Source organism: Canis lupus, chromosome 31 (genome assembly GCF_003254725.2).
Source record: "Canis lupus dingo isolate Sandy chromosome 31, ASM325472v2, whole genome shotgun sequence".
NCBI lineage: Eukaryota > Metazoa > Chordata > Mammalia > Carnivora > Canidae > Canis > Canis lupus.
Window position 1 is genome coordinate 25,625,010 of NC_064273.1, and position 72,089 is coordinate 25,697,098.

At 36.3% G+C, this 72,089-nt stretch overlaps 3 protein-coding genes and 1 long non-coding RNA gene across 13 annotated transcripts; 1 reads left to right on the top strand and 3 right to left on the bottom strand.

Annotated features, from left to right (window-relative positions):
• Window positions 1-9,666: 9,666 nt before the first annotated feature.
• On the bottom strand, window positions 9,667-44,673 carry LOC112661764 (keratin-associated protein 24-1). Of its 7 annotated transcripts, none has more exons than XR_007407599.1 (7): window positions 44,538-44,656; window positions 43,569-43,785; window positions 39,166-39,265; window positions 14,536-14,662; window positions 13,853-13,990; window positions 13,202-13,275; window positions 9,667-10,528 (listed from the first exon to the last, which is right to left on the bottom strand). XR_007407599.1 is itself a non-coding variant. In XM_025449878.3 (2 exons), exon 2 carries the CDS (start codon window positions 22,872-22,874, stop codon window positions 22,113-22,115), a length of 762 nt encoding a protein of 253 aa, XP_025305663.1. In that variant the 5' UTR covers window positions 22,875-22,976; window positions 44,538-44,652; the 3' UTR covers window positions 21,258-22,112. The 7 variants fall into 7 exon arrangements, 1 of the variants encoding a protein (XP_025305663.1); XR_007407600.1 differs by having other exon boundaries at window positions 13,853-14,016; XR_003137951.3 differs by lacking the exons at window positions 39,166-39,265; window positions 43,569-43,785 and having other exon boundaries at window positions 44,538-44,657.
• Window positions 29,591-44,673, bottom strand: LOC112661765 (keratin-associated protein 26-1). Of its 4 annotated transcripts, XM_025449881.3 has the most exons (3): window positions 44,538-44,580; window positions 32,660-32,756; window positions 29,591-30,316 (listed from the first exon to the last, which is right to left on the bottom strand). In XM_025449881.3, the coding sequence occupies exon 3, from the start codon at window positions 30,264-30,266 to the stop codon at window positions 29,634-29,636; it is 633 nt and encodes a 210-aa protein (XP_025305666.1). In that variant the 5' UTR covers window positions 30,267-30,316; window positions 32,660-32,756; window positions 44,538-44,580; the 3' UTR covers window positions 29,591-29,633. The 4 variants fall into 4 exon arrangements, with proteins under 4 accessions (XP_025305666.1, XP_025305667.1, XP_025305665.1 ...); XM_025449882.3 differs by lacking the exon at window positions 32,660-32,756 and having other exon boundaries at window positions 44,538-44,673; XM_025449880.3 differs by lacking the exons at window positions 32,660-32,756; window positions 44,538-44,580 and adding an exon at window positions 43,569-43,707.
• Window positions 30,027-55,601, top strand: LOC112661767 (uncharacterized). Its single transcript, XR_003137955.3, has 3 exons — window positions 30,027-30,287; window positions 39,417-39,558; window positions 54,391-55,601. It is a non-coding gene; the product is annotated as an uncharacterized LOC112661767 (long non-coding RNA).
• Window positions 55,602-65,340: 9,739 nt separating this feature from the next.
• On the bottom strand, window positions 65,341-66,147 carry LOC112661766 (keratin-associated protein 26-1). The gene has a single exon (XM_025449884.2). The coding sequence runs from the start codon at window positions 66,119-66,121 to the stop codon at window positions 65,552-65,554; it is 570 nt and encodes a 189-aa protein (XP_025305669.1). The 5' UTR covers window positions 66,122-66,147; the 3' UTR covers window positions 65,341-65,551.
• Between the last annotated feature and the right edge of the window lie 5,942 nt (window positions 66,148-72,089).

Genomic DNA, 72,089 nt, shown 5'->3' on the forward strand with positions numbered 1-72,089 from the left:
AAAACTCTATCCTTTGCAACTTCATCCTAATAAAAACATGCAGATAAAACAATAACTCTAGTGATATTATTTGATTAAGCATAAGAATTTATTTTCTCAAAAATCAAAGAACTTTATAATAGAAACTTGCTTCATGTTTACATATCTAAAAGACTAATGGTTTATATAACATAAAGACACAGACTGTCCTGGGAACATGGCAAAGTCTTTATGTCTGAGGATAGAACATTGATTCTGATTTCTTTCCTCTCTCCCTCCCCTTTGCCAGCCCCACCCAATGTCAGATCTGATTAGATAGAACATCTTGTTAGGTACAGCACTTGTTCAGAACACAATCGTATGGATTTTGAGTGTTGTCTTCACTTTTGATAAGGTGGCAATCATGTCCTAGTCCACATTAGTTTATAACTCTTGCTGGTGGAAGTCATGGGGCCAGAAAATTCTGCATTGGAATGACCCTTGTAGATCAAAGAACACTGGATTGGAATATGTTTTGTAAACTACTGAGTTCTAAATTTATATACAAGAGAAGCAAAGCAAAAGAAAGGAGGTGATATAAACAGGCCCCACAGCTAGGTAGTAGAAAGTTCTTAAGTCTATCCCAGGTCTCTACTACCATGCTGCCTGAGCAGAAAAGAGAGAGATAGGAGTCACTGAACTTAAAAAAAAAAAAAAAAAAAAAAAAAAAAGTCTATATAAAAACCTGGCTTAAGAAAGAAGTCTAAGACACACCCTGAACACAGAATTATAGAGAACCTGAATCATAAACGCATACCTGCTAGCTGACCTGCTCATTTAGTCATAAAAATTGAAGTTTCAAAAGAGTCTTAAAGGTTATATCCTCCACCCTCTGTCACCCAATGGTTAGATGCCTTCTGCTACATAGAGAGGGGATAGTCAGGCACTATTATTGAACCTCTCTGAAAAAGACACATTCAGTTCAAATATCCCAGTGTCACCCTCCTACTACTTTCTATCTGCTGGTGGAGTTCTGATATATAAATGACTTCTCCAGATCCAGGGGGTAAATCCTAGATGTCTCAATTCTTCTGCCAGTGCTGAAGTTAGGCATGGACATGTAGCCCAGAGCTAGACAGTAGAACTAAAGCACAGATCATCTGTGAGTCTGGTATCTTTTTTGGTCAGCCATTTTGTTTGTATGTGATACATACATACATACACTATGGAAACTGTCTTGAACTTAGAAGGGAATAAACTTAGAATTTCTCCCACTTATCAAAGATGGCGAAGATGAACAAAAGCAAAAATATTGATCCTTAATGATATCATACTGCTATCAGATTAATCCTGGCAAATCACTACCACAGAAATTTATTTTTAGTAAAATTATAAACCAGGTGGTTATAAGCCACTTTTAATTAGCTATTCTGTTACTTGTAGACATAAGCACCTTAATTAATACGCCTTCTTATTTTAAGGCTCCTACTTGCTTCTCAGAGGGCACTTTGGAAGGCAGGACTTGCAGTTAGTTCAGGATTTTATTTTTTCCTACTTATTGAGCTGAAATCTCTCTCTTTGACCTCCACTCATTGGGTCTAGCAAAGTCTGTGAAGGTCACACAGAACAATTCCAACAAAGTAGATCAGTGGTCAGTTTTTACTTTGCAAGATCCAAACACATGTAAGACATGGTCAGCGTCTGATTTCCAGGAAGAGAGCCAGGATGCACTTTTAATATAAAAATGATGTCAGCTATAGGAGATGAAAGATAAAGTGCACTGAAAAGTCATAAAAGTTTAAGGTTACTTCTAGCTAGGCAATCAGGTGAAACTATATGGGGAAGATAAAATCTGAACTGGACCTAAAAGCAAAGTAGAATTTAGTATTTGAAGTTATGGGTGCAGATGGGAAAGGAAAAAAGAATTCCAACATTCCAGGCAGAGAGATAAATGGGTTGGATTGGACCTTGTTACAATAGAAGAAAAACTCTACCTTTTGATAGGGAAGAAAATGAAGAAAACACATATCAAAGCATAGAAGAAATCATGAGAGTATAGGGTGGGTGGGATGGGGGGAAGGGGGTAGGGGAAGGGAAGAGGAAGAAAGACCATTTCTGATATTTCTGGTTCCATTGGCCTTGTGAGGTCTAGCCATGCCTCTTGCATCTCTATAATAAATTCTTTGTTTTAATCTTCTTAAGTGGCTAAAGGGGATTCTGTTCTCTATAATTAAATTAATCTTGATTAACACAAATATATTCAGAATATGCATTTGGTCATGTGGTAATTTGGAGGAGTATATAATATATATATACATGTACATACACACATGCTCATACCACTATATTCTTTCTAAATTAGCTAATATTTTCTTTTTAATTAGCTAATACTTAACAACAGTTTGGTCTTCATTATTCCATCAGCTGTTGCCAAATTGCCTCGTTGATTGGTTTAGCTTTGGGGTACAGGCCTGGTACAGGCACTCATTTTCTAATCCTTACCACCACTCTTCGAGGCAGGTATTATTAACCCCATTTTTCATAAAAATGAGCTAAAGCTTAGAGAGGTTAGGGAACATCCTGAAGCTCCCATAGTTAGAGAGCCGTTTTTGTGTCTGGTGTTTCTCATTGCAATGCCTCCATTCACAGAGCATATAGAAAGAAAGAATTTATTCTTATGGTCTTTGGACAGCAGAGAGCATTTAAAAGACAGAAAGAATCTAAAGTAAGGAAAAGTGGAATGAAAAACCATTCTGAGAAAGCTCCATGAACAAACAGAAAGAAATGTGACAATAGAAGGTATGTTTTCTTGATGTCTCAATTTGTTTGCTATTTCCATCCAAACTCTAGGCAAATTACAAAAACTCTCAAAGGCTTTTTAAGAAAATAAAATTTTTAGGGAAAAAGAATATTCTACAAGATTATTAGGGACAAAAAATAAAGCAGGGCAAAGGATTCCAGAAAGTTTCATATCCCCAGAATGAATGGCTTTCCATGCTTTGCATAGAAGAATCGAACATATCTGTATCAATTGGCTCAGGTTGCTCCTAGAAAGCAAAAATTGTTTCCAAATAATCCCTTCAGCCCCCATAAGCTCATGTGCAAAGCAGATCCTTAACAGACAAATGTTTGATCAATTATCAAATCAAAATAATAGTCTTTTGCATGTTCTTTTTAAAAGCCTTGCATCTCTGTCTGAAAAAAACATTTGAGGGAAAGTTAGCATTTTGGAGGTCTTCATATCACAAAACTTTGACCTTTGTCTATGTACTGTTTTATGTTAATAGTCTTGAACTAACCATAATCTGTCTCCTTAATATCCACCATTGACCTGCTGAGTGTCACAGAAAACGATGATGTCACAGTATGTTATCAGTTATGACATGATTTTATCTTGTTCTCCCCATATATTTCTGTGCCTGATATGATATTTATGTGTAATAAATACTTGTTCATTGAAAGAGAAAGACTGGGAAAAGAAAAATCCAGGGACAGATTGGAAGAAAGGCTTTGAGTTTTCAAAAAGCAAATATCTTTTTATTTTCAAATTCTAGAAATACAAAAGAAAACAAATGATTAAACAAATAAGAACTCCTAATGCTTAGCAGTCTCAGGTTTAGTCTGAGCGTTTTCTCAGACTAAACCTATTTCTTGACTATTCTACATATAGTCAATCTCCTCATTCTCTCTTTTCTGTATCTGATGCCCACCTACTTCTGCCATCTTCCAATTATTCCTTTGCACTCATGCTTAAGACACAACCATGAATAACTTATAGGTCTTTTATGAAATTATTTATTGAGTTTTCGGAAGGCGATTCTATCCTATTAACTTCTGCAATGAAAAAATTGAGAGTCTGTGGTCTCCTTAAAAGGCAAATAATTTAGGAAGGAAAAGATTCATCAATTCTCTTCCTGTCATTTGCCAGGAAAAAAAATTTTTGAATAATTTAGTACCAAAGTTTCCTATCAGTAAATCAACATTCAGCATAAATAAATGGTTTCTTAAAGCTAGAGTTGCCCTTCTCATCAGAAATAGATAACCAAGGTCTTTAAAATTTGGTGGTAAATGAGCTTTGTCCCAGATATTTAGCTTCTTAAGTGAAGTTAAGTGTCCTCTGGTTCTGCTTTGGACACCTTGCCCTAGATTTGAACACTGGCAGAGGGGGAGGAGTATTGTTAGAAATGAAATGACCCCAGAGATCTCAGCCAATATTCACAATGAGGATCGGGGGTAGTCAGGATATAGGCAGGGCTTTGAGATGTCAGATACTTGGTCGATATGTTAATGCAGGCATTATCCACTCCATGGCACGATATATCATATTCTGTCTACTGTGCATGCAGTGGGCACTTATTAAAGATGAAGGGATGGAAGGTGGAGTGGATGCATGAATCAAGTTTTGGATGATAGATTTTTCATCAGAAAAAATCATCATGGCAGTTCTACATAGATTTAGCAATGATTAGCACAATTTACAACTTCTTTCAGGCATTACATAATACTTTATAGCAATGATGCTGGAATTCCTACTTCCAACTTGAAAATTTAGAAGGCAATTAAAAAAAATAAAGATACTGTCCATGGGGCCCTCCACAGAATCTGACCTATTCACACAATTGGCTGAAACTAGCGGGGACTCCAGGAAAGTATGTAATAAAATCAACTCCCTCATCAAGTAAAGTCTAGAAGGAGAGTAAGCACACCAACATAAACTCAATTCCATAGGCAACTGGAATTCTTATTTTAAATTATTCCTTAATAATGAATTTTATTTTGTAAATAATTCATAAAAGTGTTTGCACTGAAATAAACTCACACATACTGGTAAAGACAAGTAAATTAATACTCCTATCCCCCTCTCACGTCCCACTACATTTACTTCTAAAATCCTTGTTTCTCAGTTGCAAACAACATTCTGGTTTGCTGTGTATCTCTCCAGAACTTTATGCATTTTCATACATATTTATGAATATTTAGAAATTTATAAGTGTTTGAATTTTTCTCATCCTCCTTCATATAATGTGAATTAACTACACTTTTGTGCCTTGTGTTTTGTTTTCTCTTGCATCATGTCTTGGAAATCAGGTCAATATGCATGGACTTCACACAACCTCATCGCCAAGGCCCGTTAAAAAAGTATGGCTGTATTATAAGTAATTAGCTTTCCTCTTTATGCTTTTATGGAGGAGGGGCTTGGAAAAACTATATTTCTTAGTTCATGGTATGTTATAATCACTGGTGTTTGCAGGACCCTTTCTTGTTGGGTTTGACTTCTTTACCTTCCAACCTGATTTTCAGGAAAGATACTGAGATAATGTTGCTTGTCATGGGCTAAGAAATAATCTTTCCAGGACATTTAGGAGTAAGAATATTGCACAAATAAATCAATGTCCTCTGACCTTTCTCTCTATTTCTGGCACCCAACATTCTGTTCTAAGGTGTCATTTTCCTACACGTGGACAGAATTATCTACTCATTCCCCCAAGTGTTTCTCAGAGTGTTTCCATAATTTTCTCAGTGGTATCCTCATCCCTTTCTCTCTGCAGTTATGCCACACTTGGCTGGCTTTGTGAGAGTTAATATCATCTATTTGTGATCTATCCTCTCTTACTTTCCCATTTTAATTCCTCTTTTAATACAAATTAATCACTATTAGCTGACTTCTTACTATTTGCCTTGAAGGCTCTATTGAATGAAAATCCTTAAACATGTATTCCCTGAACATGTTCACATATTTACCAATAACAGTAATAACTGTTACTGAACCTTGGACCTTCCGACCTGGGGACTTGAGACAGGCTCTGCACTCTGCTGACACACCTTGGGGTTCCTGCTGCCAGTGGCTTGAGGACCCTGCACCAGAGCCTTGCCATTAGTTTCTAAAACCTCTTCTGCTGCCTCTTGCCTGGACTCACTGGGGCCTGGCCACCCACCCAGCAGAGACTCCGGGGGGTCACAGCCATGTTCCCTGTGGGCCTGCTCTGGCCAGCCCAGGGGAGGGCTCCATCCAGGACTTCCTGCCTCTCTGCCTCAGGACAGCCACAGGAGTGCCCGTGGGAGCAGCTGTCCAGTTCCTGCTGCTACTGATGGATGCGCTGAAGGCCCTGCCCAACTGGCGTGACCCCATACCCTGCCCTTCCACCCTCAGGGTCTGTCCTTGGCTCAAACACTTGACCCCTCGCCCTAGCACTAGGGCTTCCAGACCAGCCTCACCAGCGTTTCTGGACTTAAAAAAATCCCTTCCCTTTTTATTTTTCAAAAATAAATAATAAAAATAAAAATAAAAATAAATAATAATAATAGAAATAACAGTAGCAGATAGTATTCATTATGGCTACTTTATGCCTGGAACATTTATAGGTTTTTCAAAACATGTGTATTTCAATCGCTCAATGGAGTAGATATCATCATAATCCTTACTATTTTATTCCTCATTATAGATCGATAAGCTGGCCATGAAGAGGCAAAATCAACTGTCCAAGGCCATATTGGAAAAATTACAATCCAAGCCCAGTCAGTTCAGTTCCAAAGACTCGCGGTGACTATCACTCAGTACTTTACATGATACAAAGAGTCTACATAGTCCAAATTTTAACAATTAATGTCAAATTGCCCATAAATGGCTCTCTATAAATTTAATTCCCAGTGAGACCTAAAAACAGTGGCACATTTAGTCTTTTACTTTTGTTTATCTCATCAGAAAAAAAAAAAAAATCTTAAGATTTAAAATGTGTATCCTGCTGTCAAATCTTTAGGTATACAAATACATTGAATTCTTCAGAGCATTAACCTGAATTGTTGAATATTGGTCTTAAAAGAGGATACAGAGATTTGCACTCTAGCCTCCTATTTTATAAGTGAGAAACCTGTCTGAGAGGTTATATGACTTCCATAAATTCCCACAGAGAGTTGGTTGCAAGATTTGGGTGGAGCTCAGGTGTCCAGTCTCTCTTTTTTATGCCATTGCTATGAATCCCCACTGCTTCTTCTCACAATCTCCCTTGGTAATCATACCTACTTATAGGATTCCATGTTGATTATCATATGGTTGCACCAAGATACTGCACTGGACTTCCAATACTTTATTAAAGTACAAAAGACACGTGGAAGGCAGGAACTAGGATAACAGTCTTGTTTTCTAATCTTTGGTTTTATCTTCAGGAAGAATAAAATACCAAGAGAATGGAAAATGAAGGGCAATCTACCCGTAGAATCAGCCCATGTCATTCTGACTGCCCACTAAACATGTTTATTTTAGCATTTGTTTATACTACAGGCTCCATGGTTACATGGTTGATTTTGTCAGCCATAGTTTCTGCACAACACTAGAGAAGCATAGAGAAGACTCAAGAATTGTAAAACTGGAATGGATCCCAGAATCCAGTTAGCGTTAGGCTTATAACTCCATCTGACAGATGAGTTATTGAGGTCTAGAGATGTCAAATGACTTGTCAAAAAGTAACACTGCTAGTTAGTATCAGACCAGAGTTTGAATTTAAGTTTTCTAAGTATGAATTTCCATCTAAGAATCAATCAACTAGGAATAAACCGATGTTTATGAAGTTATTATTAATCGTCAAATATTGACCAAGGCATTGAAGATTTGATAGTAAGACAATCATTGTCACTGTCTCCACAGAATTCTGTCCAGGGTGGAGACAGGATGAGGAAAACGACTTGTCCTCAGCTCTTGGTATTTATTTCCACATGGTGGGAGTTCCAACAGAGTGGACCTTCTAGGCTCCATCTGCCCAGCAGGCAAATGGATGGAAATTTTCTTGTCTGATTAGTGAGTTTGCATAAGGAAAGCAGCATACTTACACCTTCTCTCCTTCTTGTTAGGGGGCTTTTGTTCTGCCCTGCTTCCCTCCTAAATATGTTTTGGACTTCAGTGAGCCAGTATCATTGATTATGGGAACATCAGTCTGTTTAACTTTGTACTTAATATCAGGAGCACCACTTAGCTTCAGATAGAGGCCCTCTTCTCCAAGGATAATTATTTTAGTAGTAAATGTGGCAATTTACTCTCATTTGCTTATACTTTTGTCTTGTTTTTCTATTGATTCAGATGTTACTGAGGAAGAGGGATGCTATTATTTTTACCACCATTAAACCCTAACAAATCAATCCAGATCAGTTACTGATGATAAAAGTCTAAGGCCCTAGAGAAACATGTAACAGGGATTCAGAAGATAGGAAAGTTGTACAAGACAACTAATTTTAGGTCATACATTCATTTCATTCGTTTGGTTTTTAATAATGGGCCAGTCTTGCTTTAGAAACAGGCCTCTTTTACACTGAAATAATAGTATAATTCGTTAGGGAGGGATTCATTATAATACACATCTATCCTGAAACTCATAAAAGAGTTTCTTTGGTGACATAGCTATGGGGTGGTGACAGAGTTATGGCAAAGGGCTAAAGTATTTTGTTTTGTTTTGTTTTATTTTGTTTCATTGGCTTTTTAAAATTTATTCACTCATTTATTTTATTTATTTTATTTTATTTATTTGAGAGAAAGAGAGAGCAAGCAAGCAAGTGAGCATACAGAGGGAGGGGCAGAGGGACAGGGAGTCTGATGCGAGGCTCAATCCCAGGACCCTGGGATCATAACCTGAGCCAAAGGCAGACACTTAACCAACCTACTGAGCCACCCAGGCACCCAAGTATTTTTTTTTTTTTTAAGGAAAAATTTTTTTTTCAGACATACCAATTACATGTACTTATGACTTTACAGAGAGTATAAAATGACAAATGTATAGCATAGACAGAGTTTACTCAGAAAAGTACAGTTTGTGATGGTTATTAAACTATCATCTCTTAGTTTTATTTATTTATTTTTTTGGTTTTATTATTTTTTTATAAATTTATTTTTGTATTGTTCAGTTTGCCAACATACAGAATAACACCCAGTGCACATCCCACCAAGTGCCCCCCTCAGTGCCTGTCGTCACCCACTCACCCCCACCCTCCGCCCACCTCCCCTTCCACCACCCCTAGTTCGTTTCCCAGAGTTAGGAGTCTCTCATGTTCTGTCTCCCTTTCTGATATTTCCCACTCATTTTTTCTCCTTTCCCTTTTATTCCCTTTCACTATTTTTTATATTCCCCAAATGAATGAGACCATATAATGTTTGTCCTTCTCCGACAAACTTCACTCAGCATAATACCCTCCAGTTCCATCCACGTTGAAGCAAATGGTGGGTATTTGTCGTTTCTAATGGCTGAGGAATATTCCATTGTATACATAGACCACATCTCCTTTATCCATTCATCTTTCGATGGACACCGAGGCTCCTTCCACAGTTGGGCTATTGTGGACATTGCTGCTAGAAACATCGGGGTGCAGGTGTCCCAGGCGTTTCACTGCATCTGTATCTTTGGGGTAAATCCCCAGCAGTGCAATTGCTGGGTCATAAGGCAGGTCTATTTTTAACTCTTTGAGGAACCTCCCCACACAGTTTTCCCGAGTGGCTGCACCAGTTCACATTCCCACCCACAGTGCAGAAGGGTTCCCCTTTCTCCACATCCTCATCTCTTAGTTTTAAATCTTCCAGTCTAGTCTTGGCTTTAAGAGATTTTCCTGCTGAGATTCTGAAAGCCACAGTTTCTCCTCTGTGAACTGTTCCCGTTAGAGTCTGTCAATAGGGGGCACTAGAGGGAAACAAAGTCAGCCAAGAAAAAAGGAGACTGCTTCCCGTCCAGTTATCCTCACCCAGACAATGGCAGTTGGGTCCAGTCTTCTCCTTCCACCCTCTGAAGTGAAGAACACCCCGCTGAAACCTACCTCCCCATTGCTCCAAAGAGACAAGCTCTGCTGAGCAGCAGTGCCCCCTCCTCAGGGGTCTAGCCCTGGGCTTCAGGGTCCTCCAAGCCCCACAAGGACACCAGCACCCCTCTTCAAGAGATCTGACTCTCAGGCACCTACAGCTACTAAGTTCCAACAATCTCAACTTCTCTTTGTCCCTGAATTCTTGCAGTTACTATTATTTGCTCTGTCAATTTGATACTTCTCTTTGTTTTTCAGTTCCATTACTAATACTTATTTAACCAGTTCTTTCTTTTTAATTGTCATGGCTTCTATTCCTCTGCATGGACCCTGAGCAGCTGTCAGAATGGGAGTCGTACCTTACATTCAGGAAAATAAGTTAAACTCTCAAATGGTCATTCTCCAACCATTCTGAGTCTTTAGTTGACAGATCACAATGAATTCAATATCCAGGGGCGCCTGGGTGACCAGTCAGTTTAGCATCTGCCTTCCACACAGGTCATGATCCCAAAGTCCTGGGATTAAGCCCCACATCCGGCTCCTGACTGAAAAGGAGTCTGCTTCTTGTTCTTCCTTTTCCTCTGCCCCTCTTGCTTAACTCATGTTCTCTCTCACTGTCTCAAATAAATAACATTTAAAAATCTTAAAAAAAAAAAAAAAAAGAATTCAATATCCAAATGAGATCTAGAATCTGTCAGCATGGATCCTTCATCACATCAATGAACCATGTGCACGTCGTGGTGTGCAGTAACATTTGTAGAGGTAAAATGCTTGAGAAACAGTGAGCAACTCCCTTTATCTGCAATTAGAGCAAGGGTCAAAAGTAGGGATCTTGGCAAATGACCTGGTTGCTAGAAATTAGTTGAGAGTAATCATGCACTATTAAAACTTGTTTCTCAGATACATTATTTTACAACCCGTGTTGCCTCCAGGCAAGAGTAAATCTAGAGAAGGGGAAAAAACAAAATAAAACAAAACAAAACCACGTGTTCCTACTTTGCATTGAAATCTCATCACTTAGAGTGATTTAGCAACAAAAACTCACCCTAAGGTTTAAGGAACTAAGTAAAAATTCTCCACACTGCTTCTTAGCCTGTAAAAAATTGCACCACTTGAGGATAATTTATCCTGGTGTCTCTGCTCCTCTATCTGCCCCTGTGATCAGGTTATATTCTGGTGCCTGGTTACCATAAATGTTTCATCTTTGGTGTTCCCTTGAGTTTCTGAGTATGATGATTGCATCGATTAGCTTGCCTCTCCTTTCTTTGTGTTTTCTTTTTATTTTACACGTTCAAAAATAAGCAGATGATATCTCTGGATCTTCACATGAGGAAAAGAATGTGTGAATTAGTAATCTTTTTCACCAACTCTTGGAAGAAGTCCAGATCCCAGCCCAACCAAACCCGAGTTAATATGTTGCTTGAAAAAAAATGTGTCAGACTTTTTATTATTTTACTCTTTTGAAAGGTTCATAAGTGGTAGAGGTTGAATGGTCAACATTAGTGCATACCTTATTATTTATTACCTTATAATGACAGTAGTGTTTTCAGTTGTGACATGTGATTCGTCAGATGTCAGGAGCTGGAATCCAGTGAAAAGCTATAGCAGTCTGGCCTGAGGGCTGAGGCTCATTTTACTAGTGTACCTGGTGTACATGTTTTACAAGAGGGGTGGGGTCTCTGAGTTAAAATGATTGGAGTATGTGGGTTCTTCTCAGAAAATTAGCTCATGCAGAAAATTCAGCTCTCCTATGGGTATTTCCTCTGTTTCTGCCCCTTTTCACACATAAACTAGCATTAGCTGAAGGCTGTGTCTTGTGGAAGCAGATAAATTAGGTGTAAAGCTTCCCATTGGTAACTCTTGGCAATTTAATAATTAGAATGTACCAGAACTAAGAGCATCTCTCATGATGTAATGATTTATTTTCCACATGTAATTAAAATATGCCTATATCATTAACAGACATTGGCTAGGCTTAAGTGGATCTTGATAAGCACCTTGGGAAAGGAACAGAGGGAAGGAAAGCATAGTCAAACACCATAAAAAATTTTAACACATATTATATCTAGAATGATAGAATCATCATATTTTACAGGTGTATGGGCTCATTAAATTTAACCTTTTCGTTTTACTGGAAAGGAAACTGAGCCCACAGAGAAAACGTGCTTTTATCTTAGTCACACAACTATTTAGTGGCAAAATCCAAACTGGAGAATGGTCTCCTGACTCCACGCCTGGTTTCCTTGTATGATCAAGCATTGTTTTTGCTTAATCCCTAGCCATCTGTCCAACTTTGCTGCAGTGACAGGCCAGACTATACCCGCTTCCCACCAGCGTGCAAGCTTTCCCAGGCAACCATCCAAATGGCCTTAGTATTTATACAGAAAAGTTGAAAGACTGTTCATTCTAAAAAATTCATTGTCTTTGTATTTTTTAAAGACATACACATACACACACAAACACAAAAAGACTTGGACATACATGACTTTGTTGGGAGTGCTTTTTGGCTCCATGTTCTCTAGCAGGATGGCCAAATCGATCGAGACCCTCATGTGATCAGAGGCAGACATTTTCAGGTCAACACACTGTCCCTGAAGCCCTTGTTCATTGACACTTGCTCCCTTTTGGGTAGTGATCATGAAAACCCTCTGCCTTTAACAGTTTGTTTTAGAACATGTTTACCTTGAACTTCCTAGTTTCTTATGAGGAAATAATGGCAAATATTTGCAAATTTTCATGTGTGGATTAAAATTGTAAAACTTGGGATCCCTGGGTGGCGCAGTGGTTTGGCACCTGCCTTTGGCCCAGGGCGCGATCCTGGAGACCCGGGATCGAATCCCACGTTGGGATCTCTGCATGGAGCCTGCTTCTCCCTCTGCCTGTGTCTCTGCCTCTCTCTCTCTCTGTGACTATCATAAATAAATAAATAAATAAATTGAAAAAAAATAAAAAATAAAATTGTAAAACTTGGTAAACAGATATTGATGGCATGAAGTGTTCTTACAACCACTGGAAACAGAGATCTTTAGGGCCTGAGACTCTGAAGTTGAGGTCTTCTTACACTATTGATTAGCATAGAACATGTATCAATTACATTGGAATCAAGAGACTGAAATTGAGTCCCATATTTAGATCAGAGAAAAAGGATTTGGGTCAATTTTGTGTCTGATTTAACTGTCATTACCTGAAAAACATTTTTTCCTCCTTCAGTGATGCTTCCTCGAGAGTATTTACATAAATTTCTCTTCCACTGTTCAGCTGTAATTGGTGGCCTTCACTGTGCCTTTACATTCAGGTGGGTCAGGAGCTTTTAGACTAAAGAGTTCATGCTTCTTCCAGAATGAGTAGAGATGGCTTCCTTGAAAATCACCACAACTATTTCTGTCAAATAGAGCTATCCTACCATTTTGGTGGATACTTATGCTTTTATATTATGTTTCCATTAATATTTTATAATAGCAGTCTATCTTACCTGAAAGCAACGAGAAATGTAGATGTTCTAAGCCTCAGGCTGGATTGTACTTTTATGCTTAATATCTCTATTACCTATATTTCAAGAGAGACAAGAAGAAAAGGAAAAATGTATCTTGGGTCAATTCTCTTTATCATCAGTTTTCTAAATTATGGAGAAGATACACTTGTGATTATTACACCCAGGTGTTAAACTGATAATTAAAACATAAGTGGTAAAAATAAAATAAAATAAAAAAAAATAAAATAAAATAAAAAAAGAAAAAAGAAAAAAGAAAAAAACATAAGTGGTGACTGGGTGACGGGCACTTAGGGGAGCACTTGACAGGATGAGCACTGGGTGTTATACTATATGTTGGCAAATCAAATTCCAATAAAGAAATATACAAAAAAAAAAAACCTAAGTGGTAAATATGTATTTTCAAAATATATATTACAAAATATGTGGAACCAGGACTTCTAGATACACACACAGTTTAAGAATCATGATAAAAAAATAGATGTGTATATGTAGACATACACATATATCTATAAACATATTTATTCAGAAGCATTCATAAAGTTAGTATAACTATTACCTTTATTAGTTCTAGGATAATTGTCAAAGATCACACTGGTTTTAGCAATAATTCAAAATTTATTTGTGACCCACCTTAATAATCTTGCAAGAGATGAAATCCTGGGGAGTCAGATGTGGCCCACCAAGGCAAAGAGGCCCAGGTCAAGATGGCATTGATTGATCATGAGCTTAAGAGCTTGGTAGCTTATTAGGATGCCAGTTTAATAATTCCTATATAAGCGGAGGAAGAGGGATTTCTGGAAAATAATTAAAGAATACCTTTCCCTTCCCTTTTCTTTCTTTTCCTATCCTTTGCCTTCTCTTCCTCTTTCCACCCCTACTTCCATTTCTATCCCCATCTCTTTCCCTCTTTCCACCACACTGCCTTCCCCTCTGACCCTCCCTCCTTTTCTGTCTGCTTCTCTTACCTGTTTTTATTGTTGATGGTAATAAGTACATGCTGTGTGTTCCAAGCCAAATTTTAAGGGCTGTACTGACTCAAGTTAAATCTCTTTCTTTGAGAATGTGTTTATTCTCCTCCTAGACTATCAGCTTCCTCAAATGTATACAAGATCAGGATCACAAGTTCTAATTCTATACAGTTCTCCAAATATTTTACTCTGTTTGATATCCAATTTTAAAATATTTTTCTCCTATAAGTATTACCCCCTTTGACTCATTCCCATGTAATATCTTTCCCTGAATTATGGATTGTAAACTCATATGATTCAGTACCTCAGAACAATGTCCTAACCTAGAGGGGAAAGGTTACATACACTGGAGATTTGTTGTTCTTGGCATCTTTCCTGTAGGTTCCTTGCTTCACGGAATCAAATGAAGTTAAATGGCACAATCTGATCTTGGAATGACAAAGTTAGGTGGTTTATAATAATTTTATTGGATCTAAAAGATTTATACTTTCCTTATACAGTTCCTGTTCTGTCACCTATGCCTCTAGCCATAGCATTGGGCTAAATATATATATATATATATAAATATATATATTTATATATATTTATATATATATGATATATATGCCATGTGTGTATTCTATCAAATAAATATTTTTCCAGTTTAATGTTCAATTCACTTCCTATATTTAATAACCACAATGGGAAAAAGAGGCCATCATGAAATGTAGTACTGTTATCTGTTTTACTTTACCCATGAACTTGGTTTAAAATAATTACATACTGGTAGTATTCTAGAGTACATCTCTTCATTAATGAGTTGTTTCTTAGAGTATAGGTAATCTTCCTTAAGTGATAAGCTGTGTGACTTATTTTAGAAAGCACTATTGGAGTTCTGAGAGACTACTTGTTACTAAGTGAGTTCTGAACACTTAAAAATCAAAATTGAAGAAAATTGCAGGCAGAGAACACACATATTTATCCCCTTTATTATTGATAGAAGCCAAGTTGTAGAATTAGGACTTTTAAAACAAATAACCTTGCTGACTCTGAACCCTAGAATTTATTTACATCAGGACAGCTTGGGTCTGGGAGAAATTTCCCACAATGGAGAAAGCAGGAAGGAAGAACTCCCAAGATGGGAAGATCAAGGCTGAAAGGCAAGTGCCCCATTATTCTTCACATTTATCAATCATAAAGGTTACTCATTTCCCCAGGGGCCTAGTGAGAAAGGATTGAAAGAGTAGTCAGGTGGGCATTAAGGAAAAATTAATTCCTCATAGGAACTAGTGAGGATAAGACTGCCTGCCCTGCTAAAATACTGGACTAGTACAAAGGGAATCTAGATTTTGGTTCTTGCTACCCAACTAACTAGCCCTGGAACTTTGGATTCTGGTTTTCAATCACATCATCTGCAGAAAGACACCTGCTGTTTTAATAAGTTTGAGGATCTCTTTGCTTGTTTATGTAATAAAAATGCCTGCTATTTGTTGAGCACTATTCCCAGGTATTGGGTCCAGGTGTTTTATAAACTAGTTCACTTACTTGTCAGAAAGCCCCTTACTTTATAAAGGCCTAGAGGGTTAAGAGACAGCTTAAGTTGCATAACCTGTAAGTGGCAGATTCAGGATTTAAACTCTAGTTCTAAAAATAAATAAATAAATAAATAAATAAATAAATAAATAAATAAATAAATAAATACCCTAGTTCTTCTGCTAATCTCTGTGCTACACTCATGATGTGTGAGTCATGATGTCACACACAAAACTACATGATGAAACAAACACTTAGTATATATCTTTGAGTACGTTGGCCAAAAAAATATTCTTTGAAGTGACTCAAGATTCATATAGCACCCAGTTTTTGTAGGACAAAGCAGAGCTCCAATGTATTCCCCAATCCTGGACGGAAGAGCTCACAAAAGCCTATTCCTTGCTAGAGATGGCTGCTAGAAGATGCATATTGATAAAAAAAAGAAAAGATTCTGGGATAGTATGATTTTTAATCCACCCATCTCAGTGCCCACACTCCAGGTGAGAACAGTTCACAATAAAAAGCAATGATAAATGATAATAATAATTACCTTTGTCATAATTATTTCTTGAAAGAAAGGATTCTGGACTTAAAATCTTTATTTTTTTCTTTCTTGAAAAAAATCATTCTGATTTTAGAATTTTTATTCCTTAGGGAAATTTTAACATTATTCTTTTAGATCAGATTCCAAATGTAAACTTAGAGGTTATATATATATTATATGTAATATATGTCAATATATATTATATATTATATATTATAATTTTATATATTATAAATTTATAAATTATAATTTATGAATTATTTATAATTTATAATATATATTTAATTAAAAGAATATTTCATATTTTTGGATAACATTTCCTTTAAGTTTTAAGGCCTTAGAATGAGAGCAGTCAAAATAGAATCATCTAGAAATTTCAGGACTACAAACGGTAAAGCATAGAAAACAATGGTGGGAGCTGAGATTCCATTCTTTTCCCATCTGTCAGTGACCTGATTATAGATACACAACTTGATAATTTCCTGAGTCCCACCTGTCAATTGTATTAAAATAACAAACAAAAAGAGCAAGCATAGTGAGCATAGTGAATACTTGAAGAAATAATTTTATTAGCTCTGAGACAACAGGTACACACATCTGATCAAGGATTCACTTCACTTCTGATTCACTTCTGAAGTGAATCTAGAAACTATAATTTCAGCAGGTGCTAGTGTAGGTGGAAATTTTAGTATGGACCGCATAGTGTCAGTGGTTATGAATAAATATAGAGTTACATGGTTTTGAGATATTCTCTGTGATATTGAGAGTGACAATATGGTTAATTGAACTGTCAGGTGAGACTGCTAATTCATCAAAGACCTCTTGGTGGATGAGATCCATTTTTCTTAAACAAATCATGTGTAGCACACCCACTGTATATTGAAAGCATTGATAGGCATTTCATGCAGAACTCAAAGAGAAAGACACAATTGAGAAACTCAATGGAACAAAAGTTTAAAAATCTATTAATGTTTACACTGAGCTTAGAAATGATATGGGTTTACTTCTGATCCATTAGAAAATATAGTAGTGAATGGGTGACGGGCACTGGGGGTTATTCCGTATGTTGGTAAATTGAACACCAATAAAAAATAAATTTAAAAATAAATAAATAAGTAATAAATAAGAAAATATAGTAGATGAAAGAAAGATTCAAAAAGATATTGGCTAATTATATAGTTTCGAGATAGTAGATAGAAACAAACAGGAGAACTATGCAATTTTATTCAGGCCTTTAATAGCATGCCAAATGCAGTAGCTTCATCAACTATCTAAAATTTTGTTATAAAGTAAATTGTTAATCATCTAAACATAGACTTTTAAGAATATAAATTAGACTGGAGACTTTAATCATCCATTAAGTCAATTGAGCACTAAATAAATTCCAGGATAGAGTCGTTTGATATATAGCATTTAGAAAATAGATGTATATGTAAATTTATTGTATTCCTTGCTCTGCTGTGTATGAAAGAGGGAGATAAGCATAAAAAAAAGACATTTATATTTGGATTTGTAAAACTTTTACAACTATAGAAAGTAATATTTTAAGTCTATAAGTAGCTTGTTTAAACAAAAAATAGTTGTTCTCCTTTTATTTGGGAAGCAGAAAGTGTTGGTCAGCTGTGCAGTGAAATGTGTGGGAAAAGTAATAATTCATTTGTCTACTTTTAAGCGCAAATTTAAAAAGACCTTGTTGGATTCTACAAATTAGCTGCTATCGGAGCTATGGACATTGTATTTTATTTATTAAGCATATTTTATGCCTAAGTTAAATTGAACAGACATGTATGAGACTTTGCATTCTCTGGTTTTCTAGAAGACAATGTGTTATAGAGCACTTTGCTAATTAATATTTTTATTAACAGTAGTGTAGGATGGGACACCTGGGTGGCTCAGCAGTTGAGCATCTGCCTTTGGTTCAGGACATGATCCTGTGGTTCTGAGATCGAGTTCCACATCGGGCTCCCTGCATGAAGCCTGCTTCTCCCTCTGCCTACTTCTCTGCCTATCTCTGTGCGTCTCTCATGAATAAATAAAATCTTAAAAAAAAATAGTAGTGTAGGAGAAGTTGTTGATTATATACTTTACAAAGCCATAGAATGGGACCAAATTTAATTACTTAGGGAATCAAAGCAGGACTGTTAAGTCTAAAAATCACTTTGAGAATCACCAACTACCATTTCTAAAACTCCCCCAAAGCTAACATAACTTAGGTTGTGTTTTTCTAGAATTTTTTTATTCTAATCAGATACATAGATGCCTAGATAAATAGATGATAAATAATTTTAAGAAATGTTAATTGATAAGTGTGAGATTATACATAAAAGTCACACGTTATCATATTTTTGTAATCTTATTTTTTATTTTGTAATATATCTTTCATCATACAACGCATATAGATCTACATGTTTATGTGTCATATGGATCCACTGTTTTTAATTCTTGTAAAATATTGATTAGTATGACTACATTACATTTAATTTGTTACCCTTTGGTGAACTTTTCCATTGCTTCTAATTTTTCAGTATCCAGGCAGTACTGAAATAAATATTGTAGGACTTGAAAGAATGTTTCTGTAGGGGGGACATTAAGAAGTGGAAGTATCTGGTCATACAATATGTACATTTTAAATATTCACATATAGCAGCTCTGTCAAATTCTACCACCAGCTTCAGTGTGTAAGAATATGTTTCTGAGTTGACAAAACTAAAATGTTTGCCAAATGGATGATTAAAAATAATGTCTTGCATTTGTAATACCAATGACTACTTGATGGAACAATTTTCAATATGTTTACTGGCCACTTGTATTTATTTTATGAATAATTGCTTATATTTTTTAAAATATTTTATTTAAGAGAGGGAGGGGTATTTAAGAATAAGCAGAGGTAAGGGGCAGTGAGAGAGAGACAAGCAGACTACTCACTGAGCAGGAAGTCTGACACAGGGCTCAATCCCTGCACCCAGATCATGACCTGAGCTGAAGGCAGACTGATAACTGACTGAGCCACTCAGGCACCCCTAATTGCTTGTATTCTTTACCTCTTCTTAAGTCACTAGGGCTTTTTTTTCTTTTCTTGTAGTTCTTAAATATTCTGAACAATAATTTTATGGTGCAGGTTATAACTATTTTCTCTCAATCCTGCTTTTTTGTTTGTATGTTTTGTTTGTTTGGTTTATTATTATTATCATTTGGCTATAACTGACATATAAGAGGTGTGATGATTTTCCACTAGGACTGTTTGTTAGGCTTTAGATTTACAAAAAATTTGAGTGGAAAGTACAGAAAGTTCTCAGACTCCCTCTCACCCCCACCCCCCCATTTTTGCTTTAATTTCATTATAATGTCTCCTGCTACCAGGAGCTTTTGATCTTGTTGTAACCACATTTACAAGTCTTTTATTTTATAACTATTATTTGTCTATTCCTTTTTAAGTAACTCTTTCCTATCCAAGATATTTATTTAATCCAATGTCTTATATTTTCTCCCAGTTTTTTCCCTTACTGATGATCTTATGTTTCCTTCCCTTGATTTAAACTAATCTATGCCTCTTTTTAAGAATATATATTACCCCCACTCTCCTTTTTCTTCATTGCATACTCATACCCCAGTCAGCTCACATTCAGGTGTCACTCCAATGCTGTTTCTTCCACCAAGTATTCTCTAATTCTCCTGTTAGAGTCCTCCTTATGATTCATTTTATATTGTACTCAAAATGGTTGAAGCAGTATTATGTTTGTTTCAGTATATTACTCCTCTGTATAGTCCTTGAGAAGAGGATCTATAAATCTTGATATCCCCAAAGAATCTCATTCGACGCTTCAAAGAATAGGTTTTCTATTAAAGTTTGTAAAGAGAAAGAGTGTATGTTTAGTTTTGGACAGCTGAATACTCGGTCGGGACAACAGTAATTATTTTCAAATACTTGAACACCTGTTCAATGTTAAAGGAATTAAAATGGTCCTATATGGTCAATGGATGGTTGCTAAGAACAATCTGATTTGTGTCAATATAAAGAAGACATTTTCAACAAATAGAATTCTCTGAAAATGAAATGAACTCACAAAGGAGTGACTCGAGTGTCCACAGACAGATTCAAGCAGAAGTAATGCATTAATATTCCTTTTTTAAAAATTAATATTACACCTTTCTTTTTTTAAGATTTTATTTATTTATTCATGAGAGACACAGAGAGAGAGAAAGAGAGGCAGAGACACAGGCAGAGGGAGAAGCAGGCTCCATGCAGGGAGACCGATGTGGGACTAGATCCCAGGACTCTGGGATCATGCCCTGAGCCCAAGGCAGGCACTAAACCACTGAGCCACCCAGGGATCCCCTCTATAAGCTTTTCTTATCCATAGTAGGACTACTGAATAAATAAAATGGCAGCTCCTTTTGTCTGCTTCAAGAGTTTTAACTTTAGACTCCTGATATTGATGACCATCTTCCATTCTTCCAATTTCCAGTTAACACCCATCCCCACAGGCCATTTTATTTGACTTTAAACATGATTTGCTTTTCATTTACAAAAATTCTTAGGATAGATGTTACTTTTTACCACTGAGATGGATGATTTTATTTTCACTTTTTGGAGAACTTTTTAGAGGTTAATTTCTCTCAGGGTTCAATATTAAATCTATTCCAAAGCCCAAACTTTATCTACAAAACCAATAAATACACACATTGTGCAGGGAAATATATATACATTTAATACTTTATACAATTTGCACTAAATTGATTTATTTTATAAATGTTTCTCCCAGCTTTTCTATAGGCATATCAATCACAGACACTCTCAGAGAAATGTCACTCAGTGTGTTAAAAATAGAGCAAAACAAAACAAATACAAGTCCTAGGAATTCATATTCTATCTTCTTTATATTTTAAATTAGGCTGTTAAACTAAATGACAGAAAACTGGTACTTCTACAATGCTATGCATTTTGCCCAGAACATTGATAAAACTTTGGTGAATATGAAATAAGCACAATGCAAAATGTTATTTCCCAATAGAAATTTGTTTATTAACTATGAACCAGAACCTTTTGTAGAATCAGAAAGCATAATTCAGCAAGGGAAGATTATAGCAGAAACATGAACATAGATCATCACTAATCATGAAGAATCTATAAGAGTATTTTGTCATTCTTTCAACAAATAATTCTTGTGCTGCTGCTACTCCTGGAGCTCTCTCTTAGGCATTGGGAATAAAAGCCAAATACCAGACAATTGAGGGCTTTTGGGCTTCTTTGGAAGAGAAGGGTTGCTGAAGGTCTTCCGATTTTGAGCTGTAGTTGGACATTGCTGCTTTCACATCCTTATAATCAGTCAGTAGGGGATGGATGCAGTAGCTGAACATAACATATTTAAAGTAATGCTATCTCTTAGCTTCTTAGCACGATGCTAGTTAAGCAGTCCACAAAACCATTGATAAAAAGCAAAATAATCTGAAAGACTGTGCTGGAATCATCAGTCAAACCAAAAAGGCCCCTCTTCATCAAGAATGTAGGGGGTACTCCCATTGGCAGACAAGGGACAGCAACAGCCAACATAAAAAAAAAAAAACTGGCGATGGTTGTATTTTTTGTGGAATCTCTTCATTGTGTCCATTGTAGGAATCTCGGAAACAATACCACCTTCAGGATCAGCCCTCAACACAAAGGACATTAACAGAGCAACAGAGAAAACAAGCTAGCAAGTGATTATGGCTGTGGTTAATAAGTCCTGGAGTTGCACTTGAGGTTAATATAAAAAAAAAAAATTCTTAAGACACATGAAGTAATTCAGCAGAATATTAGAGAAGGTGACTACTTGGTAGAATCAGCCCCATGGGCCAATTTCCAGTAGCTATAAATGCAAAACATTGCTCAATAGCAATTCAGAGGTCTGCAACCACTGCATAAATACCTCAGAGGAGGAAAGGTACTTGGAATGCAGCTCAGAGACTGGAAGTTTCTAGAAAAATATCTCAGCGGTTGGCAATTCATTGGTCCATAACTTGAGTATCGGCAATTTCTCACTAAATAGTTTTGGGATTGGCAGCTTCTGGCAATATAACACGATGGTGAGAAGGCCCTGGGGATGCAGGGAAGATGCTGGTAGCCTCTATACCTCAAACTACCCAGTCCACAGTGGTTTAGGGGTCGGAAACTGTTGGACCAGCAATTAAGTTCCCCAAAGCATTTGAAGCCATTGCTGAAACTCTGGAAGGCTTTAGGTGCACATTGGCTGGGTCTGTAGCAATTAGATACATACCCCTTCTTCTGAGTGCATGGGCTGCAGCTGGGTTTGGGTCCAATGTTGGTAGTTTCACAGGCACTGCAAACTTGGCCCGCTGTTGGAGAGTTGCAGGGCACACAGGAGTTTGATGGGTCACAACTTGCGGTGCAGGTCTTGAGCTCACAGCTAGGAGATTCACAGCTTGGTGCTTCACCAAAGGTTTCTTGGCAGTTATCCAGGAGCCAGAGATTTCCTTGGTAACTACTGGGTAAGCAGAGCCCAAGAGTAGGGCTTACATCACTGGAGCAAAGAGTAATGGAAGGAGTTACTGGGATATAACAGTGAGTTCTGTAGGATGTGCTGCTGCAATTCCCAGAATAGCCTGAGAGAGACATGGAGCCTGACTGCATGTTCAGTGATGGCTGTGGAAGTATGGTGATACTGTGGCCCACGGAGTTTTTATATCTTTCCTGGAGATTGTCTGCAGCTTCTCCAGACTCTCTTCCTTCTCACTGCCTCGGACAACAACACAACATCTTATTAATGTGTTGTTTAGCTACAGCAGCTGACATCTTTGCACTCCTATAAAAATAAGTTTATTTTGATTCTTCAAAGTATCTCTCATCGCCACTTTGAGCATCACCCATCACCCATCATCTGTAGACCATAGCTTCAGTGAATAGTGATTTTAACATTAATAAGCAAACTCTCATCTGTCAATCATTGGTTAACAAGAGTTCACGTGTCTATGGGTTTCTGCAGCTAGTCGTTAGAGGGTTAATAAGGATTCCAGCAAAACAAGGAACCTGTATTTTCCATTCTTTTGGCTACTGTAAAATACTGTTGGACTTAATCCTATATTGTGAACTGAGCTGAATACTTTGTCTCAATACTGTTGCTTAAAAGAGAGGGTAAAGCATTGAACTATTAATAGAAAGAATTGTTCCCCCAAAATATGTACTATGCTCTTAACTGTGCTAGGCCATATATTGGTGATGACTTCTCATCTGACACATTTGGAGAATTCCCCCTCTAAGACACAGTAATCCACGTGAGATTTAGTGACCTAACTTGTGCTCATGGGTCAGTGGTTGCTAAGTAACCGAGACTTCTATGAGATTTCTTTCTTAGAGTTTCTGCAATATGTAGTATCAAAGAAGGCCAGTTTCTCAAGATTATGTCTTCCTAATTGGCTAAGATTATATATCATGCATTCCATTGTCCCAGCTGTAAAGCCCAATTCCTGCCAGATGTATACCATTTTTCTGTTTCTCCCAAAATAAGTTTGATTTATTCTTGATTTGCTTCTTTTTTGTACATAGACTTTATCTTATTCCTGTGTTGAAGAGTTATTTTTTTCTATACCCACAAAAGAGAATAGCTATGTTTAAAAGTGTATTTGAATAACATATAGTTCCTATAAGTACTGTACATCTTAAATGACACTTTTTGCTCCTTATGGTGAAAGTGGATGGAAATATTTTATTTAAAGATTTTAATTCAAACTGAAGAATTGGCATTTTGTTCTTGAAAATATAAACTATAATTCAAACTTACAACCTACATTGAATTGGAAACAGGAATGCATTTATTAACAGTGATGAGTTCAGAGAGAGGACAGTACCAACTTATTCAGGTAAGATAAGCTATGAGGATTGTTTTTAAAATACACTGTCCTTACAGATGACAATTAGATTTCTCTTCCTATTCTCTGCTTCTCAGCTAGATTTTTAAAATGCACACCAATTTAAATCTACAGACTTTCTCCATTTTTCTCAATCTGAGTTTTCTCCATGCTTCTCTCAATATTTATTCTGTAAGCAACTCTTTATTAAACATGTTTTGCTGTCTTGTGAAGTGTCTCTCAAGTGAAAAGGGTCAGGATCAGGGAACTATATTTTCAGCAAATTGTTTGGCTACAGAGTGTCCTGGGATTTTGTGCAGAAATGTTCAGTCCTGAGGCAGGCAAGAGAAGAAATCAAATAAAGAAGGCAGCTGATGGCCAACTTTCCACTGAGTTTCCAAATCCTAGTGATATATAGAAGAGCCCAGAGGTTGGTGGAACTTTATTTCTGTATTTCTATATGGTATCTCGTCTCATTTTTCCTCAAAGTAGATTTGAGGCGAGGGTAAAGGAGAACAGAATAAGTCAGTCAGCTGTTAAACCCGCATGCTTTCCTTTGAATTTAGTGTTAAATAGTATTTTAAATTAATACCATTCACACTAGTGTAAATCCAACAAAAAGTATGTAGAACATCACACAGCATAACCAATATTCACAACATGAGACTTTACAACATATTTAAATTTATTTGGTACAATAATATTCTAGACAACCAAATGTTGAGATTTGCAAAAGTAGTGTTAGCTCAACTCCTCTATTTTTTAAATTGAATTATAGTTAAAATACAATGTTATATTAGTTCCAGGTGTGCAATATGGTGATTCCACAATGCTCTACATTACCCTATACTCAACAGGATAAGTGTAGCTATTATCTGTAATCATACAAGGTTATAACAATATTATTGACTATATTCCCTATGCTTTTCTTTTAGTGCCATGACTTATTTATTTTGTAAGTGGAACTTTGTACCTCTTAATTCCCTTCACCTACTTCACTCATCCCCCCGCCCCCAAGCCCTCCTCCTCTGGCAACCACCAGTTTGTTTTCTGTATTTATGAGACTGTTTTTGTTTGTTTATTCATTCTTTTGTTTTGTTTTTCAGATTCCACATATAAGTAAAATCACATGGTATTTGTCTTTCTCTGTTTCACTTATTTCACTTAGCAAAATACCCTGTAGGTCCATCCATGTTGGATCAACTCCTGTCATTTGCTTTTGTTTTGCCATCTTACCTACCCATCACAGTCACGGGTAACCATTATAACCATTCACACACCATGTTCTGTAATTGATACCTCTACAGAATTGTCATCTATTTTAGTCTGCATCTTGGCAAGACACAGAGATGATAGCATCAGTGATAGAGCAAATAAGCTCATCACAATAATAAGTTTAAGCAGAAAGTAAAAACCATTTGGGTGTCATTGTCTTCTGAAGGATTTGGAAAAGCATATGAATACCTCTATTTTCACTGAATTATTAAAAAGATCTTTCCTTCCATTAATTCCTCTATTTGTATTGTTTTTTTCTGCATGAAAAGCTAAATAGAAACCTGCCCACTCACCCAAAATGCCCACTTCCTAATTCTTGGATACTGTGAATGTTATCCTATGTGGCAAAAGGGACTTTGCAGGCATGATTAAGTTAAAAGTTTTGAGATAGGTTTCTGGGGGAGCCTGATGTAGTCATGGTAGTTCTCCTAAGGAGGCAATCAGAAACCAGGCAGTCTGATGACAGAGGCAGAGAATGGAGTGATGCTGACAAAAGTGAAGGAATGATGACAATGCTGGCAACCTTGAGAAGCTGGAAGAGGCAAGGAATGGATTTTCCACTCGAGATTTCAGAAAGAACCAGCCCTTTTGACATCATGACTTTAGTGCAATAAAACTGATTTTGGACTTCTGGTCTCCAAAATTGCAAGAGAATACATTTCTATTATGTTAAGCCATCAGGTTTGTAGTAATATGTTATAGCAGCCACAGGAAGCTAATACATTATGTTAAAGAATCTAGGTCACTCAATTAGTTAGTCTTTATGTAGAGTTTGGGCTCTGTATCCAGGGCAAGTTTAAGATGCAAGGAATAAGCTCCCTAATATCAGATAATTCAGAGAAATTCCCACGCCTCTGAAGAATAAGAAACAAAATCCCTTTATCTAATGAGGCAGCAGATTCCTTGTAACTCATTAAAAAAGAATTATGGAACTCTTTCCCAATTTTTTTCAAAGGTTAAAAATCCTTTAGGGTAAACACAGAAGATCAAAGAAAGCTAAATTTTCCAGTAAATGGCCCTTAAAAAAAGTAATGGAGGTCACCTTCCAGCCTTTTAAGTCATGATAGAATTTTTATCTTCCTTTTTTGCCACCACATATATATTTGTATTCTAATTCCATTTGCCCCAGTGCTATTAAATATTGCAACAGTGATCCCATGATTTAATAAAACAAAATGTATGCAAACCCATACTTACATAGCAATTAAATTGTAACTATTGAGTTCAAATGATTCTTAAATTTTAGTGGTAACCTAAGATGGTGGATACTGTAGCTACATTTACCCTATTGGCTTTATAGATCATTAATTGGTTCAACAACTGAAGGGCAGATGAGCAAAATTAAAAATTTAGGAAACAGGAGTAAATGAAGATGAAGTATTATGAAAATTATAACACAAGTGTGTGACCAGATAGAAATACAAGTCTGATTTGTGCTTATCTTTTCAGGAAAACATTGTAAGAATATCAAGAGATATTGCAAGTAAGAGTTAAATATTTTGAGATGGAGCTGTCAAGACTATGCCTTCACAAATTATGAATCACTCTCTTACTAAGTACTACTGAAACATATTTATTTGTGTGTGACCTTGGAAACTTGTTATCTCTCAGTACCTCACTACCTTCTGACATAAAACCCGAGCTAATAGCACCTACTTTGCAGGACTGTTGGGAAGACAGAATGAGATAAAAAATGTGAAAATACTTAACAGAGTGCTTGGTACATAGTAGATGCAAATCAAATATTACTTTTCTTTCTAATTCTCTGTAATTTAAAAAGAAAATTCTAGCCAACCATTAGACTAAAAAAAAAAAAAAATTCTCATTGTTAATTTACTTTGATGTTGCAAAGACATGTTCTTCAACAATCTTGTCTCTTCTAAAAGTTAATGCCATAATGGACATTTCTACCCCATGTAGTTAAGAAAAATGCTTTGCTTGACATCAGATCGCTAATGACTTCTTACTTCTGTGTTATGGTCATGAGCTAATTCCTGGAAGGCTGCATATACAGTTATTCAGAATAAGAGCTCAATACTCAGATTTCATAGATTTGTAATCTTATCTCTGATGCTCACTTAGAATATCAATTAACTACCAGATGTTTTCATGACTCAATGTTTATATCTTCAAAATGGAATTAATAACATTGTATTTTCTCCACAGATGATTCTAAGGATTAAATTAGTTAATCAAGAAGAGGTTATGCAATATACTTAGTATGGTTGATGTTAGCTTTTATCATTATCACTAGCCTACAATCTTTTTTAGTGGTATTATTATTATTAAATATTATTACTTTCATCATCATTATTATTACTGGATCTCATCTAAAACCTCCTGCATTTTAGGGATGCCTGGGTGGCTCAGCAGTTAAGCATCTGCCTTCTGCTCAGGATGTGATCCCAGAATCCCTGGATCGAGTACCACATCGGGCTCCCTGTAGGTAACCTGCTTCTCCCTCTGCCTAGATCTCTGCCTCTCTCCCTGTGTCTCTCATGAATAAATAAAATAAAATCTTTTAAAAAAATAAATAATAAATAAAAAGAACTACTGCATTTTATAAGAGTACATCATAAAAAGAGAAAAAGAAAAAGAGAAAGAGAAGAAAATGCACTAGAGAAGGCTAAGTTTTAGGCTAGAAAACTTGTATATATAAGTTCTATATCAAACACACACACACATATTTATATATATATATATATATATATATATAACCTTCTAATAAATAATAATAACCTAATAATCCTTCTAATAAATGTGTGTATACATATATATAAATATATGATTTAGAGAAATTTAATATGATGAGGATATTTCCTACCATCTACATAGGAAGTAAGACTGCAGAGAGGACATAAATGTATGTACCATTAAAATTAGTCAGCATCCTAGAGAGATGGGTGGGCTGTGGCTGAGACAGAGAAGAAATAGTTTTGTTTTCAGTTTAGACTTGGCAGTTTTAGAGTTGAAGGTCATGGTTCCCAAGGTATTGACAACTTCTGAGAGGCTTCCAGATTGCTCATTAACTAAATGGAAAAGACTATAGGCCAAAAAAAAAAAAAAGGAAAAAAAAAATAAAAGACTATAGGTAATATGGAGAATAAATGAATGCCTTTGGAATTCAACTTAACTGGGTCTTTTGGCAAGTTGCTTGCCCTATTGGACTTTTTCTTATTTGTAAAAATGGGGGAAATAACATTTTTTCCTAGTGGTGGTCATAGCAGGTTTCTGATTATGTAGTGGTACCATGATGTATTGAAAGTATCAGTATGGTAGATATGAGAAGTTGTTTGTAGGAAGAGAAGTCTCACTAAGTACATGGAAGAATTGAATTAATTAGTTACATACGTATAAAAGAGAGAAATAAGTTCTAAGTAACAAGTGTTCTCTAGGTAAGAATCCATGAGGAGGTAGGAGGAAGCACTTGATAAGTTTAATTCAAGGGGGAAATATTATGTGCTTTCCATTGTTCAGAATTAAAATATGTAAACCCTTTGTGGATTATCCCATAAGGTAAGGTGAACATTATAACCTGCTCTGTTCCACAATATGTTGAAAGACATATATAGAGAGTTGACAGGTGACTCTCTTGCCATCTTCCCTCTGTCTCTACTGGCAACATTTCCTATAGTGAAGGCTCCCTACTCCTGAATCTGAGAATGAGAATGATTTTGAAGATGAAACAATGAATGTGTATTATGAATGATAAATAAACCATTATAATTTCAAGCTTTTGGAATTTTGAAGTTATATATAAGTTACTGTGATAAAACAAAGTCTGTTCTGACTCAAGAACCTTCATAATTCCCTGTTTAAGTTTTAGAAAATGCAGATGCATATTTAATGCTCAAGTGGTATCACGTATTCAATCAGGACCGCAAAAGTATCTATCTTGTTCACTTTATTCAGACACTCCTTTTTTTTTTCTTCAAATATGTTTGGTTTAGTATAACTAAAGGCTTTATCTTCATGAAGGATAATAAAGAATTCAAAAAGTATTGTTTTCTGAATTATTTGAAGTAAGTTTATTTAGAGATAACCACAATTTTTTTTCAGAAGAACACATTAATGGCATAGAAATCAAGAAACCAGATATCAAGAATATTCTAGTGAATAAGCAAACTATTAAAATCACTTAGAATCTGATCAAATAAGAGTACATTTTAAAATAGTAACTTAACTAAAAGCACGATGACCCATCAGCCTAAAAACAATCCATCAATCTAAAGAAAATACTTCTTTACTAGCAAGATGCAAGAATGACAGTTCAGCAAGATCTTCTAATAAATGGAGATTGCCAAGTCCCAAAGGAGGAGCACACTGGTTGGAAACTGTTGTAAATGTAGCGAACAGGTTGAAACCTGTTAGACACATAGTCCAGGGGTCTGAAGCTGCTTAAGGCATAACCAAGAGGTTGACTGTGACAGGATAGATATCTCAAAGGATGGCAGGCACTGGACACAAAATTCAGTGGTCGATACCCACAGGAGATGAAGTTCTGTGGCTGACAGCCATAAGAGAGGTGGATCTGTGGGCGAGAATGACTGGACAGACAGTTCTGAGGTCTATGATGCATTGAAGGTTGACAGAAACTGGAGAGATAAGAACTGATGGGAAAAAAACTGGTTCCTCTGCAGGGCCTGGAGGCACAGTACATAGTGGAAGGGTAGCAAGAAATTTCATAGGTTGTGGGCACACGGCTGAATGGTCGATAGCTGGAAAGTTTACCACAGGTCTTCATGTTGTCCAGAAGCCATGTTCTGTGTTGGCTGGGCAAGCGGAGTCTATTACCACAGTTCATACCAGCAGTGTAGAAAGTAGTGGATGAGGTAACAGGAACATGGCAGTAACTCCCGAGAGGAGAACCATAGTTTCCAGAAGAGCAAATGTTGGATGGCATGGTGATATGAACACACTTCAGGTAAGCAATGAAGAGCACCTTGTCTGAATCTGCATGGAAGTAGACCAGATTGCTTATATACCTTGGTGGTACATGCCCAGACTCTTCTCCTACCCATAGTTTAGATCGGTTAGCATCATAACATCTCATTAGTTCCTTATTGTGCTGCCTGAGAAGATAACTTCCCACTCTTCCATAAAATAAGTCCAGTTTACATGTCCTATGTATCCACCATCCTAATCTTCCCCTGTTATCAGGCTTGAGAATTTATGATGCAATCACCTGTGTACCTGTTTTCCTTCTGTTCCCACCCCTAAATAATGCTTGTAAAAGGAGTCCATTTGAATGGATGTTTACCCCAGTTATTATCTACAAGAAAAAACATGGTTAGGAAGACAGTCCTCACCTTTGAAGAATTGACATAATGTAATACTCGGAGGAAGTATTTAATGTACTGAAATAGATCCTACTTACTAACACTTATGGGATTTTCCAGATGAAAAACCTCATACTATTCCATATTTTTAATACTCAGCTGACAATCTAATTATGTGGTGTTGTTCTCTGTGTATTTGTCTTGGCAGTCGATTTCAGTTTAGCATCTTAGAGTACATTTTAAAGAGCTACTACACCCTGACAACTTGATATTCTTCATATTTAAAAATTGGGTTTTATTTCCAAAGACTTGAGGGAATGCATGTGATTTTTCCTACATGGTAACACTGATGACATACTTGGTTTTACTAGTAAAAATATCATCCATGTCTGTTGGTGACATTCAACTAAGAAGATAAATGATATCAAACGTCATCAGCTTGTGTACTTGCATTCCAGAATTAATGGCTGCACCTGAGATAATTTACTAAGACACCTGTCTTCATACAATTAAAGTGAACAAGGATTAGGAAATATTTTAGTGTCACATGAAGAAAGATATATGAATGGTTCTTATTTGGACACCTGTAAGGAACAGTCTCTGGGCCTTATTTTGGATTGTGCCTCTATCTCTCTATCTCTCTATCTCTCTATCATCTATCATCTATCATCTATCTCTCTATCTCTCTATCTCTCTATCATCTATCATCTCTCTATCATCTATCTATCTAGCTAGCTAGCTAGCTAGCTAGCTAGCTATCTATTCCCTTGGGTCTGTAGTCATCCAGAACCAGAAATATCTCTTTTCAAACTACAACTCAGGAGGTCAAAGACGATGTAGTTGGGAATAACTGGAGAAAGGTAGATATTCCAATAGTAACTTGATCCTTTTGGTGGCTGTTTTCCTATCACACTAACATCCCAGTTCCTTTGGGGAATACGGCCATAGGGAGGCATGGTAACATCAGTAACCATGAAGTCACTTCCCGTCTGCACAATTCTCTTTTCCCACCAATGTCCATCGTCCCTATATTATCCATCAAAGAGTCCAGAAGACTGCTGTGATTTTTCCCTGAGAAAAGATGTTTTAAAATGTTTATAGCTTTCATAAAGCTATGTAACCTCTATGTAAAGCTATGTAAAAAATGTAAGATTTAATGTACCCATGCAAGCATGCAAAGGGGAAGGGGGTGATATGAACACACTTGTGATATATATTTTTTAAATGTTTTATTTTATTTTTTAAATGTCACAGAAAGCACGACCTTGGTGCAAATGAAATATTAGTCTTTCTCCTGAATTTCAACTTTTTTTTTTTTGTTTCGAGTAGTGGAGGAAGAAATATTTGATGTCTCATGTGGGGTGTTTTCCAATTCAGTATACCACATTCTTTCTCAAAGAAAGTCTCAGATAATTTCCCATTGTCCAAAGCCTGTTACTGGCAAAAATAACAGGATATTGAGTCATCAAGAGTTGAGAGTTTGAGAAGTCTATTTGATAAATTGCTTATCTCCTCTAAGAGCTTTAAGCCTTTATAGATAAATGAAATCTCTTAAACTCTTATTTGCTTCCAAAAAAGATTTCTCCTCTCACCTTGATAACTTTCAACCAAAATAGTTTTTTTGTGTCACATCTAAATTCCTCATGATTTAGTTCAAGATTCTCTTTTCTTCTTTTGTTCCTTGCTAAGTTCAAAAAGAAGTGATAACCCACTAGTCTATGAAATGTCTTCCCCAGCATGTAGGCATGCTGCATATGAGTTTCAAAAAGATAACTGAAGTCTTTCATTTTAGTCCATAGTAAAAAATAGATTTAGTCTTCATATAACTGCTATTGAAATGTATTTGATAACTGGGACACAGCAGAGGCTATAGTTATCAAGTTGAATGTGATCCCATCATTAATTATAAGTAATTAAAATGTAAGTTAGATGCAGGACATGGAACTGAGAGAAGCCTGGTATCATCAAATCTTTATCACATTTTCATGACAGATGCAGGAGAGTATAATACACATACCTAGCTGACATGTGTCCTAATTTATTATCTGTAATTCCCCTTGATGTCTACCAAGACTTTCTTCACATTTGTTGCAACTCTATATAGTCTCAAGAGCCTGAAATGGAAAAAAAAAAAAAATACTGAGGAATTCTATCTTGTGTTAGAGATGATTGGTTGAAGATATGATGAAATAACACAAGATAATGAAAATCACATCGAGAGTATGTGATATTTTCATTCTCACATAATAGTCAATTAACATTTTCAATTAATTAACAAAATATTATTTAGAGCCCATAAGTCTAATACATTCTCCATTTTTTCATTAGAGTTCATTAGAGGGAACTATTTGCATTAGAGTTTCATTAGAGCCCATTATTCTGCTCCACGACACCCATATTTCAGTTTTATTTAAATATTCAATATGTCCTGAACCCTCTTTTTTAAATCTCAGAGGCTGTACAAGTTTCTCCTTTCTGGAACATCCTTCTCTATTATGTCTTCTGGGAATGACTGTGCATTCTTTACAGCAGATCCAGAATCACTATCTCAAAGATATTTCTTCATCTTTTTACTCACTTCCATGCATGATGTTTTATTTATATTTATTTATTTATTTATTTATTTATTTATTTATTTATTTATGATTTTATTTATTCACTAGAGAGAGAGAGAGAGAGAGGCAGAGACACAGGCAGAGGGAGAAGCAGGATCCATGCAGGGAGCCTGATGTGGGACTCGATCCTCGGTCTCCAGGATCACGACCTGGGCTGAAGGCGTTGCTAAATCGCTGAGCCACCCGGGCTGCCCCATGCATGATGTTTTAAACGTTCCATTTGATTCTCCCCACATTAGTATAAAAGCTGCAAGTCATTTTTATATTGGCCTATTTGTCTTGGTTGTTTGCAGAGATTAGGAAAGACTCCACTTTCTCAATTCCTCACCTGTCCTTTCTAGGAAATACTGTGACTTTCCTCATATGACCCCAGCATCGAAATTTGAATTTCTTTGTTCTTGTTATATGTCTATCAACCTGGCTGAGCACAAATAGTGTTCACTCAAGGATTTAGTAGCTCTATCCAGGACATTGCCACATTTTAATAAAATAGCCTAATAATTCTAATGTATACAGTAGGAAAATATAAACTATGAGTCATATCTGGACGATGAATGCTCCCTAAGACACTTTACTTCATTTTGCTTTCCTTCTTTTTTCCTTCCTCTACAGAACTTTATTTGCAAATTAACTAATGCACTTATGATATTGAATCTATATGCTTAAAGCCTCTCTTTCCTGGTATCACCAAAACATTGACTTGCTTGAGGTCAAAGACTATGTCTTATTCATATCAACATCACCAGTTGCCAGGTTCTTGAACACAGTAGATGCTCAATAAACATTTTAAAATGTTGAACAAATCACATATTCTTTATACTGAGATAAGATTTATTTTTAGTCCAGATGCTTATTAGACATCTTGCTTTTGATGACTTTTCTTTCTCTTTTAGTCAAATTTAGCATCCACAGTGGAATTCTTGATTTCATTCCTCCAAACGTTCTCTCATATACTTTCCCATCTTAGTAAGTAAAAAATTATCTACTGGTTTCTTAAGCCAAAGATCTGCACATCAACCTTGGTCCTTTCCTTTCCCTTACCACTTTACAAACAATAAGCAAGTGCCGAGTTTCTTTCTTCTCAGTAGATCTCAACTGTGTCTGTTTCTATCCATAAATATTTCCTCATTGCAGTTCCTCAAGTTGTCATCATTTCCACATCTCCACAACTTACCTGCTTCCACTTCTTATCCTTCTAATTTGTTCTTTTCACTATGGTCAGAGTGGTATTTATTTATTTATTCTCTACTACACTCCCTTTTTCTATGTAGATGCAAGTATGTGGCCTATATAACTTTCCTTCATTCTAAAGGATTTATTTTATTTCTTGCAAGGGAGGTTTACTGATGTTAAATTCTCTGTTTTGTATCTGACCAAATCTCTATTTCTCTTTCATTTTGAATGATAATTTTGCTGTATCCAGAATTCTAGGTTGATGCATTTTTCCTTTTAATACTTTAAATATTTCTCTCTATTCTTTTTTTGCTTACAAAGCATCTGAACAGAAATCTGATGTAATTCATATTCTTGCTGCTCTATAGGTAAGATGTTTTTCTTCCCTCTGGCCTCTTTTAAGGTTTTTAAGTTTGTTTTTTGTTTGTTTGTTTGTTTTGTTTGTTTTGTTTTTTTTTTTTTTTTTTTTTTTTTGCAGGTTAAGTATGGTATGTCTAAGTTGTAGCTTATTCTGGCATTTATCTGGAATATGTTCTCTGAGCTTCCTTGATCTGTGGCTTAATGTCTTATCATTAACCTGGGGCACTTCACAGTCATTATTGCTTCACATAATTCTTCTATTCCTTTCTCTTTTTCTTATGGCATTTTCATTACATGCAAGTATGTTACACTTTTTATAATTGTTCCACAGCAACAACTTCCAAGCTTGTTATATGCCAGACTGGAAACTGGAAGTCCAGAACAACATTTTAGAACCAGTATCATTCTCTTGTTTAAAACATAAACAACATTTTCATTTCCTGGGAATACAATGAAAAATGTACATTCCAAGACCTTGAATAGTCTATACCTTGACTACTTCCACAATCTCACATTCTACTCTCCTCTTTCTTCATCAATTCAGCCACTTCAATCTCTTCTGACCTTCTCAAACTTACCAAATTCTTTCAATCACTGGTCCTGGCACATGTTTCCTAATCTTTTTTTTTTAATTTTTTTTTTATTTATTTATGATAGTCACACACACAGAGAGAGAGAGGCAGAGACATAGGCAGAGGGAGAAGCAAGCTCCATGCACCGGGAGCCCGACGTGGGATTGGATCCCGGGTCTCCAGGATCGCGCCCTGGGCCAAAGGCAGGCGCTAAACCGCTGTGCCACTCAGGGATCCCTGTTGTTTCCTAATCTTGCACTATGCTTCCCTCTGCTCTTTGTACAGCTACTTCCTTTTCACCTTCCAGGTGTTAGGACTTCTCTACTCAGAGAGGATCCCACAGCCCTTCCAATCTCATTGGCAGCCCCTCTATCCAAATTTCACATTATCTATAAATGAATTTAATTTCTTTCATAATACTTATTATGAGTCCTAGTTATACATTCAGTTATTTATTTTTAAGTTCATTGATCATCATCTTTACTAGATGTCATGGTCCATGAGAGCAGGAATTATTCCTGTTTGCTCACTGCTGTATTACAATAAATACAATAGTGCATGTCACATAGTTGTTAGCCAAAAGATATGTTTTGAGTACAGCAATGAATGAAGAAAGTCATCTCTTTTTACAAAAAATTCTCTGTAATTTACTTTATATATCTACAGATCTGGAAAAATAATTATATGAGTAATTGACTCAGATACCATAAGTATGGACATGGTGAAGCAATCTGAATGTTCTACAGGATGACTGTAGCATTCCAAGACAGAGACTTCCAGTAAACTGAAAAGTATTTCACAGTTGAAATGTGCCTTTTGTATTTATTATCTAGTCACATTTTCACATATCAGCTTATATTTTGTAAATGGGAATGGAAAGAATCATTTCAAAATGAATGTATGATAGAATTAGTGACGTAATTCTGATGTTTACAAAGCATACTTATTATTCATATAGACTCAGCCATTCAATTATGTTGAATTTCAATTCTCCGTATGGTTGATATTTGATTTTTTCTTTTTTTTTTTCCTCTTTGGGTACCAGCAACAAAATCAAAATTCATAATCAAACTGTCAACAGACTAATGTTAGCATTCAGCTACATATAAAAAGAGTAATAATACTGTTTTGATTTCAAATTTGTACTTTCTCACTTCTTAGTAATGAGATCTTAGGCTAGAAGTTTAATCTTACTGAGCCTATTTCTTCATCAGTAAAGCAGAGGTAAGACTTCTCAATTTGTGACAAAGATTAGGGTTAATATATATAAAATGCCTGGCACTAGCAATGTGGAATAAATGACATATATTTTTTCCATGATTTTCCTTCTTTTTACAATTTTTCTATAAATTATCAACATTGCATAAGGCAGTTGACATAACCCAATGGAGTAACTAGACATGAAGTAAGGTACAGCAGAACAGGAACATTTGAGACTCAAGTAAATGATTGCAAACAGGACATAAGTACCAGAACAGACAGATGTGGATTTGAATTTCAACTGTTCTTTGAAACTTTATATTTTACACACACATACACACACACAGGCAACTTGCTTGATTTTTCTGAACCTAAGTCTTCTAGATTATAAAAACAGTGATAGTTTTGGTATAAGAGAGTAGTGATGAGGATTAATGTGGTAATATAAAGAAGTGACTGGCATGTAGTAGTTGTTCTCTGTGCCCTATGTCTAATAGTAAACACAATGTCAGCACTGATTAAAATCAAGCCATAATACCTGGTTATGGACATCAAACTGATTTGGCAAAGGGTCATATTAGTTAGATTTGACAGTTTTAAGTTGAGATGAGCAAACAAGAAACAAATTTGAAAGATAGTAATTTTAGGAAACAGGACTGTATTCCTATAGCTGCAAGTTGAAAAATAATATGGAATACAACAGGATTTGGTAAACTGAAACAGGAGCATCAAATATCTGAATTCTGTAAAATAAATATAATCACTTTTTTTTCACAGTTAGAATTTTAGGTATAATATGGCAGGAAGTGGGGATTTTCTTTTTCTTCCCAAATCTATCTCAAATTAGTCCCTGTTCTAGGAAATTATTAGATGCTCTACTAATTATATGTAACCCTCGTCTTCATGAATACATGTTATATGTAACAGCCTCTCCTATGGTTATATAAGGCTAAGGGACTGAGTTCCATACTTGACTAAAATGGAATGCAACTCTTAGGGCCATGTTGGTAATCACAAGTCGAGTTTCTGTCAAGTTTCTGGAGTCAATTCCCTATCAGTAAACTCTAAAGACTGTATAGAATAGGACTTCTCTTCTGACCTCTTTCTTTGCACAGTATTGTTAGAAAAACAAGGATGTGTTTAAATCATTATATATTTGGGGATTTATTTGTTATAATGCTTAACCTATTCTGACCAGTAGCATCCCATGAGGCTAAATTTACTATTATCTGAAGGACCCTAAAGCCAAACCCCAAATTAAGCCATGTACTACATGAATACTTCTGTGTCACCAAGTCACATTGGTCCATATACTTTAATATTTTTTTTCAAAGTCATCTTAATGAATCATTTTCTTAAATTCTGGACAATTTCAATACTCTCCATGAATAACCTAGAATACATAGCATAAGGCAGTTGATGTAACCAAGAAAATAACTAGACATAAAATAAGGTACACATAAATGATAACACATGTAAAGCATGATATGTATGCCAAGCTGTACTTTAATTGGAAAGAAAATAGAGAAAAGGAATTTCATCTAGGTAGAAAAGATCAAACTTTTTTATAAAAATAAGTGATAACTCCTAAAGCAAAGAAAATCCTTATTGAAGAAATTTAGTATAGAATTAAAAGAGATCACATAATTTATTGATGTGAAGCTGAGTGATCTCTTGAAGACAATGAATAAGAGGCTGTTTCCAGCTATTTATGATCATTTTTAATAAGGATACTTACTGCCAGTCCTCAAGGAAGAGGAGTATTATTGAAACTTGCTGTATGCATAACTTATGGGTTTCTAACAGTTGGACATGTAGCTTAGAGAACAGCATTGATAAGATAGGTAGTTCAAGGGCTGAGGATCATAAGAAAGCTCAGTGGCTGATGTCCTGGGTCAGTTAGCTCAATGCTTAACAGTCATAAGTCAGGTAAGCTCAGGGGTTGATGATCATAGGACTGGTAACTTGGAAGATGGAAGCTCAAAGGTTGTCTACAAGATGCTAGATGGCAAGAACTGGAACCACAGGATGTGAATGGGAGACAGCTAGTTCCTTGATCAGATCTGAACATGTTCGAGACAATCAAAGAGTGGCCATAAGGGCAAAGACACTGTTCTCACAGCTGGTCAGTTGGCCACTCATGGGTTGGCCACAAAGCTTGTGGCAGTTGTCATGGAATACGTTGCTGCCTCGGCTGCTACTAGAAGAACAGAGGGCATCCCCACAGCTCACCTCAGTGGAGCAGAGAGCTCTGGGTGAGGTGACAGGAACTTGGGAGGACTTCCCAAAAGAATGAGAGTATAGTTTCTAGAGCACCAATTGTGAGACATGATGGAGTTGGAAGATCAGTCCTTACTTAAATTGCAAACAGCAGGTTGCTGAAGTGTGACTCTTACTAGCTGGACATAGAATTTATATATCACGGCTGTTAAGAGTTGGCTCCCTCTATGCCTATCCTCCTGCTCATATTTCAAAACCATTTCTATGGCATCTCATTAGAATATTTTTTAGTTGTCTACCAACCAGTCCTCCCATCAACCTATAAAATACATATTATCTGAATCACATCCTTCAGATAACTATCATTCTGAAGTCAATCTTACCTCCCTTGCTAAATCTCTCTCCCAGTATGAGTCAACTGCTTCTTTAGGAATCAGGTTTGTTTACAGGCCTTGACAATTCCTTGAAGTTGCTGTTAAAAACCTTCAAATGGATCCACATAATTGGGGAAAGTTCATTTATGGCCATGTTTTTCATAAAACAAAAAAAAATATATGTAAATACTTTATTTTTAGAAGTGATAAATGTTGAAAACTCTTAATTTGGGAATTGAAATTTATTTTGTCTTCTTTAGAGACACAACCCAAATTTAAAGTCTAATTCATCTTCTGGAAATCTTGACATGGATATCATAATTCAAGTCTATCTCTCCCAATGAAGAATAGTGACCTGGAAAGTTTTGACAATCTTTGCTGAGATCCATACCCAACAAGATGGTATATCATTTTCTATCTTTTATTATTATGAAACTGAAGGTGTTAACATATCTATTTTGATAGATGCTATTTAAAAAGAGAGGTCATATCTCTTTGGATGCTTACCTAAGTGGATTTCAGCATATTATTCCACAAATGAAGAGAGGATTTACATTTGAAACCTGTTTCCATCTTAACATTTTTCAGTATCTTCCACACATAAACACTTTTGAGATAATTTATATTTTATGATTATTTAAAAATGACAATCTAATTTATGATTGATTTTCCAAATTTTCAGTTTATTTGTCTGTTAACTATGTGGACTTAGAATGTATTTACACATGGAAAGGAAGTGGAAATTCTTAGACTGGTCTGCCAAAAAGAAAAATGTCTTAGCTTAGTAATGTTACTGAAGTACATAACTCAACCTCAACTACATTATTTGGATAAATGGACTTTTTAAGTTCCTTGAGGAGTTTCATTCAGGAAGACTACTTGTATTATTGTGTCTCTGGAAAAATGCTTTTGGTGATATGTACTGAGGTCAGAAAATAATACATCTGGAGAGTAGAATTCTTTCTTCTAATTCTCAAAACTATTGGAATCATCCTGAATGGTGAAGCAGCAAGAGATAACATAGTTGGTCTCACTTTTCTCACATGCAAAGTGAGCACATTATATGCTCTCTCACTAGAATATTTCAGGATTTAATGAAAAGAAAACGTATATGAAGGACCCTGACCATTGTCCACCTAGCACAACCTGAGTGAAGTGGGTTTGTGATCACTCTGGCTGAGACATGAGACATAGCAATCATGGTCAAGGTGAATTTGACTGAGCCAGCTCTTAGGCTGCTGACACACACTGCCTTTTTAAAATACAGCTTGTGGAAGAGGCAAACCTTCCTGAGAGAGGGGGCATTCCTTATTAAGAGTCCCCAAAACAGCTGAACTTACCTGATGCTCTAAAAAGTGACTTATTTATGTGAATTTAGTAACTAGATGAGTCTCCTCTTCACTTGTAACATCAGGAAACTTGCACAGTGGCATCTAGTACAAATCTCCTTCCATGTATACATATTCAGAAGTCAGATTTATATGGAATCCCTGTGATATTGGTAGTTATAAACACATCTTATGATCTTTAGATAAACTGAAAATGGAGTAGGTTAGGTTTAATTGTCTTTATTGAGTAAAGAAGTGTCTGTTGTAACTAACAACATACTCTATCCTCTTTACATTAATGCTTAGAGAACTTTTTTAAGGTGAGACAACTAACCATTTAATCTAACAAATGGGTACCACAGGAAACATTTTTTCTAAGTCAGGAAAGTGATGTTCTCTAATGATACATGATCCTCAAAACAATTAAGGTCCAAAATACTTGCAATAGCTCTAAGTATTGGGGATCCCTGGGTGGCTCAATGGTTTAGCTCCTGCCTTCGGCCCAAGGCGTGATCCTGGAGTCCTGGGATCGAGTCCTGCATCGGGTTCCCTGCATGGGGCCTGCTTCTCCCTCTGCCTGTGTCTCTGCCTCTCTCTCTCTCTCTCTGTGTGTGTGTGTCCATGAATAAATAAATAAAATGTTAAAAAATGTTCTAAGTATCTTCATGATTAATGCCACAGGGTAGATTTATCCTTTAAATTCATTAATAGCCAATAATGGAATTGTGTTATTCTCTTACTGGATAGAGAATATTCTGGATTATTATTCTGTATAGTTAGATCCCTGCTATTAGATACCTGTAACCTAATGAATTTTGCTTAATTGTAAATATTCTGATTTACATCAGTACATTTATTGTTATTATTACATTTTGTTATTCAGTTAGTACACAAATCCTTATTTAGTGGATTAAATAATGTTGACTTAGGGACACCAGGGTGGCACAGTAGGTTATGCATCAGATTCTTGATTTCAGCTCGGATTGTGAACTCAGAGTCATGAAATTCCCCCTAACACCAGTCAGGCTCTGGGTTCAGCAGGTAGTCTGCTTGGGATTCTCTTTCTCCCTCCCACTCAGCTCTCCTTGAGCTTGTACATGTGCACTCTCTAGTCTTCTAAAATTAATCAACATATTTTTTTAAGATTTCATTTATTTATTCATGAGAGAAACATAGAGAGAGGCAGAGACAAAGGCAGAGGGAGAAGCAGGTTCCCCATGGAGAACCTAATGTGGGATTTGATCCCAGGATCCTGGGATCATGATCTGAGCAGAATGAAGATGCTCAACCACTGAACCACCCAGGTGCCCCAATCAATAAATCTTTTTAAAAATATTGCTGACTTTAATATATTGACCTGTTTCTGTATAGATAAAATGTCACAAATAATAAAAGAATAGAAATATTGTTATGGCTCCCCTGAGGCCACACAAATATAACAGGAAAAAAACTCTGCTATTTATCATCCATTCACTGCCCTCTAACATGAGTTTACTTAAGACTTGGAGAGGGTTAAATTTCTTTTAAAGGGAAAACAAGAAGATTTTGGAGTTCCCCATCAATCCAAATAAGAACAGAATAAGGAAATGAGTGCAGAGGAGCTGATTTGAGAAGAGATGTGATGTATGTATTATTAAATGACCCACGATGTGACCAATCTTCACAGTAATATCATTAACTCATTTTGGAAAGTAGTGAAGGGCTGTGTATAGCTTCTGGGTAGATGATGAGCAAAAGAGTGGCAGCAGAAACAGTAAGCAGATAGGACAGTAATCCCCAGGGAATTCATAGAAATAGCAGGATGGTGCAGGATTTTCATGAATTATAGAAATGGCAAGAATTAGAGTCAAGTATAGCCAAACATGGGAGGACAAAATTTTGTCTCCTACTGGAGCTCTGTCTGTATTTCATTTGTGAATTTGTAATGCTAGGAAAGATCTCAATACATCATCTTGTTTGTTCATTTTATTTAGTGTTTTTTGTTTGTTTGTTTGTTTGTTTTGCCCTGTTTCATTCTGGATAGTTTCTATTGCTATGTCTTAAAATTTATTACTGCTTTTTTCTACAGTGTCTAATCATCTGTGAATACCATTCACTGTATTTTCTGCCTCAGTCATTATAGTTTTTATCTAAGTTTCATTTGAGTTCCATTTATACCTCTTACTTGTCTATTTAACACAAACAATATTTCCTCTAACTTCTTCAACATATGAATTATAGGTATACTAGCTGCTTTAACATTCTTGTCTAATAATTCTATCATCTGTGCTATTTCTGGATAGTTTTGATTTATTTTTCTCCTTTATTATAGGTATTATTTTCCTGCTTCTTTGCCTCTCTAGTAATTTTTTTTTAATGTTTTATTTACTTACTTATTTTTGAGAAAGAAAAAAAGAGTGAGAGGGTGAGGGGGAGAGGGAGAGAATCTCAAGAAGACTCGAAGCTCTATGCTGGGCTCAATCTCAGGACCCTGAGATCACTACCTGAGCTGAAATCAAGAGTCTGAAGCTTAACTTCCTGTGCCACCCAGCGTCCCTAAATCAGCATTATTTAATCCACTAAATAAGGACTTGTGTACTAACTGAATAACAAAATGTAATAATAACAATAAATGTAATGTAATTAAAAAATAAAAACACAAAAGTAAACTAAACAATTACAAAGGTATGTCAAAGACACACAAAGTCAAATGAAAGAGCTCTTCATGACCAACACTGAAATAATTCAAATAAAAAAATAACATTAGATTATATCCCAAAGTATAAAATACATAGGTGTGTATCCATCCAGAAATAAATCAATCATAGTATAAATAATAAGTAGAGAAGAGACAAATCTCCTATGTAGAAGGATTCCAAGTAATATATGTACAAGTTTCTCCTTTAAAGTAGTGGAGCACAACTTCCTCTTAAGCAGGGACTACACACAGTAACTTCCTTTCAAAGAGCACAGTTTAGATAGAGGGAAAAACAAGTACTTTACTGAAGAGAATCCTGACAAACACTATTTCAGCCAAGTGATCAAGGTTAATATCAATAATGATAAGTCATATTGATTGTATGTGTTCTTGATATGGAACTTTACCTCTATGGTGTTTCTCCTTAAAACCCATAATCCAGGTCTAATCTTGAGGGAAAATGTCAGGCAAATCCAGATTGAGAACCCTCTACATAATTCCTGATCAGTACCTCTCAATACTCTCAAGGGCATCAAAACAAGAAAAATTTGAGAAACTGTCACAACCAAGAACATCCGAAGGAGACTTGACAATTAAATAAAGTGTGATATCCTGAATGAGATCCTAGAATGTAAAAAGGACATTAGGTAAAAATAAGGAAGTCTGAATGAGTATGCATTTAAGTTCGTAACAATAAGTCAACATCAGTTCACTAATTGGGACAAATGTAAGTACCAATGTTAGCTGTTAGTAATGGAGAGACTCTGTGTGGAGTATATGGAACTTTCTGTATTACTTTATCACTTTTCTGTAGATCTAAAACAATTCTAAAATAAAAGATTTATTTAAAATGCAAACCTCAGGCTAAATTCTTTACTACTGAAAAATCAAAGAGATTTGTTTATTTCATCTCTTTATCAGTTTATGCCATAGGCTTTGGGGATTTCTTTTGTCAAATAAGCTACCATTTAATAACTTACATTGTGATATCATTCAGATACCAAAATAAAGCCCTTTCTCATATTTGCATCATTTAATTTCTGTAGCAGCTTTCAGAGGCAGGATGGCAGGTTTGTTTCCCTGATGAGAAGATAAATTTAAAAATGTATTCAATTTGTCCAAGTCACAGAGTTATTAAGAAGCAAAGCTGAGTCTCTAAGCCAGCTCTTACAGACTCTTACTCAGTATTTTTTAGTATTTCCCTCAAGCATAAGCCATTGTTAAAGGTGATTTTTTTTCCCTTTGAATATGGTCAGAGTGCAAAATAATATGTTACCATACTGTTTTTGAATGTTAAATAGCACAGCCGTAGCCTGAGAAACAATGATGCCTATATACTTTGCTAGGTAGCCACCCCCTCATATTTCTCTACTTACACTCTAGGAATAAGAATGGAGCAACTGATTGTAGCTTCACTTATATTTCATTTCTCAGGAATACAGTGGGCTTCATGGTGAGAAATCTTGTTGTTAAGCTTCCAACATACCACCCAGATGTATCCAAGCAAAGAAGAATTTAACATTTGTGACAAGACAATCCATGGTTCTATTTGTGATGAGTGGACAATAGATTAAACACACCAGTGGATGGGTATCTCTCAATGTCTTCATGAGTTTTGGGAGCTATTACTTCAAAAACCACACGATTTCCTACTTTTTAATAGAAAAATTATCGAAAACCAATGCATTGTCAGAAAGTTGAAATGGGGCAACTTGTAACATCACTCTGTACCAATATGTACACATGTGACTAATTTACAAACACTAGTGAATAAAACACTGAGAAAAATATAACCTTCTGTATATAATATATACTTCTCTGTCAAATTCTATTTCTATTTAAACTCCCAGGATGCATACTCTTCAGTAACTGGTACAATTAATTAATTCTACAATACCACTTTGTAAATATTTTTCCCAGATGCAGAAGAGTTGATGGAACTTCAACACATACTAATTTATTCTGAGGGATTTACACATACATTTAATTCAATAATCACTGAATGCTCTTTCACACGTACACCCCACAATATTTAGTTAACAGTTTTTATATTTTTAACCACAGTGGCCACTTGGAGACCCATCAACAAGATTACACAACTTTAATTACCTGCCATCTTTGAGAGCCATAATTAAATAGAATAAACTCCAAGTACTGTCCTCCTCATCGAAGCCTGTGAACTACCACTGAATGATGTTTAATCCTTTCTGCTCTTATGCCCATGAGAGCCTCAGAATTAGAGAATGACTTTAATCAGAGTAGTGCATAAATGTTAAAAATATTGATGTTTAGGATTACCAACATCCAAAAGTATCCAAAGAAAATAATAGAGCATAGGTATCTGACACAACTTTGAATTGAATAAAACTGAATACAACCATGAATAAGTAAAAAAAAAATCACTCAGGTTACATTTGTCATTCATTATTGAGTGGACAGAGCCCTTTCATTAATTAAAAACATTAAAAATTCAATATAATCAACAAATGAATTTTAGCAAAAGCCATAGTTATAGTACTTGAGAAAGCACATTTAGTAAGAGTTAAAGCATGTGTTTTTTCACATTCTGGAAGACATGCAAACAAAAACTGAGTTAGAAATTGTCATGTTCAGGGATGCCTGGGTAGCTCAGCAGTTGAGCATCTGCCTTCGACTCTGGGTATGATCGTGGAGTCCTGGGCTCCTTGCACGCAGCCCGTTTCTCCTGTCTCTGCCTCTCTGTGTCTCTCATGAATAAGTAAACAAAAAAATCTTAAAAAAAAAGAAAGAAACTGTCATGTCCAGGAACATCTTGAAACAACTGGTACCAAAAAACTCCCCCCAAAAACTATTGATCTATTATCTATCTCTTCATCTTCAGAAGAGTTTTATAACTGATATATGGAAAGACATTTTTAGCAAGAAATCCCAATCCAAATACTGATTCTACTCAACCAAACTTACTGGAAGATAAGTGATACCAGTGTTTCAGATGGGACATGAGCTTTAGAAATTGCCAGATACACTGGCCAGAGGTATAAAGTTACTGGACAATAAAGTTAGTGGTTGGCCACTGCTAGGCACTAAATGATTCCAACAACAGAGTCATAGATTAAAGGTAAGCCACTTACCAGATATATAGTTCTAGAGACCTAGAAGAAACAGGAGAGGGAGATCAGGGGGTGGCCACTATTAATTGGGACCTTGAGTGTCTGGTGTTTGTTGGTATATTGGTTCACAATCCCCTCAGGAGCTTCCCTGGTGTAATTTAAACCGGGCCTCATACTCAGAGAGCAGGAACAGACTGAAGAAAGAGGTACAACACTCCAGATTGGTAGGTATCAGGTTTAATGAGCAAGAGAACCTACTTATTAGGCTTGTCTTGGGCATCACAAGATGAATAGATTCTCTTCACCCTCCCACAAAATTTTAAATTTATATAGAGGCCTTAATTGAGTTTAGTCACATATACCACCTAGATAGTCTCAACACTGCATATCTATCTCAAGACTGTCCTTGGGGCAGCTTCTAGGATCAGGGAAGGCAAGCAAAATGCACATTCCAAGAACAGAGAAGAAAGTGAGGAGTCTCCAATTGCCCATAGCTAGCTCACAGGTCAACTGGCAGTCATATCTTTTTGATGACCTCTCCCAACACTCTACCCCTCTACAATATCTCATCTTCTCTTCTGCAGTGTGCCCTGAGCTACTAACAAGAAGTTTCACTAGCATGGAGATGGTTCATTTGATGGTTATCTGACTGCACTGGAGACAGAAATCACAGTACCAATATAGGCACAGACAAGACAAAATATAGGTTAAGACAATATTTCCCAAACTCAGTGACAACTCTTCTGCCATAAGCCTCATGATCCAAACCATTGATTTATTAAGTTCCCTAGTCTGGGGATCAGATTACTCAGGGCTTTCATTTGTGTTTTATATGATTTTATAAAGACAACACATTAACAAACTCATCAGGTATAAACACACCACACTCTGTTTGGTTAGTGGCAGAGACGCAAGGAAGCAGTGAAAATGCCCAGGGCCATTCTATTTTGGAAGACAGCTTCTCTTACAGACATTTCAGTGTTTGATAAGGACACATTTTGTTGGCTATCATTCAAGTGTTGTTGGGTAAATTTAGTAAGGGCTATAACATTCTCAGGCCAATGGAGGAAACAGAGGTGGCAGCAAAATGATTATACCAATGAGAAATAGAATATGTCCATATGGCCTTGAGGAGAAGGAGGCTGACAGCTCTAGAAACTTGACTTGGTTGTATATATTGTACATCCTGACCAGGGGAGGGAGCATTGTCAGGGATGAGGAGATGGGGATGGGGTATGCCAGACTAGAATTCCCACCTTTTCTCTCTTTTAATGGTGCTTGTTCCATTTCAGGTATAATGCATTACAACATATCTAGTTTGTGTTTCAATCAGATCCCAGTGGAGATTCAGTAGTACCCTCTCTTCTAGGGGCACAAAAGTAACTCACCCATTCCAGTAGGATGTCCCGTTGTGAATTCTACTAAATGATTCTTTTCTCAGATGATGGAGCTTAGTGTTTTCAGCAGCATAGCGTATTGATCCATGTTAAGAGTCAGGCCAATGGTTATTTCCTGCCATTTCTATATCTTTATGGTCCTGGGTACTTTGGCAGGAGTCCCCTATCTGGGGGGCAGGCCTACTGGTTGATCAAATATATCAAAGCCTGGGATAGTACTTTAGTCCACCCAGCTGAGGTGGATTTACCTGTTAGCAATTTAATCCACTGTTTGTTTGTTTTTCAGTAATCTCTACACCCAACAGGGGCCTTGAATTTATACCTCGAGATCAAGAGTTGCACAGCTGTTTTAATATTCCATTTTTTTCCCCACTAACTTTGCTTCTTACAAGTTATAAGGGAGACAGAACCTCCATTCAGTGTCATGTTCTTTGTCCAGTCTTGCATATTATGACCTTTGAAATGTGACCCCCAATGTGACTTATTTGCATGCAGTAGCCAGTGTTTCTAACCCCCTAACAGCAACAAAGGAAAGCTTGGTTTAGGCTAGATGCAGTGACCACACAAACTAGAGCATATTTAGAACCCTCACTTAGAGGAAGGGGTCAATATAACCAATTGCCAAAACCTCTTTAGTTGGAAACTCTGGTAGGTGGCTTCAGATTATTTTGGCAATTGCCTTGGGCATTGTTTAGAATACACATGAAATTCTGTTATTAAATTAACCAAGTGATTGTATTTCAAGGCCCTCCATCATCTTTGACAATATACCACCCCACCCAGGTATTGCAGTTGCCACTCTTTCTATGCGTCCGATCTGCTATATCTGCTAAAGGGTCAGTTGTTAGGGCTTATGCTCTAGTTAAGAGATCAGCTTCCTGATTACCAGGGAGTGTCAATGCCTTATGAGCTACGAAGAGGAAGAAAGTGAGGATTACCTCAGGCTTCTGCAGGTGAACCCAAATGTCCCTCCACATATTTCAATCCCACAAGGGCCTATTCAAGAATCATCCACCCCTTCTCATATCCAAGCCACAGGATTAATCTCTTTATAACTGCATGTCACGTGTCCATGTGAAGGGTTCATGGCCAGGGCGCAGGAGTGATCACCAGCCAAACCACTCTGAGTTCAACCCATTGGCTGCTATGGTTGTTCCTCCATGAGAAGCTCCACCTGGAGGAACACTGTGTACACTTGCTCTATGGGGTCATGTGGAGGTTTTGTCCCCTTCTAGACTGGGACAATATCCTAGGAACATACTCACTCCTCTTGTTATGTCTCTGTCACAGTGCCCGATCCATAAACTTTAAGAGCTATGGAAACATCTAATTTAAATGATAGCCTTGTTTGGGAGATGTCCAGAGCTTTAATCTGCTTCATTAGTAGTTTTGCTTTCTCAATAGTGGCCTGCTGCTGTGATCCCCAGTCCCACATGTCCCTTTCTTTACCCAGAGGCATAAGGGACAAAGGCACCATTGCAGGGAGGGAACAGAGTTATTTAAAAATCCCAAGTCCCTACAAAAACTTGCATCTCCTTTACATTCTTAGGGGTTGGATAGGCTTGTGTCTTATCAAATATAGCTTCTGGAGCAACATATATCTTACCTGCTCAAATAACTCCCATAACCTAATGGTAGTACCTGGGGCTTGAATTTTCTGTGGGCTCACTACCCATCCACCTCCTTGCTAATGTTCCAGCAAAACCTTCATAGTGCCTTGCAGCAGAAGGAAGTTTTCACATGTTACCATTGTATTTTACTTGTGTGGGGATAAGTCTCAGGCTACAATCCCACAACAGATGGTAAGGTGTGCAGGTAGTCTTGGGGAAGCGCTTGAAAGATTCTTTATTGTCCCTCCTACATGAAGGCAAATCGATCTTAGTTATCAGAAACTTGTCAAAAGTCTTTTCCATGAATCTCCTTGAAGAAGAAGTGTTTTTGTGGGAACACCTTTGCCAAAGCATCAGAGTAAAACAATAAGTGTCTACAAAGGACAAAAGATTTAAAAATGACCATGGTTAAAGATTTGGCAAGAGTTCATTATAAGGCAATTGATAAGAGAATTTGCTTATTTCTGTGGAATACATTTTAAAATTATGATTGATAGTATTATACCAGGACATATCAGATTTTTAGAATTTTATGTAAATAGGCCCTAAAAAAGTTTAGCATCACTTCTTATGTTTCCCATGAAAATTAATGTATACAAAAGTTACACAGTTGTAAAAAAAATTAAATAAAATAAAATAACTCTTTTAATAGAGAAGACTCCATTTTCTTAAGTAATCAAAGACCAGATAAAGACAAAACACAGAATCTTTGTTTTCTAGGCAGATTACATTAAAGGTAAAGAAAACTTTTGATTACAGTTTCCAATTTAAAGCAGAAGAGTAATCTAAAAAACTTTGCCCTTTTATCAGAGAAAACCAAATTCTCATTTTGTACCAGTCTACTTTTGATATTAACCCCCTACTTTTTTCTTTTTAACTTAAATAAATCTGTTCCAATCTTAGCCTGACTATGCATAAAATTCCTTTCTCAATATTCCTTTTCCATAAAACCTTCTGCGACTTTATATATCCATTCAGTTTTTGCCCTGTCCTCTTTATCCATCCTGGAACAAACCACTTACTTTAGGAAAAATTACTTTCTTTACCAAAAAATCCTTATGTCCTAACTCTTTCTTTACCCAAAAATCAGCTTCTATTTTTCTTACCTACTTTCTATATACTATCATTTTCTTTTACCCTTATCATTTTAGTAGTTTTGAAAAAACCTAAGCTCTTTTATCAATCAATTTTGGCAATACATTCAGAAGTAGAAAAACATCATATATACATGATAGGCGTGTCTAGATGCACCTAACACAAACAGAAACAGCATGAATCAGGTGCCCAGTCACAGGGCTAAAGCTATTTACTGATATTTCTGGTCTGATGGAGGTTGTGGGCCTGATTATTTTGGTCAAATGAGCTTCTACAATAATCTATTTATAAAGCTTCATGTCCCACCCCGTTTTCTTGAGTCTTTTTGGTCAATGTATGGTTACCTGGAGTGTTTACATCTCAAAGACATGATAAGATCTACAACTCCAAAGGATAGAAAAAGAATGTAAGTTTTCTCCCAGGTGTTTGGGGATAAATGCCATTTAAAACTTTCCTTTGGAGCAGCTGTAAATGACCTGGGGCATTTTGCTTTATTTCTCCATTAATCTCCACAACATCCTGTTCTTCATTCTCATTATTTTCCCTGGGATTCTGCTTCTTAGGGTCCCAATCAGGCTTTGTCCCAAATTCTCAGACCTTAACCTGCTTGAGCCCTCCTAGCTTTGTAAAATGACCCACTAAGCTCTCCATCTGATTCTTATCTGCCAGCCCTGAAGCCAATTGAGTGGGAGATACCCTACAAGTCTTTCTTCAATTGCTCTTCCTACTTTCTAACATAAGTTTTGGCCTTTGGTCTGGCATCAGTGTGCAGCCAACAGTAGAGGCCGGCCGCTGTGCAGCCATGCTCTCCCCTTCTTTCCTGTGCAGCCATGCTCTCCCCTTCTTTCCTAAGGAACTGCTCTGCATAGTTCCTCAAAGAAGTGCATTAGGCTAGACAGAATTTTCAGGGTGTCCCCATACTCATGCAGTGATCCACAAACATCCAGCAAATGGGTCACCCCTCTCAGAAATTCCTCACCGATGCCTCTTTCACAAGGCCTATTTATTCTGTCTCCTGGCTGGCTCATCAGTTGCCAGTTCCCAACCTTCCTGGGAGCTTCCTGGTTGAAATCTCCAACTGAGACCCCCTAAGCAAAAGGCAGGGAGACATCAAAGAAAAGGGAGGCCACTCCAGGTTGACAGATAGCAGAGGTGACTTTCCTATAAGGCTTATCTTGGCTGCTGCAAGATATATAGACTCTCTGACCCTGCCCATGAAATCTTAAAATTTTATCTAGAGGCCTTAACTGAGTTCAGTTAGATACTCAGCTCAGAGGCCTCAACATCATATTTCTATCTCAAGGCTGTATCCTTAGGACAGTTTCAGAGAGTGGGGAAGGCAAATGGAATGGACAGTCCACAGACAGGGGAGGGGATGGGAGCCTCCAACGCCCTCCAGCTTATGGTCAACTGGCAGTCATATCCTCTCGATGACATCACCCAACAGGGCAGATGGCCTGAACTGAAGACACAGAAAGTAATAGAAACAAAGTCAGTTTCTGCAGGGACATACGGCAATTAATAAAAGGACATCAAGTTGCTGGGTCATAGTTACCTGGTTGGCAGTTGGTGGGCTCACCACAGTGCTCTTGACTGTAGTCCAGAAACCAGGTTGGCAACTATTGATTAAACAGAGGCTACTTACACAGACTATTGTTCTAGAGCAGAGGACAAGAGATCTTTAAAAAAAAAAAAAAAAAAAGTAATATAGTGATGACTCCCAAAAGAGATGGGGCTACCATTTCCAGAGCAGCAGTTGTTGAAAGATGTGAAGTTATCAGAGGGAGTTTCAGAAGAATTATAGAGACTCTCTCAAATGTGATTGTTTCCTGTTAGGCAAATTTTCTATATATCCTCTCTGCTTCCTGGCAGTTCCATACACACACTACCTTCTGTCTTGCTGAGATGCTTTTACCTGATAGCATTACGTTAATGGTTGTCCAGATGCCAGTGAAAATACCCTCCAACCTTGTCATAAAGTCTTACTTGTTTTTTTCAAATATTTCTGTCCCAGATATTTACTCTCATTCTTCCTATGACTTGCAGCAAAGTGCAGGGTCAGAACTAGCAGAAAGGGAATTCCTTCTCCACAGTCTAGTCTAAGAGGGGAGGGAGAAACATAAGTATTTGTATCCCTAAGTGGTCAAAGACGAGGCAAGGGGCTTACAAAGCAAGAATGACTAGTCATCTTTGATGTTATCACAATTCTGGTTATCAGCAAAATGAGAAAAATATGTACAATGTGGTGGAATTTTATAAGCAACACTTTTCAAAGTGAAATATTGCATTTATTCTAAAACTAAAACCAGGTTATATCTACATGTAAATTCTCCATTAAAAAATACTGGCATATAACAATCCAAATAATTAGAACACGCACTACCTGAGGTGAAGTGGCTTTGAAAGGCCTGACAGACTTTGCAAATGTTTCCATAGATCCCCATAACAACGAATGAATCCATTAGGATTTGTTTGGAGGCTTGCCCATATTTCTGCTTTATTTCTGTTTAGTTTATTATTTCTTTAAAAAAAATCTAACATAACCAAATCGTGATATATTTTAAAAGCTCTTGATATGTGTTTCTAAATCCAATTTTTTAAAAAGATTTATTTACTCATTTTAGAGAGAGAGAGAGAAAGAGAGAGAATGCAAATGGGGGAAGGGGCAAAGGGAGAGAATCTTCAAGAAGACTCTTCCATGATTTTGAAGCCTGACACAGGGCTCAGACTCATGACCCATGAGATCATGACCTGAGCTGAAACCAAAAGTTGGTCCTTAACTGACTGACTCATCCAGATGCCCCCCAAAGCCACATTTCTAACACGGTAGATTATTAGACTTACCAAATGCTCAGTACTATGGAGTATTGTTACTATTATTTGTTTTTTGCCAATTTGATAAGAAAAATGGTGTTATTATTGATCTAATAAAATTTTTGGGTAACTGATGAGATTTCCTATTTTGGTATATTTGTATTAATAACTTAACTTTCTAGTTTTTGGATCTTGATTGTCAGTTTTAACATCATTTGTTAAACATATTTCATAATATGAGATTCTCTTATTCTCTTAAGAACCCAGAAGAACATGAACATCTAGAAAAGGTAGTTTAGATTATTTATTGACAAATCCAACTTTGCTTTGAAAAATATGGTGAGTTTTTAGGGGGAAAACTAAAGCAGATTCCTGGACCTATGACTTAGAGGCTTGTATTCTTAGTCATAATTGGCCCCACGAACCTGATTTATTTTTGCAGATGCCTCTACAAACCTGGTTAGGGACCTACTGGACAGGAAAATTCCTTAGGCATTCACCAATTCTCAAAGTCTATAATCAGCCATGCCTAAATAAAATAAAAACAAACCCACTGCATTCCAGATTTTAAGGAACTCTTTTCCATTTTAAAAAGTTTATTGCTGGTAAAAGTTCTCATAGAACGTTCTGCAACTTTTAACTTTTCCAGACTTTTCCAGAAAATGTCCCCCTCACCCCCCAGTCAAATTGCTTTGCTGTTTGCTGGGTAGATTGTACAGCAATACATTGGATCAAAGCTTTATGGAGATCTGCTTCCAAATGCCAAAGCATCAACATGGTAACAATACTGCTTGTTTAGAGACATACATGATTCAGAAGTTTGTCTATCCATGCAAATAAATCATGTCCAGTGTATAATAACAACTCAAAAATATCTGTTGAATACATGATGTTGAATAAATTGCATTTGGAGATACAATGTTAAAGATATATGTGGTAGCCCACCAACATAGTTTGAGATTCACCCCTGGGCCATCTTCGTTTTTTCCTTTCAACCTCTCCCTCTTTTTATTTCTTTTTCTTCTTTTCCACCCTCTCTGCACCCGACTGTAAAGGAAAAAGAAGTGTTGTATGTTACTGCACTTTCTTCCTAATAATAAATGGAATAATGGAGAATAGGTTTCTCTATAAGAAACAAGATGCCAAGTATGATTTAAAATATAGCAGTCTTTTCACCCTGCAGCTGAGAAAGTTCTATAATCAATTCATAAATGTGTATTACAGATATATCTTGCAGGCCATCATCACCTCCAGAGATACAGCTTATGCTGACTTGACAATCCTGGATATTTATCAACCAATACGAATTTCATAAAGAAAATGGAAAAGGCTCTTCTATTAATGAAAACGAAGGCTCATCAATACAACTGCTGATGGAGTAAATAGGAGCCGGCAATGTGTTATGTGTGGGCCACCTAATATTTCCTTGAGTGTTCTCTCTTTTCCTTTGAGTTGTTAGATCTGACAATGGTCTATTTACATTGGGAAACAGAGGTAGTTTGCACTTGCAAATGGAATTAAAAAAAAAATAGAAAAGTGGATAAGCAGCAAAATATTTTTGCGTGTCCTTTCAATGTGCCTCTGAAACCATTGGCTTTAAGTGTCTCAGTTGCTCCTCTGAAGGTTCAGTACACAATTCCTTCATTCCTTCCTTAATGAGTAAACTCCATTTCCTTGGATCACAGAAATAAAAATATTTTCACATTTTCAGTGAAGTTCTGATTTGAATTCAGAAGAAAATCTAGTCTGCTCATCTAAGTATGTCCTATGCCATGGTCCTGACAATCTTTTCTTTCACCTCTAAATAATTGTCAAAGAGGCAAATAATCAAAGAATAAAATTTATTTTTTTAAGATTTGTTTCTTTTTTTTCAAGGAATCATAGTATCTTTCATCTTTGGATCAGAAAATAAGACAAAAGTAGAAGAAATACAAAACTAAGACCCCTGTGATCCTGTACTCACTATGAATGAGGATATTTTACACATTTATGTCTAGAGTCAGATGATTAAAGAGACTTGTGCATCAGAACCTGTGAGCTCCCATAATTGAATTTTCTATTGCTTTAAATTTTCACATGGGCTTATTTCCTACAATCCTTTGAATGTAAAACGTTTTGTTTAAAAAAGGACATGTTAACATTTTGCTAAATGATTTGACATATACATTGTGTCAGAGCTGGTCAGCAGACCTGTGATTAAGAAAACAAAACATAGTATATTCAACACTGCATTGGTTCACAGGTATAATTTAAAAGGCTTGACAGTATTATGCAATATAATGCAACGCAATATAAAATAACGTAAAAGGCATTAAATACTGATATGGTGTTTATCATTAACTTCACATTTAGATTAACAGCATGAGACATTAAGGAATTTACTAAGTGGGATTAAATATGCTTTTTGGAGGTATATAGAGTTCAACGATCTTGTGATTAGATTAAATTTTTATTAAAAAGTATGTTTGGATGAGTTTTCTAAAACTAAGAAATTCTAGTACCTGATTGAAAGATCTATATATCAGATGTCTGATTTGCAGCATTGTTTCTCCAGATTCAAGTGAGGGACCTTTATCAGAGCGGCATGCTTGACATTAGTGTCCACAGAAGTGCTGTTCCTCAGTTCACTTTGTTGGAATACAAACTGGGAAGATTTTCTGTTAGTTCATCCTACAACTTCTCAATGGCAGCATTTTTTATGCATGACACAATATGTAGGCTCCTTGTGTGATTAAGTAAACTGCCTTCTTATAACATCCTGGAGGCCCAGATGTCACATAAAGGGCATTCATCCACTGGGAAAAGGTCACTGCTTTCCACAATGTAAAAATATCAGAGTATGCATAACATATGGATGCTTTCATTAACCCACAGGGTTTTCCTTAATTAGTTGTACTTATGAAGGCAATTGCTAGATACCTTAGAGTATAAATAACATCATGTTTTATTTATTTATTATTTATTTATTTGAGAGAGAGAGTGTATGTGTGTGTGTGACTAGGGAGAGGGGCAGAGGAAGAGGGAGAGAATCTCAAGCAGACTGCCTGCTGAGTGCAAAGCCTGATTCAGGGCACATTCTCACTACCCTGAGATCATGACCCAAGTTGAAACAAAGAGTTGGAGGCTCAACCAAATGAGCCACCCAGACACTTCTTTTCTTATTTAAAAGATTGATTGATTGATTGATTGATGATTGATTGATGATTGATTGATGTGAGAGAGAGAGAAAGAGAAAGCAAGCACAAATGGGGAAGGGAAAGAGGAAAAGAATCTCAAACAGACTCTCCTCTGAGCACAGAGCCCAACATAGGGCTCAATCTCATGACCCTGGGATCATGACCTGAGCTGAAACCAAGAGTCAAAGTCTTAACAACCGAGGCACTCAGGTGCTCCACATGTTTTATTTTTTAAGGAAATCTTTAGTTTTAATTTTTATATATTTTCCAGCACAAATTAGGTAAGTAGAGATAAAACCTGCTTTCATTTATTTTTATTTTTTTATATTTTATTTATTTTATTTATTCATGTGAGACAGAGAGAGAGAGAGAGGGGCAGAGACACAGGCAGAGGGAGAAGCAGGCTCCATGCAGGGACCCAGATGTGGAACTCGATCCCAGGACTCCAGGATCACTCCCTGGGCTGAAGGCAGGCGCTAAACCACTGAGCCACCCAGGCTGCCCACCTGCTTTCATTTCAATGTACAACCTAAACTTTTAACATCTGTATGCCCCCCCCCCAAAAAAAATAGAAAAATGGGGCACCTAGGTCATGTAGGCGGTTAAACATCAAACTTGGTTTCAGCTTAGGTTGTGATCTCAAGGTGGTGAGAACAATCCTTGCTTCAGGCTCTGTGCTCAGTGTGGAGTCTGCTTGAGATTCTTCCTATGCCCCTCTCTCCTATGCACTCTCTCTCTCTAAAATAAACACATAAATCTTTTTTTAAAAAATAGAAAAATTATTATGACAAACACATTAGAAGTAATGAATACCTATTAACGACATATGTTTGTTTGACCAAGAAAGTACATTAACATATGCTGAGCAATTTCCCATACAGAAAAAGTAATGCAATCAGTAAAAAGGAGCAGAAATATCAAAATAATGGAGAGGGAAAAAAGTTGGACTTTAAACAAGCTTATGAAAATATTTAAGTATTGTCATGGTAAATATGTCAGAAAAAGTGCAGAATTAAGAATGTTTTCCTTTAAATATTTTTTGAAGTTGACAATCAGGGTTACTCTGACATCTCTCTCTATATATATTTTTTTCTTTTTTTTTTTTTTCTGTGAATGTTAACCTTCAAAAGTGAGCAAGACATTCATAAGTATTGCTTGAGTACCTTTGGCTTGAACCACAATAGCCAAAGGTATTAGAAGGTATTGGACATTGTAAAGGAGAGATAATTAAGTATTCTTACTAAAATATTTTTAGTAAGTAAAATATTTTTAGTGCTATAAAAGGCACTTCCATACCATGTCCCTGTGATCTCAAGCTATGTTTCTCATATCTGTTGGTTTGAGAGTTACCCACATGATGTATTATTCTATCACATAATAACTCCAAAGGATCTATCTGAAAGTTCAAGCCCTGTTGTTGCTATTTTTATTCAGCTGATTCAATAAATGTATAAATAACTGGCAGAGATGATGTTAAAACATCTGGAGAAGAATATAATTGTTTATTCCTGAATGGCCACTGACACATTCCATACAGCAAAATTCTGTGTTTTGCATCTCCAGCTCCTCTTCCTCTGAAGCTTCTACCTTGGGATCCCTGGGTGGCTCAGCAGTTTAGCTCCTGCCTTCGGCCCAGGGTGGAATCCTGAAGACCCGGGATCGAGTCCCACATTGGGCTCCATGCATGGAGCCTGCTTCTCCCTCTGCCTGTATCTCTGCCTCTCTCTCTTTGTGTCTGTCGTGAATAAATAAATAAAACCTTTACCAAAAATTTTTTTTTAAAAAGAATATTTTATCTTATGAAATCTTAGGTCAGAACCTAGTGTTACTCCAGTAAAACATGAGATTAGTCACTGTTTAACAAATACTAAAAATTATAGCTGAAGATTATTCTTAAAAGATCTTCTTGTAAGATAACCAGTCATTTTTATGTAATAGGAACCACTCTGAGTCTTACTGTCCCAGTAAGATGCTATGATTCATTGTAAGTATGGGTGAAATACCTGTCTCTAATTGGACACCCATCCAGTTGACACTCATAACCAATGCTTGTTAAACACAGTGTAGGTATACCCGATAGAGTTGATGATCGTATTGTTGGCAAGAGTGTCTAATAGATTGGCAAATATATTGGCAATTTCACTCACTGCCCCGAAGCCACACTAATCTCATTCTGTTCTAGATCCGTCCCAAGTATGTGCCTTTGATTTTGTCCTCCTTGCTCCAAACATCTCCCTCAGTTCATCACAGGATGCTCTTCTTCTAATCCTACTAGTTACAATGCATATGTCACTTTTTAAAAGACAAAAATGCTTCTGACCTTGTTGAAAGTAGCTATCTCCTCCTGTTTATAGTACTATTTTCATTCCTTTTATACTACTTTATCCACTCTAATGTTCTCATATTCTTGATCACTATTTACTATCTATTTCTGTCTCTCCCCCAGATTGAGTGTAAGCTCCAGAAGAGAAGGGATAGCATCTGTCTTGTTTTTTTTGTTTTTCTTTTTTAATATTTTATTTATTTATTCATAAGAGACACAGAGAAAGAGGCAGAGACACAGGCAGAGGAAGAAGCAGGCACCCTACAGGGAACCTGATGTGGGACTCGATCCCAGAACCCTGGGATCATGCTCTGAGTCGAAGGCAGATGGCCAACCACTGAGCAACCCAGGCATCCCTGCATCTGTTTTGTTTATCACTGTTGCTGCAGTGCCCAGAAGAGAACTTGGCACATAATAAGAATTCTTTATTATGTACTGAACAATAATGTACACCAAATGCTGCAAATGTATTAGTCAACTAATACAATGAAATATTGACAGAGTTGTAAATCTGAAGTAATTCTTATATTTAAGTAGACGTTCTCAACCATTTCAGGGGTAATATCCACCACTCTTCAAAAAAAAAAAAAAAAAAAGTTAGCAAAAGACTGGTTTGATTCAAATGATGAAAGGAATTTTAGCTAAGCAGCCCTGCCACTGTATACATTCTTTTTAGATTAATTAAGGATGGAAATATGAAAACGTTTATTTTATATCTTTATTTCTTCTCCACTCTTCTTTTCTTTATGTGGAGCAGAGTTTCTTACAAACATAATTTTCTTCTCCCCAAAGAACTTCTTTTAACAAATTTTTGCAGGAGAGTTCTACTGCTGATGAATTCCCCAGAATTTGTTTGAGAAAAACCTTAATACTTTCTCACTTTTAAAGGATAATTTTATTGGATATAGGATTCTAGATTAGTGTTTTTTTTTCTTTCAATATTTTAAATATTTCACTCCATTCTTGCCTTCATGCTTTCTGACAAGAAGTACACTATAGTTCTTATCTTATTTCCTCTCAATAAGTTATTTTATCTCTGGCTTTTTGTTTGTTTGTTTGTTTTGTTTTTCAAGATTTCACTTTGTTTTTCTGTGACTTAAATATGACATGAGAGGTATAAACATTCTTTTTGTTTGGTTTTGGCTTTGGTTTGGTTTTGATGCTTCTTGATGTTCTTTGAGTTTTATAAATCAGGGGTTGGGGCTTTTCATTAAAGTTTGAAAATTCTCAGACATTATTACCTCAATTAATGTTTTATTTTCCTTTCTTTCTTCTCCTTTTGGTATTCTAATTATGCCAATTATGCCAAAAGTATACCATCATTTCAAAATTGTCCCACAATTCTTAGAAGCTCTGTTATATGTTTTCTCTATTCTCTTTTCTCTGTGCATTTCAGTTTGGGAAGTTTCTATTGATCTATCTTCAAGCTCACTGATTCTTTCCTTGGCCATGTCCAGTCTACTAATGAGATGATCAAAGGCATTTCTTCATTTTTGTATGGTATTTTTTATTTCTAGCATTTTTTTATCCTTTCTTCATATTTTATCTCCACTCACATTAGCCATATATATGTTCTTGTATATTGCCTACTTTTCCACAGGAGCTCTGAACATAGTAATGAGAATTACTTTAATTCCCTGTCCGATAATTCCAACAACTACATTATATCTGAACTGAGTTTCATGCTTATTTTTTCTCTGGAGACAGTGGATTTTATTGCCTTTTGGTGTGCCTTAAAAGTTCATTGAAAGTCAGACAAGATGCATAGAATGTTAGAAACTGAGGTAAATAGGCCTTTAGTGTGAGGCTTCCAATTAATCTGCCTAAGATATTGGCCGTGTTAGATATTTTCCATAGCTGTAGGTGCCTGAGGCTTCAGATTTCTCTAGTATTCTTTTTTTCATTTCTTTTTTTTTTTTTTTAATCTCTCCTTTTGGCTTTGGGCTTTCCTACATATGCTTCTCAGACAGAAGCTGCATCATGTAGCTCTTTTGACTGCAACCCACTATTATTAGGCTGCAGGGCTGTTGGCATGGTGATAAGGTAGGGGAGAGTGGGCACCTTCTATTATAATTAAAACTCAACCTTGCAGAGGACCTGTTCCTGAGTTTGACCTTCACACATGTGTCTTAGTTTTTGCACCTCCTCCCTGCCACTTAGGTGAAAGAGGAAAGCTGTGGGGAACTAAAAAGAGAGAAATGTCTTTTCCTCAGGTTGGGAAAAGCTCTAGCAAAGTTTTTCTTCCTGGAGAGTGGGGATTGTTATAGAGGAAGTGGCTCTGGGTATGCTGCACTAGGATTACTCTGCCCCTTCCTTGGATATGGCTGAAAGAGCATCTTCCTGGATTCTTCATTCCAAGAAACTGATGGAGTTCCTGGAGGTAAAACACATGAAATATCAGACATCCCTAAAACTGTGGCCCTTAGGATATACTTATCCTCATGCTGGTTCATACTCAGCCCCCCAGTGACTCAAAATTATTAAGTATTCCAACTGGGTTATGGTTTCAGCATGACTTTCTGCTCCATGTAAACAAGCTCAGCTGTGATTCTCTGGATTCACTTGGTTCTCCAAATTTTGAGATGGCAACTTACTGTGTAAATTCATCTCTCTGATGGGTCCAAGAAAAGTCATTGATTTTCAAGTAGTCCTAATTTTTCTTGTTGTAAGACAGAAGTGATGACCTCTACATTCTTTACATGTTGGAGCTAAAACTGGAAGTCCACATGTTCCTTAAGAGTTACTCCAGTGGCGTCACCTTTTTCAATTTCTAGAAAATTTCCCTGTGAGAAATTATGTCTCAGTGGAGAAGGAAGAAACTACTGTTTATATTGAGAAGTGATTATACAGAATTAAGCCTTGAGGAAAAAACTCAGATTCCAATTTCTACCCTCAAAATATCTGAACAATCTGTCAGACTAACACTGCATTTTTTCTTTTTGGATGCCTGATTTAAAGACTTAGCTCATCATTACTCAAGTTTAAATATTTATTTTTCCTCAATTTACTTCAGGCAAGAAAAAGAACGAGATGATTCTGTCTGATTTTGAACTTCAGGGACAATGTTTCATAGTTAGTTATGCTGGAGACCTAACATGTATTCTTGGTTAGAGTTCATATAGGAAGGGCAAAGCAGTATTTGAGTTCATGGCTTAGCAAAAGTAAGTTTGTTCTTGTGACAGCCAGTTCGAAGATGACAATACCCAGAGGGTTAATTGCAATCAACACATTGGTGCTTGGATATTAATAAAGAATAAATTTGTGGAAGAAAAAGCTTAAGCACCTATTCTCCCCTTACATTAGCCATAGGAAATATATCCATGAAGCTAGAAAGCATCTAGCTTCCTATCAACTTATTTACTGACCTGAAATTAACTGGCTTAAACAAACACATTTTTTGTATTATAATCATAATGTAGTTTACTAGTAAATAATAAATAAATCCCAGATCAGTAACTTACAATCTGTATGATTTTGTCTAAATTAGGAACAATTATAATGACCTACTGCATGTTAAAGTAATTAAATTAATTAAATAAGAAACATGATCCTGGGCTAGCAATACAAAATCATCACTTGCAAGCTAATATATAAATATTAGTAGGTTCTATGTAGTCAGGAGATATTGGGTATAGAATTTCCCTTAAAATCCTCCTGTTTGAGTTCTAAACTAGGGAGAGATGAGAAGTGTATACCAGTTTTCAGCCAAACTTCACAAAAATAACACAGAATAAGACTCCTCTGGAACAAAACTGAACATGTGCAATTTCTCATCAGTACTCTTCTAAATCTAAATACCTCTTTCCCTAGCTTCCACAACTATCTAACCAAAATATAACTTATTTAAGTTCAAATCAACAAACATTTTCAGTGAGCCTAGTCATTATTGATACAAAGGCAGCCTTTGAAGACCTCAAAGTCTAGAGAAGAGTTCAGAAATATAAATAAAACAAGGAAAAATTAAGCATGATTTTGATGTAAGAACAAATAGTGAATAGAACAGAATAGAATCTAGATATAGACACATCCATATATAGATATTTGATTTATGAAATAAAGGGCAGTAGGAAAAGGAGAGTCTTTTAGGAGAAGGTGGTGGTTCAACTGGACTTTTGGCCTCCTCTGTGTAACATACACACATCAACTTTACATTGATGTTATATACAAGTGCTGAAGGCAAAACAAAAGTTTCTAAAGTTACCATGTAGTATAGTATCTTCACCAATTTGGGGCAAACAGAGATTTCCTAAATAGGAAACTAAGAAGTACTAACCATAAATAAAATATCGATATATTGGATTAACTTAAAATAAGGAACTTCTATTAATCCAAAGACACCAGTAAGAAAGAGAAAAGATAAGCAAGGATGTGGAGGAAGGTATTCAAACTACATCTACCCCACAAAGAATGCAGACACTATGTAAAGAAATTCTTCATTCTGAACACAGACATATCAATTAAAAACATCCACAAAGGACACGAATGGATACTTTACAAAAAAAAAAGGCAAGTGACAAAGAAGCATTAAAAAATATTCCTGATCTAATGAGTCACTAAGGGAATCAAAATAAAACCAAAATTTTCATAACAACATACTCACTAGAATAGCCAAATGTAAAAATACTGACAATTACAAATATTGATGAGGATTCAGAGCCATGAAATGCTCATGCTCAGATAGTAGAAATTAATATTGGTATAACTGTTGGGCATTACCTTGTTGTGGCACAGAATAAAGCTGAACAGGCACATCCCTTGCAATTTATCAATTCCACTCCTAAGTATATTACCCAATAGAAATACCTCCATATGTATAGCAAAAGATAGGTACATGAATAAAAGAGTATTCTATACATTATTCCTAACCTAAACAGGAACCAACTTGTTATGATCGTCAACAGCAGAATGGTTAAATAAATGTTGGTGTTTTACTACCTTGGGTATTATATGTATCAAAAAAAAAAAAAAAAAAACTAGACTACTGATATTTACAAAACATGGACAAATCTCACAAACACAGTATTTAGTAAAATAAGTCAGAAAAAAAATGGGTAGATACTGTATAATTTCATTTTAAAGTTCAAGGATAGGCACAACAAACACATGGGTTAGAAATCAGAAGAATGGCTTCTTCTGTGGAATAATGATTTGAGCACAAATTAGTAAGTTTCATTTCCAGTACAATACCACTTAAAATTGTTTTTAAAATAAGCAGTCCAACAATGTCAACAATAGAAGTATGTCTGAGATAAAAACGGGCTAAGTCACGATTTACTCTTCAGGGTAAAGGGCAAGGAAAAGGTTGAGAAAAGCTTCAAAATATAAAGAGTGCAGATGTCACAAACTTGAAGACAGGAGAGACAGGGTGGTTAGGCAGAAGAATGAACTAGAATGGATTTCACAACAGTTGCATGAACATGAATATGTGAGGAACTGGCATTCCACTTCAGTGTCAGAAAGTCTACAGGGGAAGATGGATTCTGAGAACCAGATGCATATGCCTTCTCTAAAGGAAACAGCTACTTGTCAGCCCATGAAGATCATTGTCTTTCTTGCATGCTGATAGTTTCCAGATATTTCAGTTCTCCAGAAATGTTAACATCATGCCTTTACAATTTAGTGTTTTTTAATTTGGAAAATATATACCCTACACATTTTACATTGAGTGAGGGAAAAATGTATCTTTAATACAGATATGTCCCAGAATATAGGCTTCTGGCAAAAACTGAGATGGTTCAGGTTGATCTTGTCCAGCTCTTTTTTTTTTAAGATTTTATTTATTTATTCATGAGAGACACAGATTGAGAGAGAGAGAGAGGCAGAGACAGAAGCAGAGGGAGAAGCAAGCTCCATGCAGAGAGCCTGACGTGGGACTCGATTCCAGGTCTCCAGGATCAGGCCCTGGGCCAAAGGCAACACTAAACTGCTGAGCCACCTGGGCTGCCCTGTCCAGCTCTTTGTCTCTGGTGCAAGATGGTTTAAGATATAGTAGGTAGGCCATAAAGTTGTGCTGAATAAACCAACAATTACTAAATGACATTGGTTTCTGTTTTTACAACTGAGGACAAGTTTTCAAGGTAGATTGATTAGAAGTGCATCCTGGCCTTGATGATGACATGCAGAATGGTAGATAATTATAAAATGTTGCATGTTTGAGGACCTACGCATAAGTCAGAATTGCAGAAGTTTAGTTTGGCAACACTGAGAAAGGGATGAAGCCAGAGAGATGGCATGGAGGAACACAATGAGGGAAAACAATGTCATGGTCAGGGGTTTGCAATTTTATTACATGGGAATAGAGCATAGGAACCCATCAAAGGCTTTCGTAGCAGGGGAACAGAGTTCAGTTTGCAATGAGAAAGGACATTTTGGTGGAAGTATGTTTATTGGATGGGAGAGAAAAGGAAAATGTTCCTAATCTTGCCTTCTTAAAGTTACTTCCACCAAGGGCTTTTGGGGTGTCTTAAGTATGTAGGATCAGAGATCTAGAAAGAAGTTTGAGGAATAAACCACTAAGCCATTCCCCTACTGTCAGACAAGAACATATGGTTGCATATCCCATGTCTTATTCATGCGCACAGTTGAGGTTGGTCATTTCTGTGTTCAAATGAAATAATGAAAGACAAACTGAAGAACCAGATTCTTAATTCTGACTTAATCTCATTTATTGCAACATGAACCAAATAAATTCTTCCCACACCTGAGTGACAATGAACAGCATTGTAAATCAAATAATTTTATGCCAAAGAGCGATAAAAAGAAAAGATAAAAATATGAAAGGAGGAGCACAAATTACGTCAGGCAGAGTAAAAAGCAAGAAAGGGCACTACTAGGAAAGAAGCAAAAGTCCACAGTTTGAATTTTTTGTCCCAGATCCTTAGCATGATTAACTGGAACAAGGAAGCCACTGCCCTCCCAGAGCAGAGCAAGATGGACGGCAAGTGCTGTACACATGGTTCAGAGGTTGGGATCCACTGAAGACAGGACGCAGAGGTCTGAGGCTGCTGGGTACAATGCTCAGTGTTTGAGGACCACAGGGCAAAGAACCCAAGGGGCGGCATCCATAAGTGAAGAGGCTCAGGGGTCGGCCACTGTTGGACGCACAGGTCAGAGGTCTAAAGGATACGGGGAGGCAGGAGCCAGAGACGTAGGAAGCAGCAGGAAGAAAAGTGGTTCCTTGGCAGGGTCTGGACACGTAGTAAGTAGTAGAAGGGTAGCAAGATGTTTCACAGTTGTTGGGCTCACAGTGGCCTGGCTGGCAGCTGGTTGATTCACTGCAGGTCTCCTGGCAGTTGTCCAGAGGCTGGGGATGGTCTTGACAGTTAGTAGGCAAGCAGACGACATCACCACAGCTCACATGGGTAGAGCAGAGGGCCATGGAGGAGGTGAGAGGAATATGGCAGGGATTTCTGAGAGATCCCAAGCTGTAGTTGGCAGAGCAGTTGTGGCAAGACATAGTGAGGTTTCAAAAGCAGGCTCTCGTTGAATGGAAAGAAGTGAGTGTCCCCCCTCATTTAACTTGATCCCTTATATATCCCTGGAAGGTGGTGATTGGGAACGCAGACTCTCTTCCTCCTTGTTGTAGGAAGCTGCATCAGCACTCTCTATTATAGCCCTGAAAGGGGAGCTCCCACCTCCCATAAACCTGGATGTTCCTTCTATGGATTAAGTATATCTATAAAGAAGTGTGACTGAATTTTAATAGGATCTCTCCTTAAAATATCCAATCAAAACAGCTATGTCTGAAGGTCATTCATGTAATCCAAGTATAACCACCACTATGTAAACGTTCTTAGAATTCCTGTCTTGGAATTCCCTTTAAAAGTTGTAGCAAAACTCTCCGGGAGAAAAAAAAAAAAAAAGGCGTAGCAAAATTCTTTGAAACAGTGGCAAATTCTTTCTCTTTGAGGGGAAATTCTATTCTTTTTGGAAATCGCCAATAGTAAGAAACTTGAATACAAGTATTTTGTAAAAGGATGTGGAAAATCTATAACCTAAAGATGTGGAAGATCTATAACCTAAATGATTTGGGGCAGAAAAAGTTTAAAAGCGGTATAACACAGAAAATGTCAATGTGCCTAAATTTATGCTTTGCTTTATTTTTAGAATCCTGGTGGAAATGGCTTCCTACCAAAATATTTTTATTTTAAAAAGCGATACTCATTTTATGCATTTCAATAAACAGAGTCATGCTGAAAAGCTTGGTTTATGTTTAAAGTATTCTTACTATAGAAAAATAAGATGATTTCAGTTGAAAATATAAATACTACTGTGAACAACAGCAAGTAAACAACACCCCTCAAAGAAAGTTGAACAGCATGACATTTTTTTTTAATAGTTAGTATAGGTTTATATATTTCATGCTTACTCATGTTCCTAACAAAAACTAATGTTCTTGATAGAATAAAAAAAGAAGAAAGAAATGATGATTAGGACCTGGAAATGGGTTTGGTTTTGCTTCTTACATTGGTTCTGATGTCAATTTCCAAAAAAAATAGCTTCTAAACTGCTTTACATGGGAAATAACATCATATATATATGAAATCATCATATATATAGCATTAGTGCTTTCAAGGCTATTTGGGAATATATTTTCCTGTAAAAATTGGTTTAAAAATGCTTCATTGTGTTTAGCTTCATCCATTCCACTGTATTTTTATATATCAACATATCTAGTGGCTCTAGTGACTACTTTAACAGGAATTTTAATTGCCTTGCTTGATCTACTTTCCAATTCCCTTTAGCTAAAAATTCAATGTAAATCACAATTTCTTCCATTTTAATGTTCAATGGATACACCCACACTTAATAAGTCTCCCTCCATCCAGGAGGAGCCAAATCTCTGAAACAGAAGATTGGTTTCTCTATGAGCCAATATAGGACTATGTTTGCTACTAGGGATAGAAATATGAAAAGAAAATGATATTGTCTCTGAGGTCTTGTACTAATACGTTTAAATTATCTTAGTATTTTAGGTCAGAGAACATTACCCTTTGATGATTTGTACCTGAGGAGCTTGAGGAGTTCCTCCAAACTCAATCTCCACCCTCCGTCTTAGTCACCTGATACTCTGTACACATTGCTAGAGTCTTCTTGTGAAATCCTGGATACATCAACTGAATGGCGTTAGTAATAGGTGCAGCCACTATATTTAACTGAATACTTATCTCATTTATATGTTGGGGTTTTTTAAGCCTGTTCTTCTCTAAAGTAAGCAAGAGCCCAAGATCAGTATCATTAGTACATCGATATATTCCTGTTTATGCATGTATATGTATTGTTTGTGTTGTATGTATATATGAATGTTTTTCCATGAAAACGGGTGTGGAATGAGGAAACTAGCATTCCTTTAGTGTCTATGTTGTGCAAGCCTTATAGTATGGAAATCCACATGTCACATCACTTTATCCTCACAATGCTTTACAGTCAATTTTACTATTTTAAGTATTCATATGAGAAAATTTGAAATGTAGAAAATTACACTAACTGATACAAAAAAATATTTGAACAAAGGAGGTTCAAACATTTGAACATTTGTTTTGGGGTAACCTTGGCCCCCAAAGTGTTTTTGGTATCATTATCTGATATGGCATTATTTAGAAATATTTTTATAGTATCATTTATTAATCATTTTCAATTAGCATAATTGCTCTGATTCCCAGTCCCTATCAGTACCATTCCATGGCATTATTGGAATATTAATAATAATCTATTTTTCAGTTTCATTTTTAGAACTCATTGAGATATAAGAAAAACTGAAATGGTAAACTGAAAGACAGTAGAGTAGAATAATTTATTTTCTTGCTTTAGCCTTCTTATCCCATTCCAAAAAGTATCACCTTGAGTCTAATTAGTTTAGAGCACTACTGAAGACTCTCATTTTTTTCCTGTTATGTGTAGGTAACATTGCAAAAATATTCATGATATCTTAGAAGATAGGATTCCCCAAATGTAAGTTGCACCTTAATGTAGCAAATGTTGAAATAATGCTGTTTGGTAGAGACTGTAGAGTTCAAGTGGCATAATAGGTATCTCATTAGCAGGCTCCCATAAGCTATAAACAGGTTTCACACTCTTCTGACGCAGAAGTTCAGGGATAGACTGAGGAACAAGGCATCCTTTGTGCTCCCCCAGATTTACTCACTTTTCTGCTTTTTCTTCAATGAACCAGAGGTCCTTACCCTTCTTACTCTATAGGAACATCTCTGAATCTCTCTCTCTCTCTCTCTCTAACACAAAGGATCCTCAGACCATTGCAACAATATAGTTAAGACAGTAAATGATATAGTTTTGTGTTCATTTAGCCAACAAATAGTTATTGAGCATTTTGTCTGAGCTAAACATTATGATAGATGCTGCCAATAATACCAAGATACTACTGATTTTTACTTTCAAATACACCCAGTCTTGTATATGTGATAAGACAGGCCTCAATCCATGTCAGTGTTTACGAAGTTCTATAAATGTTAGATAGAGAAGGGTAAACATTGCTCACTGACTTTACATAGAGTTTGGATTCAATATTAATTTTGGAGCATAGAAGGAGATGTCAGTGGGCTTGGCAAGGGGAAGATGCTTCAGGGTATATGGTGGCAAATGGCATAAACACAGAAAAAAAATGACCACGTAGTGCTTTCAGTGGAGGATTCTTAGAGACAAATTGTAGCAACTAAACTTAGATTCACATGCTGAATCTAATTTAATCATCAAAGAAGCAGTTAAGATTTTGTTCTACTAGGCATGGTGCTGTAGTACCTGATTTCAAGAAGAGAGTGCTATGATTGAATATTGGAAATAGGGAAAACCTATTGTAATGGTTTTCTCCCTTGTTCCACTAATAGTATGTCTTTTCATCCATTTCCCTTCCTATTATCACTGCCATCCCTCAAGTTGGGTTTTGTTCCCCTTCAGTGAATATGAACATTTCTTACTGCCATCTTGACTCATAATCACTATCATCTTCTCTTTAGCTTGAATATTGTATTCAAATTAATAGCCCCTGAATTAATTTCATCATATGACTCTTACTCGAAAACATCAATGACTTCTTTTTGTCCGTAGAGAATTGTCCCAACACTTAGTGAGCTTTCCTCTGCTTCCCAGTAGGGATTCTCTTCCGTATTTTGGGATTGTCTGTTCATGTTACTGCACATTCTTCCTCATTTCACATCCCCTCCTCATCCATGCTACCCTTCCTCTCCTTTGCAATGATTCTTTGATTTTATCCATCATTCACACCACAGTTAAATTAGCTCCTTCTTTGTAAATATCTTCCTATCAACATAAATCTCTCCAGCCTTCAATCTGTATGGCTATCATTATTTAATGCACACGTGTGTGCGCATATACACACACAGACACACACACATTCCTTTGCATTGCAAGCAAAACATTCTTTCTGTATGTGCTGTAGTGTCTTATATTTTGACTACATTAGAGAACCCTTATTAGCTACTATTTACTGAGTTCTTATTATATATCAGACATGATTCCATGTGTTTTTTGCATATTTACCAATTTAATCCTCACAGCATTCCTATGCGAGTAGGTGTGATCATTATTATTAATATATGTGTGGAAACAGTCAATCCATAATAAATATTTGCTGACTAACATCATAGCATTCACAAAATATAACTTAGGTTTTCTTTATTAAATAAAAGTTGTCTAAAAAATAAATAAATAAGTGAAATGAAATAAAATAAAATAAAATAAAATAAAAGTTGACCTTTACTTAGTCCACTCAGTAATCTCTTTTATATACTTTTCTTACCATCTATCCAGTTTCACCAGGGAAAGTCAGCTTTCAAGATATATAAAAGAATATGAACATAGAAGTTCAGGGGGATGGGAAACACTTCATCAAATTTCTCTCCTGATCATTCTGCAATCCCTGGTTAATACTCAACTTGGCTTAAAAAAGACAACCCATTATCTGTAGTCAGTCCACTTCAACTTACAACATAATGAAGTGGCCTAATTATATAGCATCCCCTGTTGGATGCCATGTGTAAAATCATTAAATCATAATCAATTGGAAGTACTAATTCAATGATCAGCAATGCAGAGTTTTGGATAACTAATAAGGCAGTAGTCTACTTTCAACTGAATTTTCATATATTATAACATTCTTGAGTGTGGAAACTATGGTTTACACATGATTTGAACAAAATTTGCTTCACTCATTCTCACTTCATTCATATAAAGGAACTTGCCATAGATGATATCAGAAAACTCTTTTTTATTAGTACATCTTTTTATATCTGTATTAAAGACAGTGTAGGTGGAGGTATCCCTTCTGCTATTCATAGTTAAGCCCTTGAATTGTGTCCTGTTCACCTTTACAAGGTCTTTTTCAACTTGCTCCCTTTGTTCATATATTTTATAACTTTAGTAAGGTATAATTGATACAATAAGCTGACATATTTAAAGAGTGCTAATTTGTTATGTTTTGGCATTTGTATGTATTAAAAATCAAGATAATAATAACATTCATTATCTCCCCAAATCTCCTCATGACTGTTTGTAGTCCTTCCTTCCTACCTTTCTCCACCTCACCCCACTCTTACCTTTCATCCCCCAAATATCTCTGATCTTTCTGCCATTTTGGATTAGTTTGCATTTTCTAACATTTTGCTAAATGAAATGAAATGATACAGCATACATTCTATTTTTTCTCTCTTCTTTTACTCAAGTATATCTATTTTGAGATTCATCCAAGTTGTAGCATGTATCAATTGTTCCTTCTTTGTATTTCTGCACAATGTTCTATTGTATGCATATACCATAATTTGTTTATCCATTCATATGTTTATGAGCAATTGAGCTATGTATAGGTTTTGAGAATTACAAACACAAAAATACTATGAACATTTTTGTATAAGTTTTTTTATATATTTTATTTATTTTTATATATATAGAGAAAGAGAGCACGAGTAGGAGGGCAGAAGAGTGAGAGCGAATCTCAAGCTGACTCCTAACTTAGCACAAAGCCCCACATTGGGGGTGGGAGTTGTCAATCTCATGACCCTGAAAATATGACCCTGAGATCAGGGTCCTGAGATCATGACCTGAGCTGAAACCAAAGAGTCAGATAACTTAACCGACTGTGCCATCCAGGCAGTCTTCACGTACAAGTTTTTGAATGCATATATAAATTCATCTCTGTTGGATAAATACCTATGAATGGAATTATTTGCTCACATGATAGGTCAATGTTTAACTCTTAAGGAGTTGTCAAATTGTTATTTAAACTAACTACAACATTTTATATTCCCACCAGAAGTGTACAAGAGTACAAGCTACTTCATGCTTTTCAGCATTGGTATATTCAGACACGTGGTAGAGTCAGATTGCTCTTCTACTAAGTATATGGTAGCATTTCATTCCGGCTTTAAAATGTGTTAGTAGTTGATGATGCTGAG

Coding starts and splice junctions, on each gene's coding strand:
- LOC112661764 (XM_025449878.3), bottom strand. CDS start 22,874: ATGCAGTCAGGCTCCATGTCTCTCTCAGGCTATTCTGGGAATTGCAGC.
- LOC112661766 (XM_025449884.2), bottom strand. CDS start 66,121: ATGTCTTGCCACAACTGCTCTGCCAACTACAGCTTGGGATCTCTCAGA.
- LOC112661765 (XM_025449880.3), bottom strand. CDS start 43,596: ATGGGTTTTAAGGAGAAACACCATAGAG. Junction 30,317..43,568: donor TAAGGAGAAACACCATAGAG/GTAAAGTTCCAT, acceptor ACTTCCATGCAG/ATTCAGACAAGGTGCTCTTC.